This window comes from Salmo salar, chromosome 14 (genome assembly GCF_965601325.2).
Source record: "Salmo salar chromosome 14, fSalSal1, whole genome shotgun sequence".
Taxonomy (NCBI): Eukaryota; Metazoa; Chordata; class Actinopteri; order Salmoniformes; family Salmonidae; genus Salmo; species Salmo salar.
The window spans coordinates 62,219,682-62,291,770 of record NC_138304.1 but is presented as its reverse complement, the minus strand read 5'-3'; the positions used below and the strand labels follow the sequence as shown (position 1 = coordinate 62,291,770).

Genomic DNA, 72,089 nt, shown 5'->3' with positions numbered 1-72,089 from the left:
AAGAATTATAGATACTTTTCACATAAAAGTGCAGATTTTTATTTTTGTGATCCAAAAAAGGTGATTCCGGTCATGCCGAACTAGCGACATTCTGGACAGGCCTAAAAAAAGATTTTAAAACCATTTTCACCAAAAAGCGCAGTTTTTTTTTTTTCTTCCATTTCTGTGACACAAAAACACTGGAACAGAGCATGTGTACTACATCACTGAGACTGTCCTATTTATCTAGTTATTCACCCTCTAAACTGGCTCGTTTTTGCTGTAAATTCAATTTAGGGTTGTTTGGCAAATGTGTTTGGGGGTGCAGAAAAATGGCAGAAAAGCTCCATTGTCTATTCAAACGGTTTCAAATTATAGCGCTGGTCACACTGGAACAGAGCATGTGTGCTACATCACTGAGACTGTCCTATTTATCTAGTTATTCACCCTCTAAACTGGCTCGTTTTTGCTGTAAATTCAATTTAGGTTTGTTTGTCAAATTTGTCTGTGGGTGCCTAAAAATTGCAGAAAAGCTCCATTGTCTATTCAAACGGTGTCAAATTATATACTGCTCAAAAAAATAAAGGGAACACTTAAACAACACATCCTAGATCTGAATGAAAGAAATAGTCTTATTAAATACTTTTTTCTTTACATAGTTGAATGTGCTGACAAGAAAATCACACAAAAATAATCAATGGAAATCCAATTTATCAACCCATGGAGGTCTGGATTTGGAGTCACACTCAAAATTAAAGTGGAAAACCACACCACAGGCTGATCCAACTTTGATGTAATGTCCTTAAAACAAGTCAAAATGAGGCTCAGTAGTGTGTGTGGCCTCCACGTGCCTGTATGACCTCCCTACAACGCCTGGGCATGCTCCTGATGAGGTGGCGGATGGTCTCCTGAGGGATCTCCTCCCAGACCAGGACTAAAGCATCCGCCAACTCCTGGACAGTCTGTGGTGCAACGTGGCGTTGGTGGATGGAGCGAGACATGATGTCCCAGATGTGCTCAATTGGATTCAGGTCTGGGGAACGGGCGGGCCAGTCCATAGCATCAATGCCTTCCTCTTGCAGGAACTGCTGACACACTCCAGCCACATGAGGTCTAGCATTGTCTTGCATTAGGAGGAACCCAGGGCCAACCGCACCAGCATATGGTCTCACAAGGGGTCTGAGGATCTCATCTCGGTACCTAATGGCAGTCAGGCTACCTCTGGCGAGCACATGGAGGGCTGTGCGAACCCCCAAAGAAATGCCACCCCGCACCATGACTGACCCACCGCCAATCCGGTCATGCTGGAGGATGTTGCAGGCAGCAGAACGTTCTCCACGGAGTCTCCAGACTCTGTCACGTCTGTCACGTGCTCAGTGTGAACCTGCTTTCATCTGTGAAGAGCACAAGGCGCCAGTGACGAATTTGCCAATCTTGGTGTTCTCTGGCAAATGCCAAATGTCCTGCACGGTGTTTGGGCTGTAAGCACAACTCCCACCTGTGGACGTCGGGCCCTCATACCACCCTCATGGAGTCTGTTTCTGACCGTTTGAGCAGACACATGCACATTTGTGGCCTGCTGGAGGTCATTTTGCAGGGCTCTGGCAGCTCTCCTCCTGCTCCTCCTTGCACAAAGGCGGAGGTAGCGGTCCTCCTGCTTACAACCAAAGACATCTCTAGTGAGCAAGGCAGCTCGGGCTTGGTCTTAACCTCTATGCTTGCGTCCCACCTACTCAACAGCCAGTGTAATCCTGTGGCGCGATATTGAAATACCTTAGAAATGCTATTACTTCAATTTCTCAAACATATGACTATTTTACAGCATTTTAAAGACAAGACTCTCGTTAATCTAACCACACTGTCCGATTTCAAAAAGGCTTTACAGCGAAAGCAAAACATTAGATTATGTCAGCAGAGTACCCAGCCAGAAATAATCAGACACCCATTTTTCAAGCTAGCATATAATGTCACAAAAACCCAGAAGACAGCTAAATGCAGCACTAACCTTTGATGATCTTCATCAGATGACACACCTAGGACATTATGTTATACAATACATGCATGTTTTGTTCAATCAAGTTCATATTTATATCAAAACCAGCTTTTTACATTAGCATGTGACGTTCAGAACTAGCATACCCCCCCGCAAACTTCCGGGGAATTTACTAAATTACTCACGATAAATGTTCACAAAAAGCATAACAATTATTTTAAGAATTATAGATACAGAACTCCTCTATGCACTCGATATGTCCGATTTTAAAATATATTTTTGGTGAAAGCACATTTTGCAATATTCCAAGTACATAGCCCAGCCATCACGGGCTAGCTATTTAGACACCCGGCAAGTTTAGCCTTCACCAAAATCAGATTTACTATAAGAAAAATGTTATTACCTTTCCTGTTCTTTGTCAGAATGCACTCCCAGGACTTCTACTTCAATAACAAATGTTGGTTTGGTCCCAAATAATCCATCGTTATATCCAAATAGTGGCGTTTTGTTCGTGCGTTCTAGACACTATCCGAAATGGTAAATCAGGGTCATGCGCATGGCGCATTTCGTGACAACAGAATTCTAAATATTCCATTACCGTACTTCGAAGCATGTCAACCGCTGTTTAAAATAAATTTTTATGCAATTTATCTCGTAAAAAAGCGATAATATTCCGACCGGGAATCTGCTTTTCGGTAAATGGAGGGAAAAAGAGAAAGACGGGGGGCGGCCAGTGCACGCGCCTAAGCCCTTTGTCCTCTGATAGACCACTTAGCAAAAGCGCTCGTGTGTTTCAGCCAGGGCTTTGAATTACGTCATTCAGCTTTTTGCCGCCTTCTGAGCGCCCATGGCAGCCGTAGGAAGTGTCACGTAAGAGCAGACATCCTTTGTAATGGATAGAGATGACAAAGAAGGCCAAGAAATGGTCAGACAGGGTACTTCCTGTACAGAATCTTCTCAGGTTTTGGCCTGCCAAATGAGTTCTGTTATACTCACAGACACCATTCAAACAGTTTTAGAAACTTTGGAGTGTTTTCTATCCAAAGCTAATAATTATATGCATATTCTAGTTTCTGGGCAGGAGTAATAATCCGATTAAATCGGGTACGTTTTTTATCCAGCCGTGAAAATACTGCCCCCTAGCATAACAGGTTAAGTGTTCCCTTTATTTTTTTGAGCAGTGTAGCTCTAGTCACACTGGAACAGAGCATGTGTGCTACATCACTGAGACAGTCCTATTTATCTAGTTATTCACCCTCTAAACTGGCTCGTCTTTGCTGTAAATTCAATTCAGGTTTGTTTGTCAAATTTGTCAGTCGGTGCAGAAAAATCGCAGAAAAGCTCCATTGTCTATTCAAACGGTGTCAAATTATATCTCTAGTCACACTGGAACAGAGCATGTGTGCTACATCACTGAGACTGTCCTATGTATCTAGTTATTTCAATTTTGGTTTGTTTGTCAAATTTGATTGGGGGTGCATAAAAATCGCAGAAAAGCTCCTTTGTCTATTCAAACGGTGTCAAATTATAGATCTAGTCACACTGGAACAGAGCATGTGTGCTACAACACTGAGACTGTCCTATTTATCTAGTTATTCACCCTCTAAACTGGCTCGTATTTGCTGTAAATTCAATTTAGGTTTGTTTGTCAAATTTGTCTGGGGGTGCATCAAAATCGCAGAAAAGCTCCATTGTCTATTCAAACGGTGTCAAATTATAGCTCTAGTCACACTGGAATAGAGCATGTGTGATTCATCACTGAGACTGTCCCATTTATCTAGTTATTCACCCTCTAAACTGGCTCGTTTTTGCTGTAAATTCAATTTAGGTTTGTTAATCAAATTTGTCTGGGTGTGCAGAAAAATCGCAGAAAAGCTCCATTGTCTATTCAGACGGTCTCAAATTATAGCTCTAGTCACACTGGAACAGAGCATGTGTGATACATCACTGAGACTGTCCTATTTATCTAGTTATTCACCCTCTAAACTGGCTCGTTTTTGCAGTAAATTCAATTCAGGTATGTTTATGAAAGTTGTCTGGGGGTGCAGAAAAATCGCAGAAAAACTCCATTGTATATTCAACGGTCTCATATTATAGCTCTAGTCACACTAGAACAGAGCATGTGTGATAAATAGGACAGTCTCAGCGATGTATCTAGTAATTCACCCTCAAAACTGGCTCGTTTTTGCAGTAAATCTAAATCAGGTCTGTCTATCAAAATTGTCTGGGGGTGCATACAAATTGCAGAAAAGCTCCATTGTCTTTTCAAACGTTTTCAAATTATAGCTCTGGTCACACTGGAACATAGTATGTTTGATACATCACTGAGACTGTTGTATTTATCTAGTTATTCACACTCTAAACTGGCTCGTTTTTTGCCGTAAATTCAATTTAGGTTTGTTTATCAAATTTGTCTGGGCGTGCATAAAAATTGCAGAAAAGCTCCATTGTCTATTCAAACGGTATTCGCATCAAAAGATACAGCAGTTTAACTAACTAGCACCACTTGGTGCACTAACCAAAATGCTGGGGATGGTCCGCCCAGGTCTTTCCTAGTGTGCATAGACAATAAAATACGACGGGTAATGTATGCCCGCGGGCCTCTTGCCTAAGCACTCCCTAAGTGCCTTCCCCTTCCCCCCTGGGAACAAATGAAACAGAATAACACAAATGTACTTCACAAGAAAACCTGAGAAAACACTAACCCAGGACATTAAAGAAAACACTGAGCACCAAACACAGAACATAACAATAAGCTTTCTCAGCAACAACTAACTCAGTACATACCCAATTCTCTTTCTGAGAACCAACCAACACACATACATACATATATATATATATATATATATATATATATATATAACCCTCTGCCATCAATCTCCTCTCTCTGCAATCCTCTCTCTGAGCCACAAAACACTGGCTTATCTAACTTTAGGTGGGGTTGGTAATTGGTGACAGCTGCGTACTGACGAGGGGGCGGGGTCAGCTCTCCAATCAGCAATGGGGCCGACCAATCAGATACTTGGTGAACTTCAGGAAGCCATAACAACAAAACACACTCACAAATACACAACCTACAACACAGAAACTGGGGAACGTATAACAGGCATTTCTAGCTTAAACGGTGTAGGAGGAGTGTCTCCTCACGATTTTGGCCCTGCAACGTCTGCGAGTATCCTTGCCAACGGATCCGTTTTGGAATATCAGTACTGACACAGAGAGCTGTTAGTGAAGAACAGGTGAGGGGTTGCTTAACCTGTTGGGTCTAGGGGGCAGCATTTGCACGTCTGGATAAAAAAAATGTACCCGATTTAATCTGGTTACTAATCCTACCCAGTAACTAGAATATGCATATACTTATTATATATGGATAGAAAACACTCTAAAGTTTCCAAAACTGTTTGAATGGTGTCTGTGAGTATAACAGAACTCATTTGGCAGGCAAAACCCTGAGACATTTTCTGACAGGAAGTGGATACCTGATGTGTTGTATTGACTTTAAACCTATCCCATTGAAAAAAACAATCTTCCCCTGCTTCTCTGCTCTTCATAGACGAGTCGGATTTCAAATCGGGGCTACCAATCTGTAACTATAGCCGTTTTCGTAACCCATCCACTCTCTTTCAAATGTCAGTAAATCATGTCAGCAGCAAGGCAATTGATTACTTCCCAAACAACTATTGTTTTGACCACTAAACAAACAGTTAGACAAACATAGTTTTGCTTAAAATCTTCCTCTACTTCTCTGCTTCTCGAAGGCAGAAACACTTTTTAAATTGGGTCTACCGTTCTCGAGGGAGAGCGATTTAAGCAATCCCTCACCTGCTCTTCACTAACAGCTCTCTGTGTCAATACTGATATTCCAAAACGGAACCGTTGGCAAGGATACTCGCAGACGCTGCAAGGCCAAAATCGTGAGGAGACACTCCTCCTACACCGTTTAAGCTAGAAATACCGTTCCAATTTCAAGAATTCCGCAAAGGTCTCGATCGAGTTGTTTGTATAGAATTTTCGATATCTGTTATACTTTTTCCGTTATTCACTTTCTTGTCGTCTTTCTGTCCTCCATCCGCTTTCATTGGATTTCTCAAGATACTAAAGTGACCCATTGTGACATCATCACTTCCAACTGACATTCTCTGTAAGTGAAATCAAGCAACCTTTGACACAAATCAGCTAATAACTCCACTTTGCAACCACTTAGACAAAATGTGTCAAGTTTTCCAGCTTCGTCTACTTCTCTGCTACTCAAATCTGGAGTTTGGAGAAAAAAATGATATTCGCATCAAAAGTTACAGCAGTTTAATGAAGTTTGTATACATGTTTGACAGAAATATTTGTTTGAATGGCAATAGCTCTACCATTCCTGTTTCAGTGAGCATGCCAAATTAAGCTGAACGAAGCCTATGATAGTAGACTTGTGGGTGTTCATTCCGAGCTTGTTTGACATTGCTAGCCAACGAGCTATCGTGTTTGCGAGTCGCAGAACGACTGAATTCTATTTTCAAAGCCGTAGCAATTTTAGCATAGTCGTTTTGCATGTGTTGCTGTTGTAGACAGATGAACCTTGTCACTTGTCTGTTGGACATTCGCTTCAACAGGTAAAGCCTGTCTATCACGTCCTGACCAGTAAAAGGGGTTATTTGTTATTGTAGTTTGGTCAGGGCGTGGCAGGGGGTGTTTGTTTTTTTGTATTTCGGGTTTTTGGGGTTTTGTTCTATGTTATCTATTTCTATGTGGTTATCTAGTTTTCTATTTCTATGTTGGGTTTTTTGTAATGACCTTCAATTAGAGGCAGCTGGCTGTCGTTGCCTCTAATTGGAGGCCATATTTAAGTGGGTTAGTTTTCTCTTGTGTTTGTGGGTGGTTGTTTCCTGTATAGTCTGTGTACCTTACGGGACTGTTTTCGTCGTTTGTTTTGTTAATGTGATTTTTCCTTCAATAAATAAGAAGATGATAAATATACCCACTGCGTTTTGGTCTACCTACAACAACGCATGTGACAGAATCACCCACCAAAGAAGGACCAAGCAGCGGAGGAAGGAGCAGCAGGAGAGCTACTTAGAGTCATGGACGTGGGAGGAGATATTGGATGGAAAGGGATCATGGCAACAGGCTGGGGAGTACAAGCACCCGATGGAGGAGCTGGAGGAAGCTAAAAGGGAACGACGGAGGTATGAGGCATTATATCCTCCATTTCAGGAGGAGAGGAGACAGCCCCAAAACATTTTTTTTGCGGGGGCTTATGGGGAGTTTAGTTGAGTCAGGGGGAGCCCTGACCTAACTTCCCGGGCATACAGGAGAGAGCCGTGGAGAAAAAGGGAGCCAGTCAAGGAATCAAGCAAGGAGATTGACGCAAGATTCCGGAGAGAGGTACTGGCGGAAAGGGCACAAAGGGGCACCTATGTTTACTATGGGGAGCGACGGATCACGCAAGCACCATGTTATGCGGAGATACGCACGGTATCGCCAATACGCATGCACAGCCCGGTGCGCTTGGTGAAAGCTCCTCACAGGTGTCATGTTAGAGCCAGCATTGAGCCAAGACCGGTGATGCAAGTCACAAGCATCAGACCGCCGGTGAAGGTTCATGGCCCAGTGTATCCTGTTCCTGCTCCTCGTACTCTTCCTCTAGTGCGCCTGACCAGTCCAGTACGTCCTGTTCCTGCTCCTCGCACTAGCCTTGAGGTGCGTGTTACTAGTCTGGCGCCTCCAAAGCCAGTCCCACGCATCAGGCCTATAGTGCGCCTGCCCAGTCCAGTACGTCCTGTTCCTCGCACTAGCCTTGAGGTGTGTGTAACTAGTCTGGCGCCTCCAAAGCCAGCCCCATGCATCAGGCCTTTAGTGCACCTGCCCAGTCCAGTACGTCCTGTTCCTGCTCCTCGCACTAGCCTTGAGGTGCGTGTCAATAGTCTGGCGCCTCCAAAGCCAGCCCCATGCATCAGGCCTACAGTGCGCAGTCCCCGTCCAGAGCTTCCGGCGACAGTACCCCGTCCAGAGCTTCTGGCGACAGTTCCCCGTCCAGTGCTTCCGGCGACGTCCTACAGTCCGGCGCCTGCAGAGACGGCCCACAGTCCGGCGCCTGCAGAGACGGCCCACAGTTCCGGCGCCTGCAGAGACGGCCCACAGTTCCGGCGCCTGCAGAGACGGCCCACAGTTCCGGCGCCTGCAGAGACGGCCCACAGTTCCGGCGCCTGCAGAGACGGCCCACAGTTCCGGCGCCTGCAGAGACGGCCCACAGTTCCGGCGCCTGCAGAGACGGACCACAGTTCCGGCGCCTGCAGAGACGGCCCACAGTTCCGGCGCCTGCAGAGACGGCCCACAGTTCCGGCGCCTGCAGAGACGGCCCACAGTTCCGGCGCCTGCAGAGACGGCCCACAGTTCCGGCGCCTGCAGAGACGGCCCACAGCCCGAGGTCTCCAGCGACGCACCTCAGCCCGAGGTCTCCAGCAGTGGTCTACAGCCCTGAACATTCAGCGGGGGTGGGCAGGTTAGAATGGGGACTAAGGCCGGAGCCAGAGCCACCTCCATGGTTGGAGGATTGGGGGGGGGGGGTTGTAGCACGGGAGCCGTCATTGACGGTGGCCACCCTCCCTTCCCTCCCTTTAAGTTTGGGGTTATTTTTGTTTGGTCAGGGCATGGGTTTGTTTTGTGTGTTTTTGGTTTTTGGGGTTTTGTTCTATGTTATCTATGTCTATGTGGTTCTATTTCTATGTTGGGGTTTTTGTAACGGCCTTCAATTAGAGGCAGCTGGTTGTCGTTACCTCTAATTGGAGGCCATATTTAAGTGGGTTAGTTTTCTCTTGTGTTTGTTTTGTTTATGTGATTTTTCCTTCAATAAATACAGTGGGGGAAAAAAGTATTTGATCCCCTGCTGATTTTGTACGTTTGCCCACTTACAAAGAAATGATCGGTCTATAATTTTAATGGTAGGTTTATTTGAACAGTGAGAGACAGAATAACAACAAAAAAATCCAGAAAAACATATGTCAAAAATGTTATAAAATGATTTGCATTTTAATGAGGGAACTAAGTATTTGACCCCTCTGCAAAACATTACTTAATACTTGGTGGCAAAACCCTTGTTGGCAATCACAGAGGTCAGACATTTCTTGTAGTTGGCCACCAGGTTTGCACACATCTCAGGAGGGATTTTGTCCCACTCCTCTTTGCAGATCTTCTCCAAGTATTTAAGGTTTCGAGGCTGACGTTTGGAAACTCGAACCTTCAGCTCCCTCCACAGATTTTCTATGGGATTAAGGTCTGGAGACTGGCTAGATCACTCCAGGACCTTAATGTGCTTCTTCTTGAGCCACTCCTTTGTTGCCTTGGCCGTGTGTTTTGGGTCATTGTCATGCTGGAATACCCATCCACGACCCATTTTCAATGCCCTGGCTGAGGGAAGGATGTTCTCACCCAAGATTTGACGGTACATGGCCCCGTCTATTGTCCCTTTGATGAGGTGAAGTTGTCCTGTCCCCTTAGCAGAAAAACACCCCCAAAACATAATGTTTCCACCTCCATGTTTGAAGGTGGAGATGGTGTTCTTGGGGTCATAGGCAGCATTCCTCCTCCTCCAAACACGGCGAGTTGAGTTGATGCCAAAGAGCTCAATTTTGGTCTCATCTGACCATAACACTTTCACCAGGTCCTCTGAATCATTCAGATGTTCATTGGCAAACTTCAGACGGGCATGTATATGTATTTTTGAGCAGGGGCACCTTGCGGGCGCTGCAGGATTTCAGTCCTTCACGGCGTAGTGTGTTACCAATTGTTTTCTTGGTGACTATGGTCCCAGCTGCCTTGAGATCATTGACAAGATCCTCCCATGTAGTTCTGGGCTGATTCCTCACCGTTCTCATGATCATTGCAACTCCACGAGGTGAGATCTTGCATGGAGCCCCAGGCCGAGGGATATTGACAGTTCTTTTGTGTTTCTTCCATTTGCGAATAGTCGCACCAAATGTTGTCACCTTCTCACCAAGCTGCTTGGCGATGGTCTTGTAGCCCATTCCAGCCGTGTGTAGGTCTACAATCTTGTCCCTGACATCCTTGGAGAGCTCTGGTCTTGGCCATGGTGGAGAGTTTGGAATCTAATTGAATGATTGCTTCTGTGGACAGGTGTCTTTTATACAGGTAACAAGTTTTGGTTTTTGTGACATATATGCTTGCTTTGAAAATGGCTGTGTAATTATTTTTGGCAGGGTACTCTCCTGACATAATCTAATGTTTTGCTTTCGCTGTAAATCCTTTTTGAAATCTGCTCTCATCCTTCTAGACCTATCTGCTGCCTTTGATACTGTGAACCATCAGATCCTCCTCTCCATCCTCTCCGAGTTGGGCATCTCCGGCGCGGCCCACGCTTGGATTGCGTCCTACCTGACAGGTCGCTCCTACCAGGTGGCGTGGCGAGAATCTGTCTCCGCACCATGCGCTCTCACCACTGGTGTCCCCCAGGGCTCTGTTCTAGGCCCTCTCCTATTCTCGCTATACACCAAGTCACTTGGCTCTGTCATATCCTCACATGGTCTCTCCTATCATTGCTATGCAGACGACACACAATTAATCTTCTCCTTTCCCCCTTCTGATAACCAGGCGGCGAATCGCATCTCTGCATGTCTGTCAGACATATCAGTGTGGATGACGGATCACCAGCTCAAGCTGAACCTCGGCAAGACGGAGCTGCTCTTCCTCCCGGGGAAGGACTGCCCGTTCTCCACTAACATCAAGGCGGTGACCCGATCCTGTAGGTTCATGCTCTACAACATTCGCAGAGTACGACCCTGCCTCACACAGGAAGCGGCGCAGGTCCTAATCCAGGCACTTGTCATCTCCCGTCTGGATTACTGCAACTCGCTGTTGGCTGGGCTCCCTGCCTGTGCCATTAAACCCCTACAACTCATCCAGAACGCCGCAGCCCGTCTGGTGTTCAACCTTCCCAAGTTCTCTCACGTCACCCCGCTCCTCCGCTCTCTCCACTGGCTTCCAGTTGAAGCTCGCATCCGCTACAAGACCATGGTGATTGCCTACGGAGCTGTGAAGGGAACGGCACCTCCATACCTTCAGGCTCTGATCAGGCCCTACACCCAAACAAGGGCACTGCGTTCATCCACCACTGGCCTGCTGGCCCCCCTACCTCTGAGGAAGCACAGTTCCCGCTCAGCCCAGTCAAAACTGTTCGCTGCTCTGGCACCCCAATGGTGGAACAAGCTCCCTCACGACGCCAGGACAGCGGAGTCAATCACCACCTTCCGGAGACACCTGAAACCCCACCTCTTTAAGGAATACCTAGGATAGGATAAAGTAATCCTTCTAACCCCCCCCCCCCCCCCTTAAAAGATTTAGATGCACTATTGTAAAGTAGTTGTTCCACTGGATATCATAAGGTGAATGCACCATTTTGTAAGTCGCTCTGGATAAGAGCGTCTGCTAAATGACTTAACCTGTTAGGGCTAGGGGGCAGCATTGACACGGCTGGATAAAAAACATACCCGATTTAATCTGGTTACCACTCCTACTCAGTAACTAGAATATGCATATACTTATTACATATGGATAGAAAACACCCTAAATTTTCTAAAACTGTTTGAATGGTGTCTGTGAGTATAACAGAACTCAAATGGCAGGTCAAAACCTGAGAGATTCCTTTACAGGAAGTGGCCTGTCTGACCATTTCTGGAACTTCTTTGCCATCTCTATCATTTACTAAGGATCTCTGCTCTAACGTGACACTTCCCACGTCGTCCATAGGCTCTCATAGCCCGGGAAAAAAGAGAATGTCGTCATTCCAGCCCCAGGCTGAAACACATTATCGCCTTTCTCAAGTGGCCCATCAAGAGACACTAGCTTATGCGCGTGACCCCGACCGCCCCCGCCTTTGGGATTTTTTCCTCTGTTTGCCGAAAAGGAGATTCCCTGTCGGAATTTTACCGCTTTTCTACGAGAAAAATGACGTAAAAATTGATTTTAAACAGCGGTTGACATGCTTCGACGTACGGCAATTGAATACTTTGAATTTTATTGTCAGGAATTGCGCCAAGCGCGCGACACTTCTTTACTATTTCGGATAGTGTCTGGAACGCACGAACAAAACGCCGCTATTCGGATATAACGATGGATTATTTTGGACCAAACCAACATTTGTTATTGAAGTAGACGTCCTGGGTGTGCATTCTGACGAAGACAACAAAAGGTAATGACATTTTTATAATAGTAAATATGATTATGGTGAGTGCTAAACTTGCCGGATGTCTAAATAGCGAGCCCGTGATGCCTGGGCTATATACTTAGAATATTGCAAAATGTGCTTTCACCAAAAAGCTATTTTAAAATCGGACATATCGAGTGCATAGAGGAGGTCTGTATCTATAATTCTTAAAATAATTGTTATGCTTTTTGTGAACGTTTATCGTGAGTAATTTAGTAAAATGTTAGCGAATTCCCCGTAAGTTTGCGGGGGGTATGCTAGTTCTGAACGTCACATGCTAATGTAAAAAGCTGGTTTTTGATATAAATATGAACTTGATTGAACAAAACATGCATGTATTGTATAACATAATGTCCTAGGGTTGTCATCTGATGAAGATCATCAAAGGTGAGTGCTGCATTTAGCTGTCTTCTGGGTTTTGGTGACATTATATGCTGGCTTGAAAAATGGGTGTCTGATTATTTCTGGCTTGGTACTCTGCTGACATAATCTAATGTTTTGCTTTCGTTGTAAAGCCTTTTTGAAATCGGACAGTGTGGTTAGATTAACGAGAGTCTTATCTTTAAATGGCTGTAAAATAGTCATATGTTTGAGAAATTGAAGTAATAGGATTTTGAAGATTTTGAAAATCGCGCCACAGGCTGGCAGTGGATGTTACGTAGGTGGGACGAATTCGTCCCGCCGGTCCCATAGAGGTTAAATGTAATGTAATGTAATGTAAAATCGGACAATGTGGTTAGATTAACGAGAGTCTTGTCTTTAAAATGGTGTAAAATAGTCATATGTTTGAGAAATTGAAGTTATAGCATTTTTGAGGTATTTGTATTTCGTGCCACGCGATTCCACTGGCTGTTGACTAGGGTGGGACGCAAACGTCCCACCTAGCCCATAGAAGTTAAGAGTGTGCTCCTAATCTCAGCTCGTTAACTTTATAAAAGACACCTGGGAGCCAGAAATCTTTCTGACTGAGAGGGGGTCAAATACTTATTTCCCTCATTAAAATGCAAGTCAATTTATAACATTATTGACATGCATTTTTATGGATATTTTTGTTGTTATTATTCTGTCTCTCACTGTTCAAATAAACCTACCATTACATTTATAGACTGATCATTTCTTTGTCAGTGGGCAAATGTAAAAAATCAGCAGGGGATCAAATACTTATTTCCCCCACTGTAAGAAGATGATATATATACCCGCTGCGTTTTGGTCTACCTACAACGATGCATGTGACACTGTTGGTATTTTTAGAGTTACGGTAGCCATCCAATGCAAACTCTATGTCTGCTAAGAACGTCTCAGTATCGTTTGGCTTTCCTGGAACGGGGTCAAAAATGCCGAAGTTTTTGATGATTTTGTCAAGGCGATCTCCGTTAAGTGCGCAGGGAGCATCTGCACCCTCCTGTGGGGAATTGTGGGCCGAATGGCCAAGAGGAAAAGACTGAGGGACGCCTAAGAGAGGTGAAGTCTGAAATCTCCTGTAGCTAGGTTGCTCAGTTGGGTAGTCCCGCGATAGTGTGTGACTGTTCTGGAGTTCCTCCAGATGGTATGTAAGGGTGGTATTCTGTTGCATCGCAGAGTCCACCTGGGAGTCGAGGGTATTTATCTGAGACATGTAAGTGTCGCACTTGCTCTGTTCGGCCTCATACTTATCTGTCATGGTTTGCAAGGAGAGGTCTCGAGTGTGGAGCGAGAGATTCAGTGATGCGGTGTCCTCCGCTTGCTTAGAGGTCAGGTTTGCCAACTTTCTCACCTGGTCTACCTGCCGCCCCATTTGCACAGGAACAGCGTCAGCACACGGGTTAACAAGGACATATGACAATCAATGCAGCTGTGGGGAACAGAGCTGGGGAACTGACAAATACAGGGAAGGTAATAAACAGCTGATTGAGTCCAGGTGAGTCCAATAACAAGCTGATGCGTGTGACGGGGAAAGGCAGGTGTGCGTACTGTTGGTGGCAGGACTGTGTAATGCTGGGGAGCCTGGCGCCTTTGAGCGCCAGGGAGAGGGAGCGAGAGCAGGCATGACAATGTTACAATACCTAATGTCTCTCTGGAAGGAGATCCTTTCCCTGAGCTCGTCTACTTCATTATCCAGAGACTGAACATTAGCGAGTAATATACTCAGAAGCGGTAGTTGGTGTGCACGCCCAAGTCGGATTAGAAGTCCACTCCGAATACCTCGTCTCCACCGGCGGTGTTTTGGAGCAGCCTCTGGAATAAGTTCAATTGCCCAGTGGGGTACGAACAAAGGATCCAATTCTGGTAAGTTTTATTACTGGTCGTGATGCTGGTGAGTTACCGCCACTCTGATATTCAAAAGTAATTTCTGGCTATATGTAATAACACCAAAAAATTCTGGACAAAGTTGCTTCGGACCTAGAAGCATCTAGCTACCTTTTGGAGGATAGTCAAATCTCTGAAACAAAACTCCATACCCTCATTACCCCAGCAGGTTATGACACCCTCTGGTCCCATAACTGATAAGATGTACATTTGAGGTGCTTTTAACCTCTTAGTGACCCCTTAACTTATTACATCTAGGTGTTCCGCTAGCGGAACCCCATTCCACCAGCGGAACCCCTAGCCAACAGCCAATGGGGTCGCATGGCGCGAAATACAAAAAACCTCAAAAAATCTATAATTAAAATTTTTCAAACATATGACTATTTTACACCATTTGAAAAACAAGACTCTCGTTAATCTAACCACACTGTCCGATTTCAAAAAGGCTTTACAGCGAAACATTAGATTATGTCAGGAGAGTACCCATCCAAAAATAATCACAGCCATTTTCAAAGCAAGCATATATGTCACAAAAACCAAAACCACAGCTAAATGCAGCACTAACCTTTGATGATCTTCATCAGATGACACTCTTAGGACATGATGTTATACAATACCTGCATGTTTTGTTCAATCAAGTTAATATTTATATCAAAAAACAGATTTTTACATTAGCATGTGATGTTCAGAACTAGCATACCCACCGAAAACTTCCGGTGAATTTACTAAATTACTCATCATAAACGTTGACAAAATACATAAATTATTTAAAGAATTATAGATACAGAACTCCTTTATGCAATCGCTATGTCAGATTTTAAAATAGCTTTTCGGCAAAAGCACATTTTGCAATATTCTGAGGATATAGCTCGGCCATCAAGGCTAGCTATTCAGACACCCGCCAACATTGGGGCTCACTAAACTCAGAATTACTATTAGAAAAATTGGATTAACTTTGCTGTTCTTCGTCAGAATGCACTCCCAGGACTTCTACTTCAACAACAAATGTTGTTTTGTTTCCAAATAATCCATATTTATATCCAAATACACCTGTTTTGTTCGTGCGTTCAGGTCACTATCCAAAGGGTAACGCGCGAGCGCATATCGACACAAAAAAATTCAAAATGTTCCATTACCGCAACTTAGAAGCATGTCAAGCGCTGTTTAAAATACATTTTTATGCGATTTTTCTCGTAAAATAGCGATTATATTTCAACCGGACAACGTTGTATTCATTCAAAGATGGAAAGACAAAAAATGGCCAAGTCTCGTGAACGCACATCTCCAGTCTCACTGTCCCTAGGCAGTCCACTGACAAACAGAGCTCCTATACTTTGCCCAGAGACAGCAGACACCCCAATCCACTTTCTGGCGGCTTTAGAGAGTCAATGGAAGCCTTAGGAAGTGTCACGTAACAGCACAGATACTGTAATTTCGATAGAGAGGCAACAGAAGGACCACAAATTTTCTATCCAAATCTACTAATTATTTGCATATTCTCGTTTCTGGGCAAGAGTAGTAACCAGTTTAAATCGGGTACGTTTTTTATCCGGCCGTGCAAATACTGCCCCCTATCCCAAACAGGTTAACACGTGAATCCCGTTACCGGGATCGATTTGACAACAGCCAGTGAAATAGCACAGCGCCAAATAAAAAATAAAATCTCATAATTCAAATTTCTCACACATACAAGTATTATACAGCATTTTAAAGATACAATTATATTAGGACATCAACTTGACAAGAAAACCACACAGCCATTTTCCAAGCAAGGAGAGGCATCACAAAAACCAGAAATACAGCTAAAATAAATTACTAACCTTTGACGATCTTCATCAGATGACACTCCCAGGACTCAATGTTAGACAATACATGTATGTTTTGTTAGATAAAGTTCATATTTATATCCAAAAACCCCATTTTACATTGGCGCGTGATGTTCAGAAAATGTATTGCCACCCAAAACTTCCTGTGAATGAGCACATCAATTTACAAAAATACTCATCATAAACGTTGATAAACTTTACAACAGTTATTGAAAGAATTATAGATACACTTCTCCTTAATGCAACCGCTGTGTTAGATTTCAAAATAGCTTTACGGCGAAAGCACATTTTTCAATATTCTGAGTACAGAGCTCAACCATCAAAGCAAGCTATACAGATACCTGCAAAGTTCTGGAGTCAACTAAACTCAGAATTAGTATTATAAATATTCACTTACCTTTGCTGATCTTCGTCAGAATGCACTCCCAGGACTCCTACTTCCACAAGAAATGTTAGTTTTGTTCGAAATACTCCATATTTATGTCCAAATACCTCCTTTTGTTCGCGCGTTCAGATCACTATCCAAAGGCATAACGCGCGAGCGTAAATCCAGACACGAAAAGTCTAAATGTTCCATTACCGTTCGTAGAAACATGTCAAACGTTGTTTACAATCAATCCTTAGGGTCTTTTTAACATAAAACGTCGATAATATTAAAACCGGACAATAGCGAATTCATTCCAGAAGAAAAAGAAGGAACGGCGTGCTCGCGTGCTTGCGCATAACCAAGTCCTTTGTCCTCAGGCAGTCCACTGATTGACTGAGCTCCTAATCTCTGCCCAGTAACAGGAGAAGGATGAAACAAGTTTCTAAAGGCTGTTGACAGCCAATGGAAGCCTTGGGAAGTGCAACGTGACCCCACAGACACTGTAGTTTCGATAGGGATTCAAAAGAAAAACTACAATTCTCAGATTTCCCACTTCCTGGTTGGATTTTTCTCAGGTTTTTGCCTGTCATATGGGTTCTGTTATACTCACAGACATCATTCAAACAGTTTTACAAACTTCAGAGTGTTTTCTATCCAAATCTACTAATAATATACATATCCTACCTTCTGAGTCTGAGTAGCAGGCAGTTTAATTTGGGCACGTTTTTCATCCGAACGTGAAAATACTGCCCCCTATCCTTAACAGGTTTAACCACTTTGCCTCAGCACGCCACTTATTTAATAAAATAGCTTCTGAAAACACTGATCCCAGCAAAGGGAGTCCTTTACTCACCCCGAGTCAGGCTGCAGAGAATGACACATTTATAATTTTCATTTTAACCATTTGATGTCCTAAGTACCTTATTGAATATTGATGTAAAAAATCCACTGGGGCGGACTCACTTGATCCCTTTTTTCTTTCTGCCCCACTCATTGCAGAATCATAAACCAATATTTTTCACTCAACACTTGTTCATGGGGTTTTCCCTAAGATCTGGAAAACGGCACAAGTCCTCCCCTACACAAAGGCAGAGATCCTTCTGACTTGGATAACTATTGTCCAATTTCCAAGCTATTTTGCTTGCCAAAGTTTGAGACCCTGGCCAACTCTCAGCTTAGTAGTTGTTTAACTTCTCATTCTATTCTTAATGAGAACAAATCTGGTTTTAGACGTGGACATAGCACTGTTTCAACTGCTACACCTGTCTTAGATGATGATATTGTATAGACCATAAAAATTAACGTTTCCTTATTTATTGACTTGTCGAAGGCGCTTGATACAGATGGCCATTTCTTACTTGTTCAAAGGTCTGAGATAGGCCTAGATCAGGCATCTTGCAATTGGTTCAATAACTATTTAATGAACAGAGCACAATGTGTGCTTACTGATGGTATCAAATGTATGTTCCTCAATAATATGAAAGGTATGCCGCAGGTGTCGATTTTGCGCCCTGTTCTCTTTCTCTGTTTATATACATTACATTTTTTTTATTTCACCTTTATTTAACCAGGTAAGCTAGTTGAGAACAAGTTCTCATTTACAACTGCGACCTGGCCAAGATAAATCAAAGCAGTGCAAACACAAACAACAACACAGAGTTACACATGGAATAAAGAATCGTACAGTCAATAACAATAGAAGAAAATATAAAGGCTATATACAGTGTGTGCAAATGGCGTGAGGAGGTAAGGCCATAGTAGCGAAGCAATTACAATTTAGCAAATTAACACTGGGGTGATAGATGAGCAGATGGTGATGTGCAAGTAGAAATACTGGTGTGCAAAAGAGCAGAAAAGTAAATTAAAACAATATGGGGATGAGGTAGGTAGATTGGTTGGGCTATTTACAGATGGGCTATGTACAGCTGCAGTGAACGGTTAGCTGCTCAGATAGCTGATGTTTAAAGTTAGTGAGGAAAATATAAGTCTCCAGCTTCAGCGATTTTGGCAATTCATTCCAGTCATGAATAATATTGGTCTCTGTCAAAACCTGTAACATTCATCTCTACGCGGATGATACATTATTTACTTCTGTGCCTCCCTTAGTACAGCAGGCCATTCACGACCTTCAACATGGTTTTGACTCAATTCATAAATCGCTTACTGATCTTAAACTAGTGCTCAATGCTAATAAAACCACATTTATTTTGTTCTCTATGTCTCATAATATTGACCCTGAGGACCTGTAGATTAAAGAAAGCCCAAACTGAGCAAGTTCCCCATTATAAATACTTGGGTATTTGGATTGGCGATCAAATATTTTAAAACACACATTAAAAATGGACAAAAAACCTGAGAATTAAGATTGGTTTTTCTTATAGAAATACATCTTGCCTCACTTTGGAAAGTAGAAAGAAGATTGTTCAAGCAATGCTTCTGCCAGTACTTGATTATGGTGATAATCTACATGTAGGCGGAAGCCTCCGTTTTAAAACCTTTTGACTCAGTCTATAGCTCAGCACTATATTTTATCACTTGGGACAAAGTTCATACACATCGCCCAGCATTGGCTACTTTTTGTATATAAAGCAGTTCTTCAGGTCACGTATTAATTGGAGCTCCAGCAATTTTCAGACCCGTTCTCTGGACTGTCTTGTTCTAGAGGTCCCGCTGGTCTCCACTGAGCTGGGCAAAAATGCTTTTAGTTTTTATGCCTGCAGCTCATGGAATAGCCTTCTTCAGGCCCCCTTGAATCTGGACTCACTGGTCCCCAATACATTTTGAGGAAGATAATGTGATAATTGTGTTTGTTTTGATTAACCTAGTTGTACATACTGTGTTGTGTTGATGTTATTTTTCTTAATCTTGTATTGAATTGTGTGTTCATGTTCACAGGGCTCCCTTGAGAATGAGACCCTGGTCTCAATGGGGAGGACAGTTTTAAAGTGAATTTCCTGCAATTCTACACATTTTGCCATGTGTTGTCCATATGAAACCTGATTGACTCAACAAAATCAATGGGGGCTCCTGGGCATACATTTTGGTTTCACAATGCAATTGTTTAAACATATCAGAATGTATCCTTCAACTCCTGTTCATATGATAGATCTGCTGATTCTGAGGTCCCTCCATAAGAGAGCATAGTATTGCTCTTTCTCTGATTTGTATTCAACGAACTGTTTTTTGTGTCCTACCACTAGAGAGCAGTAGATATCGTCCCACAGTATGCATGCATCATGACCAGGCTAACGTACAGAGTACTCAAATGCCAGCTGCCCGAGTCTGTTCTGTCATACAATATTAAGGTTGTACAGCAACAACTACAAAAAATGCACTCAATACACTGTGTTGGTAGCATATCAAAGGGACAGGAACTAGAGGTTCATGTACCCAAGCCTAGCTTTTTTTTAACAGAGGACATGTCCCAGAGTCAGGGGTGTTCTGGCCATAGGGAAATTCTGGCAAATGCCAGATGGGTTGGTTCATCTTTAGCCCTGTGGGCCTGTCAAAATAAGGGGTTTTGCATAAAATGATCATTACTTGGCTAATGGCAGCCTTGAGGAAAAACATTTACCGGTCTGGGGACCTTAAGGGGGAAAAAATGCCTGGGCCGATTTTTGGTCCCTGCCCATAGTTGGAACTGGACATTGACTTTTCCCTCTGAGTGTTTTTTGCTGCTGCTGTTAAATTGACTACATTTAGATAGATGTGACCCAGACTTTATTATGCACCAGTATACTAGCTTGTAGGCCTATGACATGTCATATGGAACATTGGCTAAACAAAGCATACACCAAACCAAAGTTTACTTATTGGCTCACATCCAAAGCAACTTACAGTACAGGCAGTGCATAAGGCCTACATTTTCAGCCACACATTAAATACATTCAGCCATACATTAAAACCAGTTAAGTCCCTGATTTCAGAAAGAATTTAGACCTCATGACTTTTTCCACATTTTGTTACATTACAGCCTTATTCTAAAATGTATTCAATTGTTTTGTTTTTCTAATCAATCTACACACAATACCCCATAACAACAAAGCAAAAACAGTTTTTTAGAAATGTTTGCAAATTCCTGACCAAGGCCCTTCTTGCTCAGTTTGGCCGGGTGGCCAGCTCTAGGAAGAGTCTTGGTGGTTCCAAACTTCTTCCACTTAAGAATGATGGAGGCCACTGTGTTCTTTGGGAGCTTCAATACTGCTGAACATTCTTTGGTACCCTTCCCCAGAGCTGTGCCGACAATCCAGTCTTGCAGCACTACGGACAATTCCTTCGACCTCATGGCTTGGTTTTTTCTCTGACATACACTGTCAACTGTGGGACCTTATATTAACAGGTGTGTGCCTTTCCAAATAATTTGAATTTACCACAGATGGACTCCAATCAAGTTGTACAAACATCTCAAGGATGATCAATGGAAACAGGATGCACCTGAGCTCGATTTCAATTCTCAAAGCAGAGTCAAAATACTTATCTTATTTACATATGTTTTTATTTTTAACAAAAAGGGAAAAGGTACGAATGCACTGTATCTACAGCCATCGGAGGCTGGGAAGTTCCGCCTAAACTTTTAATTCGCTGGTCGAACTGTCCGTCAACCTTTGGCAGAAGGATACTTCACACATTTGCAGCACAGTGTTGGAAAGCTAAGAACCTTCCGCAACTAGTTCCATATCTAATTTAATTAAAAAAAATTGTAGATGTGAAACAATTTGTGGAGTTGTTAGCCAACTCTGTGTGGTTGAGGAGGTGAGGAAGACAAGAACAAATGCAATCAGTGCCCCTGAAAAGAAAAGCTACCTTTCCCTACAAACTAGTTAGATGAATTATTACAGTAAGGACGTAATTTGTAAAGTTGATTGTAAATATATGTAGATTATTAAAAAATAAGCCATGCCTTTTTCACCAATTTTCATGAATAGGTTGTTCGTAGCATATGAAATGAATAAAAATCACCTGAAAGCTCAAGATTTGACCTTTCTAGTAGTATACAGCATTACTAGGTACTGTTGATGGCCCTTATAATAATAGTTTTATTCTGGCATAGCGCTACAGGTGCAAACAATTGTCCTGAATTCTTTAACCACAATGTTTAGTTGACTTTGAGTATTATAAATGTCACCTCATATCCCAAAGAAGAAACAAGCAAGTTAGCAGGATGAATGCTTTATATTTTCTTCATGCAGTAAACAATTAAGTTTATATACTTTTTTCCCCCAACACCATATCACTTTTACAAAAAATAGCAATTTTTTACATTAATTTTTCATTGAACCTTAATTTAACTAGGCAAGTCAGTTAAGAACAAATTCTTATTTACAATGACGGCCTACATGCATCTTCTCAAGTAACAGCTAGTGGAATTAAAATAAATATACAGTCACAAGTATTCTCAGTACCAAAACATTGAGGTTACGAAAACAATAAATACAACAAACATCTGTAGCATTTTAAAATGATTTGTTTTTAGAAAAAGGTTATTTGCAATTAAATTTTCCTTTTTATAAAATGCTCTTGCCATGATCACGCGTTGAGAACACATCAGTACCTTTCAATAGGAAAGGAGTTACACTGCCTCCCACTGAACTGAAATAAAAATACCATCACAAGATAAGCCGCAGATACTCAAGAGCCCTCACCCTCAGATTCCCTATGGTGAAGGAGAAGGAACTGACATTAAATAAATCTGACAGACATCTTTAAATCTCGTCCAGCTTTTCACAGGCTCTAGATCTTAATTTTGTCTGTACTCTATAGTTGTATCTCGTAAGATAATTCTTAAACATAAAAAGGCATCTTATTTATTCTGCTTAATGCCAAATTACTGAGAAGAAGAGGAACAGAATGGCAGCTGCTGTGGCTGCATTGTATGGAGGCCGTTCAACTTTTCCTCAACTAGACAAAGTCAAGGTTGAGTAGTTCGAGCCGCCGTTACCACTGGCATTACCGCTGCTGGTGCTCCTTCCCAGTCCCTAGGCTGAGTTGGAACTCCCAAGGGAAAAGTCGAACTGGAAGAGGGTGGAGGTTGGGCGAGATCGTGCCATCTGATAAATACAGAAAGAAGACTAATACAGTACGAACTACAGGCTTTTCAAAAAACACTTGACTTAAACATCTTAAAAAGGGGAATAAAAATGACATTGTCTCCCCTTCGGAACCCCCTGAAATCCCAGAGAAAAGAAATGGCAAGCTTTGACAGGGAAGGCCCATGTTGACAGTCAGTTGAGTCATACTATTAGCTATTAGCAGAGCAGCAGTAACTCGTCATCACCATTGGTCTCCGTCTTGCCTGTGGCCTCCAGACAGGTGTCTGGGATCTGTGCAGTGTGAACTATGTTACAGTGTTCACAGGGCCCGTCCCGGCCCAGGGATACCCGGCCTGACCCAAGGGAGGCTGGGGATGATAGGCGGCAGGCAGCCTGATCAGGGCCTAACTCCAGGTTGAGGAGCCTGGAGGCCTCGTTTGTGGAGTCCGTGTCCGAGGCAGCATCCGACAAGGGGATGAGCAGCTCCACGTCGTCTTCGTCCTCCCTGGTCCCAGCTCCATGCTCTAGGTGCCTAAGAGGGCTGTGATTGTGGGTCGCCCCACCTGAAGAGTCTCCGGAGCGGCCCAGGGAGAAACGTACCCAGCGCAGGGTGCGGGTGACCCGGTTCAGAGCACTGCTCAGCTGGCTCCTCCCGACCAAAGCACACTGAGGCTCTGCTGCCTCTCCCCCTGGGGTGTCCATGGTGTGGGTCTCCACCACTCCTGGGCTGGCCCTGTGCCTGTTCCTGCTGCTGGGCAGAGGGGCTGGGGTGGTGGAGCTCGTCGACACCGAGATGGCCTCCACTGCGGTTGCTGGAGGGGTCTTTGCGGGGAGGGGGGCTACAAGGCCCCCCATGGCCCCGGGGACGTCCCGGCGCTCGCTCTCCGTATCTGTATCGTCCGAATCGAGGGGCAGCAGACCCCGGTGGGGTTCAGTCCTTTCGGGCTCGCGGACCGAACTACCGCCGTTACCGCTGCTGGTGTTCTGATCCTCGGCGTCAGCAGACACCAGGGCCAGCGAGCCGGACCGCCGTGAGCGTGTGAAGTTGAAGAGGCGTCGCCAGATGTTGCTGTGGCGACCGGATGTGGGCAGGCAGATGGAGGTGAAACCCAGCTGGGAGCGAACCGCCAACCTCAGGCTCTCCAACACAGACACCTGGACCACATACAGAGAGAACAGCAAAACTGTTAGTATCATCAATCAATCAAATAATAAAGCCCTTTTTAAAAACCACAGTTGTGACAAAGTCCTTTACAGTAACCCAGCCTATTACAGACGACAATAAACATCATACTCCTGAAGGGCTGACCCTGACAAAAAAGAAAAATCTTGGTTGACTGTTCTTTTGACCAATTGATTGAAATTTTAAAGTGCACTGTTTGTTTAAATAATTAAGGACACACAAATGACTCAAGAGGGAGCCCGATGGCCATGCTGTGTTAAAAAAAAATGTTGCACAGCAAGTGTTTATCGCGCTGTCCGTTTTGAAGCTACAACATAATTTCAGCCATTTTGTTTCTTAAATGTTTCTTTGACTGAAAAGCTATTTTACCGAAATCCCTCATTTGTTTAGGAAAAACATTGTCTATCCCCTCAACCCTTGCTCTCTTTAAGTGAAACATTGCATGCATGTGACCAACAGGGCCTGACCGCCATAGGTCCCTTCAATAAATTCCGAACATCGTAACACATGACAGCAACATGGATGTGGAGGATGTGAAAAATAAACTTGAAACGGGTGAATAGTTCTACAGCTGCTACATCGAGAGCATCCTGACCGGTTGCATCACTGCCTGGTATGGTAATTGCTCGGCCTCCAACCGCAAGGCACTTCAGAGGGTAGTGCGTATGGCCCAGTACATCACAGGGGCAAAGCTGCCTGCCAACCAGGACCTCTACACCAGGCGGTGTCAGAGGAAGGCCCTGAAAATTGTCAAAGACCCCAGCCACCCCAGTCATAGACTGTTCTCTCTACTACCGCATGGCAAGCGGTACCGGAGTGCCAAGTCTAGGACAAAAAGGCTTCTCAACAGTTTTTACCCCCAAGCCATAAGACCCCTGAACATGTAACCAAATGGTTTCCCGGACTATTTGCATTGTATGCCCTCCCCCTGCCCCCCCGCTACTCTGTTAATCTTATATGCATAGTCACTAACTTTGACTAACCGGTGTCTGTATATAGCCTTGCTACTCTTATTTTCAAATGTCTTTTTACTGTTGTTTTATTTCTTTACTTACCCACACACACACACACACACACACACACACACACACCTTTTCGCACTATTGTTTAGAGCCTGTAAGTAAGCATTTCACTGTAAGGTCTACACCTTTTGTATTCGGCACACGTGACAAATAAACTTTGATTTGATTTTATTTAGTGGTTGCTCAGGAGGGAAAGGGGAAGTCAGATCTGTGGAAGACATTTTACTTGGTTGTGGAAACTACTGAATATTAAGAAAAAGGAGGGTATAGGAGCAAGCGGTGCAGTCCCGAACTACTTTAATTAACTCTTAATTTTCGCCTAAAATCTTACTTTTCTTTTGGTCTATATACTGTAATTCAGCTGTGAATGTGTACAAGCTCAAATAAACCTTACTATACAGTGCATTTGGAAAGTATTCAGACCCCTTGACTTTTCCCACTTTATGTTACAGCCTTATTCTAAAATTGATTAAATCATTTTCCCCCCTCATCAATCCCCATAACGACGAAGCAAAAACTTTTTTTTTAACAAATTTTACTAATAAAAAAACTGAAATATCACGTTTACAAGAGTATTCAGACCCTTTACTTAGTACTTTGTTGAAGTACCTTTGGCACTGATTACAGCAGTTTATTTGGGGTATCACGCCACAAGTTTCTCCCATTCTTCTCTGCAGAGCCTCTTAAGCTCTGTCAGATTGGATGGGGAGCGTCGCTGCCAGCTATTTTCAGGTCTCTCCAGAGATGTTCAATCGGGTTCAAGTTTGGGCGACTCAAGGACATTGAGACTTGTCCCGAAGCCACTCCTGTGTTGTCTTGGCTGTGTGCTTAGGGTCGTTGTCGTGTTGGAAGGTGAATCTTGGTGGTTCCAAACTTCTTCCATTTAAGAATGATGGAGACCACTGTGTTCAGTGCTGCATCAATATTTTGGTACCCTTCCCCAGATCTGTGCCTCGGCACAATCCTGTCTCGGCGCTCTGTGGACAATTCCTTCAACCTCATGGCTTGGTTTTTGCTCTGACATGCAATGTCAACTGTGGGACCTTATATAGACAGGTGTGTGCCTTTCCAAATCATGTCCAATAAATAGAATTTACCACAGGTGGACTCCAATCAAGCTGTAGAAACATCAAGGATGATCAACGGAAATAGGATGCACCTGAGCTCAATTTCAAGTCTCATAGCAAAGGGTCTGAATACTTATTTACATAAGGTATGTGCTTTGTTTTTTTAAATAGATTTGCAAACATTTCTAAAAACCTGTTTTCGCTTTGTCATTAGGGGGTATTGTGTGTAGATTGATGAGGAAAACATTTATTTAATACGTTACAGCCTTATTCTAAAATGTAACTAAATGTGGAAAAGGGGAAGGGTTCTCAAATCAAAATCAAATCAAATTGTTTTAGTCACATACACATAGTTAGCAGATGTTATTGCGAGTGTAGTGAAATGCTTCTAGTTCCGACAGTGCTGCAATATCTAACAATTCCACAACAACTACCTTATACACACAAATCTAAGTGAAGGAATGGAATAAGAATATAAAAATATATGGATGAGCAATGACAGAGCGGCATAGGCTAAGATGCAATATATATATATATATATTTCCAGACAGAAAATATTTACGCAAGAAGCAACCTATTATCACACAGTCAAACTCTCATTTCATTTAGTAAGTTCACCATATATATATATATATATATATATGTGAGTAATGCAAGATATGTAAACATTATTAGAGTGACTAGTGCTCCATTTATTAAAGTGCCCAATGATTTCAAGTCTGAATATTTTCCAAATGCACTGTATAAACCTTACTATATACTGTAAAAGGCCATAATAGTCCCCATGAAGCAGTTAGTGTTTAACTATACAATCACAGTCACTGATATAACTCATTCACAGTGCTTCAGAAGGAAGTTAAAAATAACTTCCTCACAATGAATCACAGTTTAACTTCTTCAACATCTCTTTTGTTACAGAGGTCCGGTTGTTAGATATTACACAGTTGATCCTTGGTGTCAACAATCCTATGTCAAAGATAGGCATTCACAGCCTTACTTGAAATGTGCACTCTTAACACAGAATTAAGCGTAAGTCATGTATGGATAAGAGGATCACATCTTCTGAGGAGAACAAGAGAGGGCAGTGTGATCTAGATATAGACTTGCCTGGTTGCCAGAGCAGACAGGGAAGTCCTCCACCGGGGGTATAAGGCCCTGGGCGATTAGCTGGCCATACGACGGGGGAGCCTCCCTCCTCAGGAGCTCAGCCTCAACCCTGGACAGCTGGGTCTCAAATGACCTGGGGAAACAACCAGTTAGAGGGACTCAAAGGACTGGAGTAAACTCACACACACACCAGATCAGTTAGAGGGACTTGAGAAATGGCATTTCAAAGTTAATCTTTTTTGATGAAGATCAAAGACAAAAATTAGAGAGCTAACTAGCTACATGAATCCAAAGAAAGCATTTATAAAGGCCTAAAGACTAGTCTGGATTACCAATCATCTCTCAAAGTATGTGTGAGACATACTAAAGCTGTCATAGCAAACCACACAGACAGAAACAAAGTCTTATGACTATTTGGGACCGTATAATTGTTTAATAACAAGGGTAATAGCATGGGGTCTAAGTTTATTACCTGCGCTCAAACATCCGGAGGGAGTAAAGTTTGCAGGTGCAGCCCAGGGCGATGACCAGCAGCAGGCCACAAATGAGACTTCCTATAACTGCCGCCGTGATGACCCGTGTGGGCACGATGACCGGACAACTCTCCTCGTCGCTCCCGTCGCCGCAGTCGTCCTGCGCGTCGCACACCCAGCTCTCGAACACACAGCGGTTGTTCTTGCAATGGAAGTTGCCCGGTTGGCAGAAGAAGCAGTTCTTCTCGTCCGAGCCGTTGGGGCAGCGGTTCTGGTAGTTGCAGCGGTCCGAGCGCGGGTAGCAGGCGCCGTTCCTGGAGCAGGGGAACTCATCCTCCTGGCAGATGCTGCAGTTGACCTCGTCACGGCCATTGGGGCAGTGCCAGTAACCGTCGCAGCGCTGCTGCCCCGTGTAGCAGCCCCAGTTGCCCCCACACGGGATCTCCCAAGGCAGACAAAAACCGTCCACCTGGCAGGAGAGATGAGGTAGATTTCATTAAGTAGTTGATCGAGGGTGTCCGTAACGATTCCAAAATCAAGAAACCGAAAAAGCAAAGAAAGCTTAGTGATATTTTCAAGGGAGGGCTTAAAAGGGAAATTTCACAAACATATGACTCTGGGTTTCTTTTGATCTTGTCCGAAGAACTTCTAGGTCAGTGAGATGTGTTTTACACATAATTGGCCACAAAGGCAGCGGGTCTGGGTTTTGTGCACCGAACGATACACCCGATGACAACAATACGGTGTACTGATGGGGTGGACGAGATCAGAAAACGAAAGTAGTCCTGCTTTATGGCATTTCGTGAGGCCTCTGTTATACTAATCGCACTACACATTTGTGTGTGTGCAGATATGGTTGTCCTTGTTCAATAGAGCCATTGGACGTCTTTTAGCGATGTTCCTATCTGCTACAGTGCCGCCTTGCGAAAGTATTCATAACCTTGGCATTTTTCCTATTTTGTTTTCTTACAACTTGGAATTAAAACACATTTTTGGGGGGTTTGTATCATTTGATTTACACAACATGCCTACCACTTTGAAGATGAAAAATTATATTTTCTTGTGAAAAGACCAAAAAACTGAACTTGTGTGCATAAATATTCAACCCCCCCAAAGTCAATACTTTGTAGAGCCACCTTTTGCAGCAATTACAGCTGCAAGTCTATTGGGGGTATGTCTCTATAAGCCTGGCACATCTCGCCACTGGGATTTTTGCCTATTCTTCAAGGCAAAACTGCTCCAGCTCCTACAAGTAGGATGGGTTCTGCTGGTGTACAGCAATCTTTAAGTCATACCACAGATTCTCAATTGGATTGAGGTCTGGGCTTTGACTAGGCCATTCCAAGACATTTAAATGTTTCCCCTTAAACCACTCGAGTGTTGCTTCAGCAGTATGCTCAGGGTCATTGTCCTGCTGGAAGGTGAACCTCAGTCCCAGTCTAAAATCTCAAAGACTAAAACAGGTTTCCCTCAAGAATTTCCCTGTATTTCAAGCCATCCATCATTCCTTCAATTCTGACCAGTTTCCCAGTCCCAGCCGATGAAAAACACCCCCACAGCATGATGCTGCCACCACCATGCTTCACTGTGGGGGTGGTGTTCTCGGGGTGATGAGAGGTGTTGGGTTTGCGCCAGACATAGCGTTTACCTTGATGGCCAAAAAGCTACATTTTAGTTTCATCTGACCAGAGTACCTTCTTCCATATGTTTGGGGAGTCTCCACACGCCTTTCGGCGAACTCCAAACCTGTTTGCTTATTTTTTTCTTTAAGCAATGCCTCTTCCGTAAAGCCCAGCTCTGTGGAGTGTACGGCTTAAAGTGGTTTTACGGACAGATACTCCAATCTCCGCTGTGGAGCTTTGCAGCTCCTTCAGGGTTATCTTTGGTCTCTTTGTTGCCTCTCTGATTAATGCCCCCCTTGCCTGGTCCCTGAGTTTTGATGGCCAACCCTCTCTTGGCAGGTTTGTGGTGCCATATTCTTTCAATTTTTTAATAATGGATTTAATGGTGCTCCGTGGGATGTTCAAAGTTTCATTTGTTTTTTTTTTAAATAACCCAACCCTGATCTGTACTTCTCCACAACTTTGTCCCTGCCCTTTTTGGCGAGCTCCTTGGTCTTCGTGGTGCCACTTGCTTGGTAGTGCCGCTTGCTTAGTGGTGTTACAGACTCTGGGGCCTTTCAGAACAGGTGACTACATATACTGCGATCATGTGACACTTAAATAAAGTCCACGTGTGTGCAATCTAACTAATTATGTGACTTCTGAAGGTAATTGGTTGCACCAGATCTTATTTAGGGGCCTCATAGCAAAGGGGGTGAATACATATGCACGGACCACTTTTCAGTAAAAAAATTTAGCGAATGCGCTTTTGTTAAATCACCCGTTTGGGCGAAGTAGGTTGTGATTTGATGATAAATTAACAGGCAACGCATTGATTATATGCAACACAGAACAAGCTAGTTAAACTAGCAATATCATCAACCATGTGTAATTAACTAGTGATTATGTGAAGATAGAAAAAACTAAGATAAGTTTAATGCTAGCAAGCAACTTACTTTGGCTCCTTGCTGCACTCGCGTAACAGGTGGTCAGCCTGCCACACAGTCCCCTCGTGGATTGCAAAGTAATCGGCATCCAAAAATGCAGATTACCGATTGTTATGAAAACTTGAAATTGGCCCTAGTTAATACGCCATGCCGATCAATCGGTCGACCTCTACTCAAAACACATCCAGCCAACTTGACACAACTGTGGGAAGCAATGGAGTCAACATCCCTGTGGAATGCTTTCGACACCTTGTAGAGTCCATGCCCTGACAAATTGAGGCTGTTCTGTGTGCAAAAGGGGGTGCAAAAGTGTTCCTAATGTTTTGTGTATATATAAAGACATTTTTTCCAGCCTCTGAAATAAACAGCTTCGTGTGGGCCAGTCCTTCTCTGGCCCGTTGTGCATTCGCTATGACTGCGAGATCTTGTGGTACACTATGAGCAGATGAATAGACAGAAAGTCGAAACTTCCTGATTCTATCGGTGAAATGAAAATGCGCTTGTTCTACCCTGTGGTGAGGAGATTATTTGTTTATGAGAAAACATAATGTTGATAATATTGTTCTGACTATATACACTGAGTGTACAACACATTAGGAACACCTTCCTAATATGGAGTTGCACCCCTTTTGCCCTCATAACAGCCTCAATTCGTCAGACAAGGTCGACAAGGTGTCGAAAGCGTTCCACGGGGATTCTGGCCCATGTTGACTCCAATGCTTCTCACAGTTGTGTCAAGCTATGCTGCACCTTAGAAGTGCAACAATTTACAAAAAGCTCTTAGAATGGATGTTATGGTGCCTCATGGGAAATGCAAAAATGTATCTCTAATCTTTAAAATGTTAATTGTGATTGTTCTTAATGTCTATATGTCTTAATATATGTGTCTGTATTTGTGCATATGTATTTTTTTATTTGCATTGAAAACCGGGCTCTACTGCAAATGAGACCTTGGTCTGAGTTGATCCCCTGTATAAATAAAATAAAAATAAAAATATATATATACACACTACCGTTCAAAAGTTTGGGGTCACTTAGAAATGTCCTTGTTTTTGAAAGAAAAGCACATTTATTTTCCATTAAAATAACATGAAATTGATCATAAATACGGTGTAGACACTTAATGTTGTAAATGACTATTGTGGCTGGAAAAGGCAGATTTTTAATGTAATATCTAAATAGGCGTACAGAGGCCCATTATCAGCAACCATCACTCCTGTGTTCCAATGGCACATTGATTTTTTTATTTATTTCACCTTTATATCCAGAGGCGGCGCTCCTAGTGGCCGGGGACTTCCATGTAGGGAAACTTAAATCCATTTTAACAAATTTCTACCAGCATGTTAAATGTGCAAACAGAGGAAAAAAACACTAGACCCCCCTTTACTCCACAAACAGACACGTGTACAAAGCTCTCCCTTGCCCTCCATTTGGCAAATCTGACCATAATTCTATCCTCCTGATTCCTGCTTACATGCAAAAACTAAAGCAGGAAGCACTAATGACTCAGTCAAAGAAGCGGTCAGATGACGCACATGCTAAGCTACAGGACTGTTTTGCTAGCACAGACTGGAATATGTTGGCATTGAGGAGTACACCATATCAGTCACTGGCATCATCAATAAGTGCATCGATGATGTCATCCCCACAGTGACTGTACGTACATACCCCAACCAGAAGCCATGGATTACAGGCAACATCTGCACTGAGCTAAAGGGTTGAGCTGCCGCTTTCAAGGAGCGGGACGCTAACCCGTAAGGTTATAAAAAATCCCCCTATGCCCTCCGACGAAACATCAAACAGGCAAAGCATCAATTCAGGACTAAGATTGAATCATGTGTGTGATCACGCTCTCTGCAGCCGATGTGAGTAAGACCTTCAAACAGGTCAACGTTCACTAGGCCGCAGGGCCAGGTCGGATTACCGAACATGCGCTGACCAACTGGCAATTGTCTTCACTGACATTTTCAACTAGTCCCTGACTGAGTTTGTTATACCAACATGTTTCAAGCAGACCACCATAGTCCCTGTGCCCAACTACACTAAGGTAACCTGCCTAAATGACTACCGACCCGTAGCACTCAAGTCTGTAGCCATGAAGTGGTTTTAAAGGCTGGTCATGGCTCACATCAACACCATTATCCCAGAAACCCTTTAGCCACTACAATTTGCATACCGCCCCAACAGATCCACAGATGATGAAATCTCTATTGCACTCCACACTGCCCTTTCCCACCTGGACAAAAGGAACACCTATGTGAGAATGCTATTCATTGACTACAGCTCAGCGTTCAACACCATAGTGCCCTCAAACTGTTTCGTCAGTTTTTTTCCCCTCCCACAGCTCCTTATTTGCTAAGCTAAGGACTCTGAGACTAAACACCTCCCTCTGCAACTGGATCCTGGACTTCCTGACGGGCCTCCCCCAGGTGGTAAGGGTAGGTAACAACACATCCGCCATGCTGATCTTCAACACGGAGGCCCCTCAGGGGTGCGTGCTCAGTCCCCTCCTGTACTCCCTTGTTCACTCATGACTGCATGGCCAGGCACGACTCCAACACCATTATTAGGTTTACCGATGACAACAGTGGTAGGCCTGATCACCGACAATGATGAGACAGCCTATAGGGAGGAGGTCAGAGTCCTGGCCATGTGGGGCCAAGACTACAACCTCTCCCTCAACGTGATCAAGACAAAGGAGATGATTGTGGACTACAGGAAAAGGAGGACAAAGCATGCCCCCATTCTCATCGACGGGGCTGTAGTGGAGTAGGTTGAGAGCTTCAAATTCCTTGGTGTCCACATCACCAACAAACTATCATGGTCCAAACACACTAAGACAATCGTGAAAAGGGCACGACAAAGCCTATTCCCCCTCAGGAGACTGAAAAGATTTGGCATGGGTCCTCAGATCCTAAAAAAGTTCCACAGCTGCACCATTGAGAGCATCATGTCTGGTTGAATCACTGCCTGGTATGGAAACTGCTCGGCCTTTGAACGCTAGGCACAACAGAGGGATAGTGCATACGGACCAGTACATTACTGGGGCCGAGCTTCCTGCCATCAGGACCTCTATACCAGGCGGTGTCAGAGGAAGGCCCTAAAAATTGTCAAAGACCCCAGCCTAGTCATAGATTGTTCCCTCTGCTACCACACAGCAAGCGGTACCGGAGCACCAAGTCTAGGTCCAAAAGGCTTCTCAACAGCTTCCACCCCCAAGCCATAAAACTCCTGAACAGCTAATCAAATGGCTACCCAGACTATTTGCATCATCCCCGCCTATTTACTGCTGCTGCTACTCTGTTTATTATCTATGCATAGTTACTTTAACTCTACCTACATGTACATATTACCTCAATTACCTTGACTAACCAGTGCCCCCGCACATTGACTCTGTACCGTTACCCCTGTGTATAGCCTCAATACTGTTATTTTACTGCTGCTCTTTAATTATGTTTTTTTTTTTTACTTCAATTTTTTTAACTTAAAACTGCATTGTTGGTTAAGGGCTTGTAAGTAAGCATTTCACTGTAAGGTCTACACCTGTTGTATTTGGCACACGTTACAAATAACATTTGATTTGATTACTGTATATATATTTTTATACTATGTGTAGCTTTTCTCCCCCTGCAATAAATCAGAAGCTAGTGTGCAACGATGTAAGTACCTCCTACTATATTTTGCCAAGAGAACTATTGGATGAATCAATTAAATTGGCCCTAGCAACCAAACCAATAGAAACTGATCGATTCTGAGAAATTTTGGTTTAACCTGTAATGATTTATGCTATACAACGTTTGACATGTTTGAACGAACGTAAATATATTTTTTCCCCTCGTTCATGAAGTGAAGTCCGGCGGGCTTAGATCATGTGCTAACAACACGGAGCTTTTTGGATATAAATGATGAGCTTTTTTGAACAAAACTACATTCGTTATGGACCTGGGATTCCTGGAAGTGACATCTGATGAAGAGAATCAAAGGTAATGGATTATTTACATAGTATTTTCGATTTTAGATCTCTCCAACATGGTCGTTTGTCTGTATCGCAAAGCGTATTTTTCTGGGCGCAGTGCTCAGATTATTGCAAAGTGTGATTTCCCAGTAAGGTTATTTTTAAATCTGGCAAGTTGATTGCGTTCAAGAGATGTAAATCTATAATTCTTTAAATGACAATATAATATTTTACCAATGTTTTCTAATTTTAATTATTTAATTTGTGGTGCTGACTTGACTGCCGGTTATTGGAGGGAAATGATTTCCTGAACATCAACGCCATAGTAAACCGCTGTTTTTGGATATAAATATGAACTTGATAGAACTAAAAATGCATGTATTGTCTAACATAATGTCCTAGGAGTGTCATCTGATGGAGATTGTCAAAGGTTAGTGCATCATTTTAGCTGGTTTTATGGTTTTGGTGACGCCTGTCTTTGAATTGACAAAACATTACATACAGCTATTGTCAATGTACTCTCCTAACATAATCTAACTTTATGCTTTCGCCGTAAAACCTTTTTGAAATCTGACAACGTGGTTAGATTAAGGAGATGTTTATCTTTCAAAGGGTGTAAGATAGTTGTATGTTTGAAAAATTTGAATTTTGACATTTATTTGGGTTCAAATTTGCCGCTCTTGAAATGCACCTGCTGTTGACAGGGTGCACCACGGGTGGCACGCTAGCGTCCCACATAGCCCCAAGAGGTTAACTCATGCCTACCTGGTAGGTGACGTTGAAGCCCCTTGCCGCGTTGATCTTGTCAGCATAGAAGTGAACGCGCAGCTGGCCCGAGGACGAGACCACGGCGACGGGGGCACGGGAGTCGAAGGCAGTGAGGACGCGAAGTAGGAGGCGGGGGTTCTCCTCCAAGCCGTCATACACCTTGACGTAGTCCCCGTAGCCCGTCCCGTCCAGCTTGAAGTCCATAAAACGCAGTATCACCTGGAATTAATACATTAAAGAAAGAATGAAGATTTTAAAAAGGTAAATACCTAGTCTGCGTCTGGTGAGCCATTGTAAAAAATATATATATCACACATACACACACAACCAGTCAAAAGTTTGGACACATTTTATCTTTATTTTTACTATTTTCTACATTGTAGAATAATAGTTAAGACATCAAAACTATGAAATGACATATGGAATCACGTAGTAACCAAAAAAATTATCTATAAAATATATTTAGATTTTTCAGATTCTTCAAAGTAACCACCCTTCACCTGGAATGCATTTCAATTAACAGACGTGCCTTGTTAAAAGTTACTTTCTGGAACTTCTTTCCTTTTTAACCTTTCTGGGAACCTGGGACGCTTGCGTCCCACCCTAGTCAACAGCCAGTGGAATCGCGTCGCGCGAAATACAAATACCTCATAAATGCTATAACTTCAATTTCTCAAACATGACTATTTTACACCATTTTATAGCTACACCTCTCTTGAATCGAACCACGTCCGATTTCAAAAAGGCTTTACAGCAAAAGCAAAACGATTGCATTGTCTTACTAAACGTTTCGGAACGAAAGGGTACCCATGGGCGCCCGCGTCATAGTAGTAATGGCCCTCCCCCTATGACCAACTTTCCAGGCCTCTCATTCGGTCAGTTTCTACCGGAGAAGACTCAAACCACTTTGTAAAGACTGTTGACATCTAGTGGAAGCCTTAGGAAGTGAATCCTAACTAACGGTTTGTTGTTGAAGTAGAAGTCCTGGGAGTGCATTCTGATGAAGAACAGCAAAGGTAATCCAATTTTTCTAATAGTAATTCTGAGTTTAGTGAGCGCCGAAGTTGGCGGGTGTCTGAATAGCTAGCCTGTGATGGCTGAGCTATGTACTCAGAATATTGCAAAATGTGCTTTTGCTGAAAAGCTATTTTAAAATCTGACATAGCGATTGCATAAAGGAGTTCTGTATCTATAATTCTTATAATAATTGTTATGTATTTTGTCAACGCTTATGATGAGTATTTTAGTAAATTCACCGGAAGTTTTCGGTGGGTATGCTAGTTCTGAACATCACATGCTAATGTAAAAAGCTGTTTTTTGATATAAATATGAACTTGATTGAACAAAACATGCATGTATTGTATAACAATGTCCTAGGAGTGTCATCTGATGAAGATCAAAGGTTAGTGCTGCATTTAGCTGTGGTTTGGGTTTTTGTGACATATATGCTTCCATTGAAAATGGCTGTGTGACTATGTTTGGCTGGGTACTCTCCTGACATAATCTAATGTTTTGCTTTCGCTGTAAAGCCTTTTTGAAATCGGACAATGTGGTTGGATTAACGAGAGTCTCATCTTTCAAATGGTCATATGTTTGAGAAATTGAAGTCATAGCATTTTTGAGATATTTGTATTTTGCGCCACGCTAACGTCCCACCTAGCCCAGAGAGGTTAACACTATCAACAAGGCAGGTCCTACAGGCCCTAGTTTTGTCACACCTTGACTACTGTTCAGTCGTGTGGTCAGGTGCCACAAAAAAGGACTTAGGAAAATTGCAATTGGCTCAGAACAGGGCAGCATGGCTGGCCCTTGGATGTACAGAGAGCTAATATTAATAATATGCATGTCAGTCTCTCCTGGCTCAAAGTGGAAGAGAGATTGACTTCATCAGTACTTTTATTTATGAGAGGTATTGACATGTTGATTGCATAGAGCTGTCTGTCTAAACTACTGGCACACAGTAGTCCAGAACAGACTATGGGAGGCACACAGTACTACATAGAGCCATGACTACATGGAACTCTACTCTACATCAAGTAACTGACGCAAGCAGTAAAATTAGATTAAAAAAAAAACGGATTAAAAAACCTTACGGCACGCAGGAACTGTGAAGCAACACAGACGCCCACACGATAACATACGCACTATGCATACACATGGACTTAGTAATGTAGATATGTGGTAGTGGTGGAGTAGGGCCTGAGGGCACACAGTGTGTTGTAATGTTTTAAAATTGTATAAACTGCCTGAATTTTGCTGGACCCTAGAAAGAGTAGCTGCTGCTTTGGCAGCAGCTAATTGGGATCCATAATAAATACAAACAAAACTCAGAAGCATTTACTTGGGCTGCAATCTGAGGTGCAGTTTAACTCTAACGAGCTTATCCTCTGCAGCAGAGGTAACTCGGTCTTCCTTTCCTGTGGCGGTCCTAATGAGAGCCAGTTTCATCATTGCTCTTGATGGTTTTTGCGACTGCACTTGAGGAAACGTTAAAAGTTCTTGAATTTTTCCAGATTGACTGACCTTCATGTCTTAACCTGTTAGGGCTAGGGGGCAGTATTGACACGGCTGGATAAAAAACGTACCCGATTTAATCTGGTTACTACTCCTGCCCAGTAACTAGAATATGCATATAATTATTGGCTTTGGATAGAAAACACTCCAAAGTTTCTAAAACTGTTTGAATGGTGTCTGTGAGTATAACAGAACTCAAATGGCAGGTCAAAACCTGAGAGATTCCTTTACAGGAAGTAGCCTGTCTGACCATTTATTGGCTTTCTTTGACATCTCTTTCCAAAACTTAGGATCTCTGCGGTAACGTGACACTTCCCACGGCTCCAATAGGCTCTCAGAGCCCGGGAAAAACCTGAATGTCGTCATTCCAGCCCCAGGCTGAAACACATTATCGCCTTTCTCAAGTGGCCGATCAAGGGACAGTGGGCTTAGGCGCGTGCATAGGCCGCCCCCGTCTTTCTGTTTTTTCCTCTGTTTACCGTAAAGGAGATTCCCGGTCGGAATATTATAGCTTTTTTACGAGATAAATTGCATAAAAATTGATTTTAAACAGCGGTTGACATGCTTCGAAGTACGGTAATGGAATATTTAGAATTTTTTTGTCACGAATTACGCCATGCTCGTAACCCTGAATTACCATTTCGGATAGTGTCTGGAACGCACGAACAAAACGCCGCTATTTGGATATAACGATGGATTATTTGGGACCAAACCAACATTTGTTATTGAAGTAGAAGTCCTGGGAGTGCATTCTGACGAAGACAAGAAAGGTAATAACATTTTTGTTAATAGTAAATCTGATTTTGGTGAAGGCTAAACTTGCCGGGTGTCTAAATAGCTAGCCCGTGATGGCTGGGCTATGTACTTAGAATATTGCAAAATGTGCTTTCACCAAAAAGCTATTTTAAAATCGGACATATCGAGTGCATAGAGGAGTTCTGTATCTATAATTCTTAAAATAATCTTCCCACCTAGTCAACAGCCAGTGGAATCGAGTGGCGCGAAATACAAATACCTTAAAAATGCTATAACTTCAATTTATCAAACATGACTATTTTACACCATTTTAAAGACAAGACTCTCGTTAATCTAACCACATTGTCCGATTTCAAGAAGGCTTTACAGCGAAAACAAAACATTAGATTATGTTAGGAGAGTACCCAGCCAGAAATAATCACACAGACATTTTTCAAGCTAGCAAATATGTCACAAAAACCCAAACCACAGCTAAATGCAGCACTAACCTTTGATGATCTTCATCAGATGACACTCCTAGGACATTATGTTATACAATACATGCATGTTTTGTTCAATCAATTTCATATTTATATCAAAAAACTGCTTTTTACATTAGCATGTGACGTTCAGAACTAGCAAACACACCGAAAACTTCCGGTGAATTTACTAAATTACTCTTGATAATCGTTTACAAAATACATAATTATTTAAAGAATTATAGATACATAACTCCTTTATGTAATCGCGGTGTCCGATTTTAAAATAGCTTTACGGCAAAAGCACATTTTGCAATATTCTGAGTAGATAGCTCGGCCATCAAGGCTAGCTAAGCAGACACTCGCCAACATCGAGGCTCAGTAAACTCAGAATTACTAGTAGAAAAATTGGATTACCTTTGCTGTTCTTCGTCAGAATGCACTCCCAGGACTTCTACTTCAACCACAAATGTTGTTTTGGTTCAAAATAATCCATAGTTATGTTCAAATATCCTCAGTTTTGTTAGTGCGTTCAGGTCCCTATCCGAATGGTGACGCATGTCGTGACAAAATTTCAAAATATTCCATTACCGTACTTAGAAGCATGTCAAACGCTGTTTAAAATCAATTTTTATGCTATTTTTCTCGTAGAATAGCGATAATATTCCAACCGGGCGACGTTGTTTTCGTTCAAAGGCTGAAAGAAAAACATGGCCACTTCTCGGGGCCGCGCATCTCCTGTCTCTGAGCCACCAGCCTGACCACTCACAAACAGCGCTCCTGTACCTAGCCCAGAGACAGCAGAGATCTCATCCCACTTTCTGGCGCTTTCAGAGAGCCTATGGGAGCCTTAGAAATTGTCACGTTACAGCAGAGATGCTGTATTTTCGACAGAGATGCCACAGAAGCACAAGAAATGGTCAGAGAGGGTACTTCCTGTATGGAATCTTCTCAGGTTTTGGCCTGCCATATGAGTTCTGTTATACTCACAGACACCATTCAAACAGTTTTATAAACTTTGGAGTGTTTTCTATCCAAATCTACCAATTATATGCATATTCTGGTTTCTGGAAAAGAGTAGTAACCAGTTTAAATCGGGTACGTTTATCCGGCCGTGAAAATACTGCCCCCTACCCTAGAGAGGTTAAGAAGGAAAGAAATTCCACAAATTGACTTTTAAAGAAGGCACACCTGTTAATTGAAATGCATTCCAGATGGCTACCTCATGAAGATGGTTGAGAGAATGCCAAGAGTGTGCAAAGCTGTCATCAAGGCACAGGGTGGCTATTTGAATCATTTCAAATATAACATATTTGGTTACTACATGATTCCATATATTTTATTTTATAGTTTTGATGTCTTCACTATTATTCTACAATGTAGAACATCTTAAAAATAAAGAAAAACCCTTGAATGAGTAGGTGTTCTAACACTTTTGACCGGTAGTGAGAGTGTGTGAATTATTTACAATGACGGCCTACAACGGCCAAACCCTAACGACACTGGGCCAATTGTGCGCCGCCCTATGGGTCTCCCAATAACGGCCGGTTGATACAGCCTGGAATTGAACCAGGATCTAAAGTGACGCCTCTAGATACAGTGCCTTTGACCGCTGCGCCTCTCAGGAGCCCCAAATGTTTAAAGAGGCAGTGCACCGATTTCTCAATTGCCTAAAAATACTGAACAAAAATATAAACGCAACATATTTCATGAGCTGAAATAAAAGATCCCAGAAATGTTCCATACGCACAAACTGCTTATCTCTCTCAAATTGTGTTGTTGTAAATCAAATGCATTTATAAAGCCCTTTTTACATCAGCAGATGCTATACAGAAACCCAGCCTAAAACCCCAAACAGCAAGCAATTCAGATGTAGAAGCACAGCGGCTAGGAAAAACTCCCTAAAAAGGCAGGAACCTAGGAAGAAACCTAGAGATGAGCCGCTGAAAAACATCCCCACAGCATGATACTGCCACCACCATGCTTTACCGTAGGGATGGTGCCATGTTTCCTCCAGACATGACACTTCTGAGGACAGCGCCCCGCAAACAAAATGACAACATGAACATGAAAACCACTTTCAACCAGGCAGGTGCGACACGAAAGTCAGAAATAGCCATATAATAAATTCCTTACCTTTGACGATCTTCCTCTTTCTGCAATCTCAAATGTCTCCGTGACACAATGAATTGTTGTTTTGTTCGATAAATAGCTTATTTATATCCCCAAAATGTCCATTTATTTGGTGCGTTTGATTCAGAAATACACCGGTTCCAACTCGCCCAACATGACTACAAAGTATCTAATAAGTTACCTGTAATCTTGGCCCAAACATTTCAAACAACGTTCCTAATCCAACCTCAGGTATCCTAAATAATAAATAAATGCTAAAATTTAAGATGGGACAATCTGTTTTCAAAACTGAAGATAAATACCACGGAGAGCGCTCATGTTCACGAGCAACAAAAGACTGGAGCCCTTCAGAGTGACACATGGAAATAATAGTACTACTTCTTCATTCCTCAAAATAAAAACATCGACCAATTTCTAAAGACTGTTGACATCTAGTGGAAGCCATAGGAACTGCAATCTGGGCCCTAAATAATCTTGATTCCCATAGAAAACCATTGGAAAACACAATGACCTCAAAAAACAATTTCCCTGGATGGATTGTGCTCGGGGTTCTGCCTGCCAAATCAGTTCTGTTAAACTCACAGACATTATTCTAACAGTTTTAGAAACGTCAGAGTTTTTGCTATCCAAATCTACTAATTATATGCATATCCTAGCTTCTGGGCCTGAGTAACAGGCAGTTCACTTTGGGCACGCTTTTCATCCGGACGTGAAAATACTGCCCCCTATCCCTATCATGCACCCAGGCATCCAGAAAGTCCAGTTTAGATATCAGGCTTAGCACATTTATATGTGACAGTCCAAGCCCTCTGCGAGATTTGAAAACAGCAGAAATATCCATGGTGACACAAGAGTTAATATAACTTGAAGAGCTAGCCACAATAGGCTTCCTGATTCGATTTAAAGTTGCAGAGCTAAAATCAAATTACATTTAATTTGTCAAATGCGCTGAACACATCTTTACCATGAAATGCTTACTTACAACAAGCCCTTAAAACTTCTTATGGCTTGAATCCCGTTAGCGGGATCGATATGACAGCCAGTGAAAGTGCAAGGTGCCAAATTCAAAACAACAATTCTCATAATTAAAATTCCTCAAACATACAAGTATTATACACCATTTTAAAGCTTTACTTCTTGTTAATCCAGCCACAGTTTCTGATTTCAAAAAGGCTTTACGGCAAAAGCAAACCATATGATTATGTTAGGTCAGCACCTAGTCATAAAAAAAAACAGCAATTTTCCAGCCAAAGAGAGGAGCCACAAAAAGCAGAAATAGAGATAAAATGAATCACTAACCTTTGACGATCTTCATCAGATGACACTCATATGACTTCATGTTACACAATACATGTATGTTTTGTTTCGATAAAGTTCATATTTATATCCAAAAATCTCAGTTTACATTGGCGCGTTACGTTCAGTAATGTTTGCTTCCAAAACATCCGGTGATTTTGCAGAGAGCCACATCAATTTACAGAAATACTCATCATAAATGTTGATGACAATACAAGTGTTATGCATAGGATTATAGATACAGTTCTCCTTAATGCAACCGCTGTGTCAGATTTAAACAAAAACTTTACCGAAAAACCACACCATGCAATAATCTGAGTACGGCACTCAGACACAAAAACATGCCATACAATATATCCGCCATGTTGGAGTCAACAATAGTCAGAAATAGCATTATAAATATTCACTTACCTTTGATGATCTTCATCAGAATGCACTCCCAAGAATCCCAGTTCAACAATAAATGTTTGTTTTGTTCGATAAAGTCCATCCTTTATGTCCAAATACCTCCTTTTTGTTCACGCCTTCAGTTCACAAATCCAAATTCACGACGCGCAGGTCAGACAAACTCAAAAAATCCCATTACAGTTCGTAGAAACATGTCAAACGATTGATTCTATACATCTTTAGGATGTTTTTATTGTAAATCTGCAATAAAGTTTCAACCGGAGAAATCCTTTGTCTTCAGAAATGCAATGGAACTGAGCTACCTCTCACGTGAGTGCACATGGCTGAGCCTCATGCCCTGCTGGCAGTCATCTGACTCCAGGAGCTCTTATTCATCCCCACTTTACAGTAGAAGCCTCATTTAAGGTTCTTAAGACTGTTGACATCTAGTGGAAGCCTTAGAAAGTGCAAAATGACCCCACAGACACTGTAGTTTGGATAGGCAATCACTTGATAAACTACAAACCACTTCCTGTTTGGATTCTTTCTCAGGTTTTTGAGAGTTCTGTTATACTTACAGACATCATTCAAACAGTTTTAGAAACGTCAGTGTTTTCAATCCAAATATACATATCTTAGTTTCTGGGCGTGAGTAGCAGGCAGATTACTCTGGGCACGTCAGTCATCCAAGCTACTCAATACTGCCACCATCCATAAGAAGTTTAACCAACAATGCATTTCACAACTCAGTGAAACATAAGATATTACAGTTTTTAATGTCCCATTGATAGGATAGTCTCGAACTAAGATTATCAAGTTTATTCTCCTGTGATTGTACGTTGGCCAATAGAATGGACGGTAGAAGCGGGTTACCCACTCGTCAACAAATTCTCACAAGGCACCCCGATCTCCGCCCCCTGTACTTTCAGCTTTTCTTCACGCGAATGACAGGGATTTGGGCCTGGTCTCGGAAAACCAGTACATCCTTCACGTCAGACTCATTAAATAAAAAACCTTTGTCCAGCAATCTCTGTTCTGATATCTAGAAGTTATTTATTTTCGGTCATAAGAGACGGTAGCAGCAACATTATGTACAAAATAAGTTACAAAAACTATGCGAAAAAAACACAAAATAGCACAGTTGGTTAGGAGCCCGTAAAAACAGCAGCCATCCCCTCCGGCGCCATAATTAATAGTCCGGAAATTATGGTACTTCAGGACATGGAAGTCATATCTGGCCCTGTGCCCTCTCTGAATCATGGAATTGAACGGTTTAGCAGGATTCTTTCTCTTCACAACTGGCTACGTGATTATTGCAGCTCAATGGTGTAACCTTTGTTGACAATTTCAATATCTTTTGGAAACAAAACACGTTTTATAAGGAGGATGGGATCCACCCATATTATTTGGGCCCATGGATCCTTTCACAGTATTATAAGGCTGTGTTGAGACAATGACTTGTCAATGACCCAAGCCCAGCTCAGTTAATCCCTACCATTGTGTTGCTGAGTCATCATAATGCTTTAACAAATGTACATTATACCAGGGGCATTGGTAAGTAACCTAAGGAATGGCAAATAAGTCTGCCGTTCGACAACCGATTGGCAAGCATACTACAAATTGAAAAATCATATGACTAAACTGAATTAAAGAAGAAACTACACTATGAAACAAAGAAAAATTACATAACAAATGATAGTAAAAAATCTTTGGAGCACCTTCAATGAAATGTTGGGGAAAAATGCTAACTCAGCTCCATCATTCATTGAATCAGATGGCTCCTTCATCACAAAACCGACTGATATTGCCAACTACTGTAATGTTTTCTTTCTTTAGCAAGATTAGCAAACATGACATGCCAGCAACAAATGCTGACACTACACATGCAAGTATATCAGACCAAATTATGAAAGACAAGAATTGTACTTGTGAATTCCGTAAAGTCAGTGTGGAAGAGGTGACACAATTATTGTCTATCAACAATGACAAGCCACCAGGGTCTGACAATCTGGACGGAAAATGACTGAGGATAATAGCAGACGATATTGCCACTCCTATTTGCCACATCTTCTTTTTTAAGCCTACTAGAAAGTGTGTGCCCTCAGGCCTGGATGGGAGCTAAAGTCATTCCGCTACCCGGGAATAGTGAAGCCCACTTTACTGGATCAAATAGCCAGCTAATCAGCCTGTTACCAACCCTTAGTAAACTTCTGGAAAAAATTGTGTTTGACCAGATACAATGCTATTGACAACAGACTTTCAGCACGCTTATAGGGAAGGACACTCAACAAGCACAGCACTTACACAAATGACTTCTGATTGTGGGGGCTGTCTTGTTAGACTTCAGTGCAGCTTTTGACATTATCGATCATAGTCTGCTGTTGGAAAAAAACGTATGTGTTATGGCTTTACAGCCCCTGCTATAATATGGATAAAGAGTTACTTGTCTAACAGAACACAGAGGGTGTTCTTTAACCTGTTTGGGCTTGCCCCCCTTCTCAATTTCCACCTGAAGACATACCCTAATCTAAGTGCCTGTAGCTCAGGCCCAGAAGCAAGGATATGCATATTCTTGGTATCATTTGAAAGAAAACACTCTGACGTTTGTGGAAATGTTAATTGAGTGTAGGAGAATGACAATATACCTGGTAGAAGAAAATACAAGGAAACATATGTTTTCTGTTTTTTTATTGTTGTTGCATCTTTCAAATGATCAAGAACAGCCAAACATTCACATAGGATGATGGGGATAATTTCAATTAAAAACATGAGGGCAACAGTAGTTGAGCAAAGTTTCAGACAGATAACTTCAGGAATGAGTGAGCTACATGACATTGAGCATGAAGTCACCCAGGTGTCCCACAGAAGTTGTCCAAATGTACCCAAGTGGCCGAATTTTTACAGTGATACATTTTGATGCAAATAACAATATACAAAATACTAAAATGCTCTTCTAACACACCACCCAAAAAATGTAGTTACATATATTTTTTTTAATAACATGGGTAACTATTTACACACTTTCAATTCACAATATTGTGAAGACCCTCAGTCCTCTACACAATATTGTGCTGCTGATGCCATACCCCATAGCAGTCGCTTTCTGGGTTAAAGCAGAGGGTCACCGAACAAGTGGTGCAGGTGACGGGGGATTTCCTGTGGCAAAGAGCACAACGACACCTCCCTACTGTGCCCTTTTTGCCCTGAGGCACATTCATGTCTGCAGAGATGAATTTGGCATGTGAACACCACTGGTTGAAGGAGCAGAAGGGACAGAGGTAGAGGGGACAGAAGGTGATGCAGTGGACTTGCTGTAGCTAGCAAGCTCCTGGATGAGCAGCTCTCTGAAGGCTAGCTGTGAGATGGGGGTATGTCCACAGCTCTTAGCCATTTCCTTCTGGAGGATGAATGAATTCACCACAGCAATGTCAATGAAATTATTGAACAATGTCTTGTAGCATTTCATTGTCTTGTGGAGAACATTGTAGTAACCTATCAGCTCGCCTGACAGGTCCATACCTCCCATGCACTTGTTGTAGTCCTTCACAACAGCTGGAATGGGGACATTTTTGGTGGTCCATGCCCCAGTAGCGCCCTTCACACTCCTGACGATATGTCACAAAAACCAAAACCACAGCTAAATGCAGCACTAACCTTTGATGATCTTCATCAGATGACAACCCTAGGACATTATGTTATACAATACATGCATGTTTTGTTCAATCAAGTTCATATTTATATCAAAAACCAGCTTTTTACATTAGCATGTGACGTTCAGAACGAGCATTCCCACCGAACACTTCCGGTGAATTACTAAATTACTCACGATAAACGTTCACAAAAAACATAAAAATTATTTTAAGAATTATAGATACAGAACTCCTTTATGCAATCGCGGTGTCCGATTTTAAAATAGCTTTTCGGTGAAAGCACATTTTGCAATATTCTGAGTAGATAGCCCAGCCATCATGGCTAGCTATTTTGACACCCACCAAGTTTGGTACTAACCAAACTCAGATTTACTATAAGAAAAATTGGATTACCTTTGCTGTTCTTCGTCAGAATGCACTCCCGGGACTTCTACTTCATTAACAAATGTTGTTTTGGTTCCAAATAATCCATAGTTATATCCAAATAGCGGCATTTTGTTCGTGCGTTCAAGACACTATCCGAAGGGTAAAAAAGGGTGACGCGCCCGACGCGTTTCGTGACAAAAAAATTCTAAATATTCCATTACCGTACTTCGAAGCATGTCAACCGCTCTTTAAAATCAATTTTTATGCGATTTTTCTCGTAAAAAAGCGATAATATTCCGACCGGGAAACCCTGTTTTCGTTCAAAGACGAAAAAATAAAAACATGGTGTCGGCTCGTGCACGCGCCCCCAGTGTCATTGTTCTCTGATCGACCACTATACAAATGCGCTACTGTTTTTCCGCCATGGCCTGCAAAGGCATCATTCAACGTTCTGGCGCCTTCTGAGAGCCTATGGGAGCGTTAGAAAATGTCACGTTATGCCAGAGATCCCCTGTTTTGGATAGAGATGATCAAGAAGGCCAAGAAATAGTCAGAGACGGCGCTTCCTGTTTGGAATCTTCTCAGGTTTTGGCCTGCCAAATGAGTTCTGTTATACTCACAGACACCATTCAAACAGTTTTAGAAACTTTGGAGTGTTTTCTATCCAAAGCTAATAATTATATGCATATTCTAGTTTCTGGGCAGGAGTACTAATCAGATTAAATCGGGTACGTTTTTTATCCGGTCGTGAAAATACTGCCTATTTTACAGCATTTTAAAGACAAGACTCTCGTTAATCTAACCACACTGTCCGATTTCAAAAAGGCTTTACAACGAAAGCAAAACATTAGATTATGTCAGCAGAGTACCCAGCCAGAAATAATCAGACACCCATTTTTCAAGCTAGCATATAATGTCACATAAACCCAAACCACAGCTAAATGCAGCACTAACCTTTGATGATCTTCATCAGATGACACGCCTAGGACATTATGTTATACAATACATGCATGTTTTGTTCAATCAATTTCATATTTATATCAAAAACCAGCTTTTTACATTAGCATGTGACGTTCAGAACTAGCATTCCCACCGAACACTTCCGGTGAATTTACTAAATTACTCACGATAAACGTTCACAAAAAACATAACAATTATTTTAAGAATTATAGATACAGAACTCCTTTATGCACTCGCTATGTCCGATTTTAAAATAGCTTTTCGGTGAAAGCACATTTTGCAATATTCTGAATAGATAGCACGCCATCATAGGTTTGCTACTTGTTCACTAAGAATAGCAACTTCGCTTCTGTAGTCCTCCGCGAGGAAACAGCTGCTACACTGAAAGTCCGGGTGGTCCGCATTGTCCCCTGAATAGAGCAAAATTAACACAGCACCTGCTGCGTTGAAACCGTTTGTTAGCAACCTCCACTTCAAACGCCAGGCTAGCTAGGCTAACTGGGCTTCCGTGTCGCTCTTCTTGACAGGAATTTACTAAAAGTTTGCTGTAAGCTACAGTGGGTTTGCAAATACAGGCTGCACCCCACCTCCTGAAACAAGCAGTCTGTGAAATGGCAAAACCCCAAACAATACACACCTGAGTCACAGGCATACACTATTCGAGCAGGAGATGTCCAACTCGCAAGTTGGTGCTGTAGAAGCAAGCAATAAATTGCAGGGCATTGAGCCAAAACACCAGTCAACAAGTTAAGGAGAGACAGGTAGCAGGAGCATTCGCTTACGAATGAGCAGCGTGGCGTGAGCGAGCAACATGGCGTGGACATATATGTATAGGGAAATATAAGGACAGGATATCATTTTAAGACAAACCGATAGTTGTCTCAGCCATGTGAATACAGCACAACAATACACAAACAAAATACAATTAACTTCTTTGGGATAGGGGGCAGTATTTTGACATCCGGATGAAAAACATGACCAAAGTAAACTGCCTGCTACTCAGGCCCAGAACCTAGGATATGCATATAATTGGTATATTTGGATAGAAAACACTCTAAAGTTCCTAAAACTGTTAAAATTATGTCTGTGAGTATAACAGAACTTATTTGGCAGGCGAAACCCCGAGGACAAACCATCCAGGATTTTTTTGTTGTTGAGGTGACAGTGTTTTCAATGTGTTTTCTGTGTGGATCTAGCTTTTTAAGGCACTTGCTTGCAGTTCCTATCGCTTCCACTGGATGTCAACAGTCTTTAGAAATTGGTTGATGTTTTTCTTTTGAGTAATGAAGAAGTATGAACGTTCAGAACGAGGCTCGAGTCTAGTGTACTATTGCGGTTGGGGCGCATGACCTGAAAGCTCGCTCCACTTTCTTTTCGTCCTGTATTGAACACAGTTTATCCCGTCTTAAATTTTATTTATTATTTACGTAAAAAAATACCTAAAGTTGTATTAGGATAGTTGTTTGATTACAGATAACTTAAGATATTTTGTAGTCATGTTGCACGAGTTGGAACCAGTGGTTTTTTTTTATCAAACACGCCAAATTGACATTTTGGAGATATAACGATGGAATTAATCGAACAAAAGAACCATTTGTGATGTTTATGGGACATATTGGGGTGCCAACAGAAGAACTTCTTCAAAGGTAAGGCATGAATTAAATCGTTATTTCTGACTTTTGTGTCGCACCTGGCGGGTTGAAATCTGATTTTCATGTGTTGGTATGCTGGGCACTGTCCTCAGATTATCGCATGGTTTTCTTTCGCCGTAAACCCTTTTCAAAATCTGACACGGTTAACAAGAAGTTCAGCTTTAATTTGGTGTATTGCACTTGTGAATGTATGAAATTTAAATATATATAAAAAAATAATAATAATGAATTTGGCGCTCTGCCATTTCACCAGATGTTGTCAAATCGATCCCGTTAACCTGTTGGGGCTAGGGGGCAGTATTTTCATGGCTGGATAAAAAAACGTACCGATTTAATCTGGTTACTAATCCTACCCAGTAACTAGAATATGCATATACTTATTATATATGGATAGAAAACACCCTAAAGTTTCTAAAACTGTTTGAATGGTGTCTGTGAGTATAACAGAACTCATTTGGCAGGCAAAACCCTGAGACATTTTCTGACAGGAAGTGGATACCTGATGTGTTGAATTACCTTTAAGCCTATGCCATTGAAACACACAGGGGTTGATTAATGTTTTGGCACTTCCTATTGCTTCCACTAGATGTCACCAGCCTTTACAAAGTGTTTTGAGTCTTTTACTGTGAGATCTGACCGAACAAGAGCCATGGAACGGTGATGGCCGATTAGACTCTGGCGCGCGAGTTCATGTTGGGTACCCTCGTTCCAATACGTTATAAAAGAGAATGCATTCGTCCACCTTGAATATTATTCATGTTCTGGTTAAAAAAGGCACTAATGATTTATGCTATACAACGTTTGACATGTTTGAACGAACGTAAATATATTTTTTCCCCTCGTTCATGACGAGAAGTCCGGCTGGCTTAGATCATGTGCTAACAACACGTATCTTTTTGGATATAAATGATGAGCTTTTTTGAACAAAACTACATTCGTTATGGACCTGGGATTCCGGGAAGTGACATCTGATGAAGAGAATCAAAGGTAATGGATTATTTACATAGTATTTTCGATTTTAGATCTCTCCAACATGGCCGATTGTCTGTATAGCAAAGCATATTTTTCTGGGCGCAGTGCTCAGATTATTGCAAAGTGCGATTTCCCAGTAAGGTTATTTTTAAATCTGGCAAGTTGATTGCGTTCAAGAGATGTAAATCTATAATTCTTTAAATGACAATATAATATTTTACCAATGTTTTCTAATTTTAATTATTTAATTTGTGGTGCTGACTTGACTGCCGGTTATTGGAGGGAATCGATTTCCTCAACATCAATGCCATAGTAAAACGCTGTTTTTGGATATAAATATGAACTTGATAGAACTAAAAATGCATGCATTGTCTAACATAATGTCCTAGGATTGTCATCTGATGGAGATTGTAAAAGGTTAGTGCATCATTTTAGCTGGTTTTATGGTTTTGGTGACCCTGTCTTTGAATTGACAAAACATTACACACAGCTATTGTCAATGTACTCTCCTAACATAATCTAACTTTATGCTTTCGCCGTAAAACCTTTTTGAAATCGGACAACGTGGTTAGATTAAGGAGATGTTTATCTTTCAAAGGGTGTAAGATAGTTGTATGTTTGAAAAATTTGAATTTTGACATTTATTTGGTTTCAAATTTGCCGCTCTTGAAATGCACCTGCTGTTGATAGGGTGCACCACGGGTGGCACGCTAGCGTCCCACATAGCCCCAAGAAGTTAACGGGAGTTGATCCCAAAGAAATTAAAAGTCCTGGCCACATCCATTTTGGTCAGTCCTCTTTCTCAGAAAGGCAAAAGAATCAGTACCAACCTTGCGGTGGTCACCCGTGTCGATGAGCCAGGTGCAGTTGCTGCCTGGTGGGTAAAAGTCAGGGTAGTTGGGCGAGCTGAAGGTGCCGTAGAAGTTCCGCAGCCAGTCGCCGCAGGTCGGCACGTCGCAGTCAATCTCGTCACCAAGGTCCTGGCAGTCGATACTGCCGTCACATTTGAGTGACTCGGGCAGGCAAGTGTAGACACGGGTGTAGCGGGACAGGCAGGGAAACTGAATTAATAAAGGAATTTTATTTGACAAATTGAAAACATATATAGTTGCCTCGGCTATCAGAGTACAATACTTACAACAAAAATCGTAAAGGATTAAAAACACAAATAAGTCTACAAACGTATTTCAATTGTGGTCCTTGTTTTTATCAGGTGGGCAAAATAATGGACAGCTTGCACAAGATTGGGGTGTTAAATGAACAGCCAAAGGCACTTTATATTCAATTAAATTGGAAAATACATACAATATATCCAAAACAAAGGTCATGTGGGTTGGTAAGAAAAATGCCCCTCTTCCCACAGGTGTGATTACTACCTCCGAGGGTTTAGAGCTTGAAGTAGTCACCTCATACAAGTACTTGGGAGTATGGCTAGATGGTGCACTGTCTTTCTCTCAGCACATATCAAAGCTGCAGGCTAAAGTTAAAACTAGACTTCGTTTCCTCTATTGTAATCGCTCCTCTTAAGCCCCAGCTGCCAAACTAACTCTGATTCAGATGACCATCCTACCCATGCTAGATTACGGAGACATAATTTATAGATTGACAGGTAAGGGTGCTCTCGAGCGGCTAGATGTTCTTTACCATCAGATTTGCCACCAATCCTCCTTATAGGTGGACAACTACAAATACCTAGGTGTCTGGTTAGACTGTAAACTCTCCTTCCAGACCCACATTAAGCATCTCCAATCCTAAATTAAATCTAGAATCGGCTTCCTATTTCGCAACAAAGAATCCTTTACTCATGCTGCCAAACATACCCTCGTAAAACTTACCATCCTACCAATCGACTTTGGCGATGTCATTTACAAAATAGCCTCCAACACTCCACTCAACAAATTGGATGCAGTCTATCACAGTGCCATCCGTTTTGTCACCAAAGCCCCATATACTACCCACCACTGCGACCTGTACGCTCTCGTTGGCTGGCTCTCACTTCATACTCGTCGCCAAACCCACTGGCTCCAGGTCATCTACAAGTCTTCGCTAGGTAAAGCCCCGCCTTATCTCAGTTCACTGGTCACCATAGCAGCACCCACCCGCAGCACGCGCTCCAGCAGGTATATTTCACTGGTTACCCTCAAAGCCAATTCCTCCTTTGGCCGCCTTTCCTTCCAGTTCTCTGCTGCCGATGACTGGAACGAACTGCAAAAATCACTGAAGCTGGAGACTCATATCTCCCTCACTAACTTCAAGCACCAGCTGTCAGAGCAGCTCACAGATCATTGCAACTGTATATAGCCCATCCAACTACCTTATCCCCATACTGTATTTATTTAGCTCCTTTGCATCCCAGTATCTCTACTTGCACATTCATCTTCTGCACATCTATCACTCAAGTGTTTAATTGCTATATCGTAATTACCTCGCCATTATGGCCTATATTGCCTTACCTCCCTTATCTTACCTAATTTGCACACACTGTATATAGACTTTTTCTACTGTATTATTGACTGTATATTTGTTGATTCCATGTGTAACTCTGTGTTGTTGTATGTGTCGAACTGCTTTGCTTTATCTTGCCCAGGTCGCAGTTGTAAATGAGAACTTGTTCTCAACTAGTCTACCCGGTTAAATAAAGGTGAAATAAAAAAACAAAATAGGACACATCACTGCACTCTATACTCCTCTGTGAAGTGGTCATCTCTGTATACCTGTCGCAAGACCCACTGGTTGATGCTTATTAAAAAAAACCTCAGGCCTCATTTCCCCCTGAGCTACCTACTGCAGCCCTCATCCTCCACATATAACACCCGTTCTGCCAGTCACATTCTGTTAAAGGTCCCCAAAGCACACACATCCCTGGGTTGCTCCTCTTTTCAGTTCCCTACAGCTAGCGACTGGATCGAGCTGCAACAAACACTCAAACTGGACAGTTTTATCTCAATCTCTTCATTCAAAGACTCAATCATGGACACTCTTACTGACAGTTGTGGCTGCTTTGTGTGATGCATTGTTGTCTCTACCTTATTGCCCTTTGTGCTGCTGTCTGTGCCCAACAATGTTTGTACCATGTTTTGTGCTGCTACCATGTTGTGTTGCTACCATGTTGTGTTGCTAGCATGCTGGGTTGTCATGTGTTTTTGCCTTGCTATGTTGTCATCTTAGGTCTTTCTTTATGTAGTGTTGTCTCTCTTGTTGTGATGTGTGTTGTCCTATATTTATATTGTATTTTTTTTTTATCCCAGGCCCCTGTCCCCGCAGGAGGCCTTTTGGTAGGCTGTCATTGTCAATAAGAATTTGTTGTTAACTGACTTGCCTAGTTAAACAAAGGTTAAATAAAAATAAAATAAATACAAATTCACAATCCCCTTGACCTAGAGTAAACAAAGTCAGTAATCTCTACCTGGCTGAAGGCACAGGGCTGGAAGGAGAAGGCTGTGGAGGGGTTGGACTGGACGCACAGCTCCTCGTCAGAGTTGTCACCACACTCGTCCATGGTGTTGCACTTCCACGACTCCGGGATGCACTTCCCGTTGGAGCAGTGGAACTGGTCCGAGTCACAGCTGATCATGGCCGATTTTCCTGAAATTGAGAATATTAGGAAATACCGCCATTTAATGCACTTTGTGATCACTTACAAATATTTTACCATTAGTGACAATCGAGGGAAAATAATGTGGGATCATTTAGTTTAATTATGTACAGTGCTAATGCTTATTGATCAAGCTGTGCACCATCAACATTATATAAGCAGTGCCTGATAGTCATTTATAGACGTTCACAGTCCATGAGCCTCTGTCACATTTAAAAAGCCAATGCTTGGAGACAACAGAGAGAAAGGCATAGTGAGAGAGAGAGAGGACAAAAAACGAAAGGCTGCTTCAAGTGCATAAAGTGCCAAGCGAGCCAATTATTGACTTTCAGTTTTTCCAGAGGCCGCAGCGTTCGAGAATAGAGGCTCACACTGCAGCTGTAAGCCATTTACAACCCCGACACCATTCTCTCCTCTGAGCTAGTTAGGATACAAATGTCTATTTGTTTCCAGTTAAAATGTGCGTGTCTCACAAGTGGGACAAATTCAATTATTTGGTCAATACATGACTCTGCGAGCGGTGCTACCTGTTATATAAGACAGCCTGAAGCCCTTGCTGGTCATGATGTCGTCCGAGTGGAACTTGATCCACACGTGGTCCTGGGAAGAAATGTAGGGGGCTGGGATGGATGAGCCACATGCCCGGTAGCCATCCAGGTTCTTGTAGGTGCCGATGGAAACCCAGTCCAGCCCGCAACGGTGAGAGTTCTGGATCTCAAAGTCCTGGAAGCTGGGGGGAGAAATGGCAAAGGGGTAAAAGAGGTTTCCAGACAGTAAAAATGATTAATGTACTGTATATTTGACATTCAGTAAGTTACAGGCTAAATACGCATTTGGGGAAACAGCACCACTGTTTGCCCCAGCGCCTTTATTGTTTTTCAGTACATATTCTGCTGTTTTATGGTTCATGCATTGATGCTCGAGAGAAAAAAAAAGTGTTTGTTGTTTGCAGTAACTTCTTGTAATATCCCAAACTAGCTTTTGGACACTCTTATCCAGAGTGAATTACAATAAGTGCATTCAACTAAAGTAGGTAAGAAAACGACATATCACACTAATTCCTAGTTGAAATCCGTAAACTGGATGTCACCGATATGAGCTTTTTTCATAGGGTACATACTGTAAAAAAGCAAACAGTTGAAAGAAGTTTCCCAACAATAAAGATGCTCACTGGTAAAACTGAGTGACTTTCCTCCAGGGTTAGAGTACATTGGATGAGACTCAGTGAAAACAGTTAAATCAATGACATAGCCAATAACTCAACTACTTTTACTTGAAAATAAAGCTTGAGTATAACCACTACTTACTTAAACATTAGGGGAGGCAGGTAGCCCAGTGGTTAGAGCGTTGGGCCAGTAACTGAAAGGTTGCTATATCGAATCCCCGAGCTGACAAGGTAAAAATCTGTAATTCTGCTCCTGAAAAGGTTAGGCCGTCATCGTAAATAAAAAATGTGTTCTTAACTGACTTGCCTAGTTAAATAAAGGTTAAATAATAATAAAATAAAGCATGACTATAACATATTATTAATGTGCATAACCACCACTTGAGTATAAACACTTACTACTAACCTATTACTAACACATTCACAAATTTAGTGAATTTATCAAGTGTTGTTTGCATGCAAGCTCTGTTGCCCATTTATGGTCATTGATAGATTGTGTTTTCAGTAAATCACATCTTGTAGAAAAACCAACACAAACACAGAGGGTCTATTTCTGTGCTGGTAAACATGGACATAGCACTCGAAAAAATAAAAGGCAGGTTCCTTTCACTGCTCTGATCCAGACAGAAAACACAATACTTGAGCTGATGCTTCACAAACAAACAGGACACTACAAGCACAATGAGAGCCCATCTGAAGAGCATCATCAAAATTAATAAAAAACACATTAGTTCAATGGACAGACCGAGACATATAAATTGAATAAAACAAGCAATGAGTGGGAGAAAGGGCATTGTCATGTGCTGTATACAGCACCTGAGGAAAATTTCTCTGTACACTGACATTTCATGAGAGAAGCATTCAGTCTAAACAGACCATTTTTCACATCCCTACCAGTAATCTAAACTTGTAGAAATTATGGCCGAATACCGACTGGGCACGCAGGGCACGTTCCCAGGGGCCTGGACCTCCAGGGGGTCCCCATTAATTTGGTTAATCACTCTCATTCAGATATCATTAAGATGGCATGTCATGGCAAAACGTGTAGAATTGCAGGTATTTAGCTTTAAAACGGCAAAAATCACTCTCCCCCGACCTCCTCCCCCATCTGATGATTTGGAGAGCGGCAGCAGGCTATCTACAATCTTTGAGCAGGCTTCTGTGGTTGGTGGTTATATATAAAAAAAATACAACAAAAAAAATTCTCTGCTCAAGGGCACCCTACTGGCTTGGACCCCAGGGCTTCAGCCCCTGCATTAATCAGGCCCTTTTAGTGTGTGGGAAGTGTGAGCAGCCAGCCAGGCTGATGAGGGTAGACTGAGTGAGGGAGATACTGAGGGAGGAGAGGAGGAAGAGGAGAGGTATAGATTGTGGAGAGGAGATGGTGTTCAGCTGCACCTGATGGTGATGATTTCCCCAGGGTTGGTCCTGATGTTCCAGCTGCAGTTGATCCTGGAGGGGTACTGGAAGGGCCAGCCAGGGCTGGTTATCACTCCACTGGAAGCTCTGACCTGCTCTGCCACATCTCCACAGGCTGGACAGAGACACACGGACACAGACAGTCACGCGCACACACACACAAATTAGCATTTGTTAGTGGTTTTTAATAATTTTGTCTGGTAGTTTCTAAAGTAGTGCAAGCCAAACGGGTCCCTGATTGTGTACCACCTTACACATGTGTATCAAGTCATTGTTCGAGCGTTGCAACATGTGCACAAAGAGTAATATATATCTTTTTTTAACTCTAGTGTGCATGTGCTCGGGCCCACCCAGCAACCTCATTGGACAATACTGGGCTGATCCAATCCTGCCTACCGCTTTTACCTTTGACAAGACAAAAAGGACAATATGGAATCAGGAAGGTAGGCCACAATTTTATCAATAGTGCGTGACACGGGCCTCCCGAGTGGTGCAGTGGTCTAAGGCACTGCATCACAGTGTTGAGGCGTCACTACAGCCTGGGGTTTAATCCCAGGCTGTGTCACAGCCAGCTGTGAGCTGGAGTACCATAGGGCGGGGCACAATTGGCTCAGCATCGTCCGGGCTAGGGGAGGGTTTGGCTGGGGTGTTTTCTTTGGCTCATCGCGCTCTAGCGACTCCTTATGGCAGGCGTGTGCCTGCAAGCTGACTTCAGTTGTCAGTTGAACGTTGTTTCCTGGCTTCCGGGTTAAGAAGCAGCGTGGCATGGTGGGTCATGTTTCGGAGGACGCGTGGCTTGACCTTCGCCTCTCCCGAGGCCATTGGGGAGTTGCAGCGATGAGACAAGATTGGATCGCAATTGGATATCACGAAATTGGGGAGAAAAAGGGGGTAAAAAATTAAATACACATAAAATGTGTGTCGCGAACTGGATATTTAAATGAATGTAAGTAAGCTTAAATCCTTATAAAATAGTCCCCAAATTCAACAAGGCACATCAGTGACACCATTTAGGAAATAATTTTGTGACCACTGTTTCTGATCCGGTTGAAAATGATCTAATGTATTTGTGGCTGAAATGCCCACACATTTCACTTTGATTGTTATTTCTGGTCCAAATCAAATCAAATGTATTTATTAGCCCTTCTTACATCAGCTGATATCTCAAAGTGCTGTACAGAAACCCAGCCTAAAACCCCAAACAGCAAGTAATGCAGGTGTAGAAGCACGGTCCAGTCTAGGGATGTGACAAATGGACAATTGTTTTTAGCATTTAAACAGACAATTTTTTATTTTAAATCGTTTTTCCGTTAAAACACTAAGAAAAATGTATAAAATACATTGCAACGAAAACGGGAGGTTTAAAAAAAAAAAAATACATAAGTCATTTTCAGGCTTCCGTAATGTGCATTGGAAGAGTGCACAGCAAGCTAAGAGAGTAGGCTTATCCCACTCTCCTGGCTAAAAACACAGTAGTAACTCACCACTGACACACAATACTATGTGTCAACGTATTCCATTTCTAGTGTCCCAGTGGTATAGGAAATGAACAGTGTTCTGTTCATGCAAAAATGCTATTCTGAAAGTCTGCTGTGGGCAACAAATGTACAGTTTGGTTCTTCGCAAAACAAAAACATGGGCTGAGTTGTAGTTCCTGCCAACATAACGAGCTGAGAGATCAGATTATTTTTGATGAAACCAACTTACCATTAGAAATCCCTGACACGTAAACATTGTCATTGTGCTGGGAGAAAACTGCATTTCCTAGAAAAGATGAGACAAAAAAAACACATTTTTTTTCTTATGAATGACCGTGGGATCAGAAGATGGAGCTTTGGACTCATATCTTTTGTGTAAACATGATTTGGAACTGGGGCTTATTCATAACAACTCTGGCCCCTCGGAGACAAGTCCACTGGTTCTAGGGCAATTACATCTGTAGTCTTGCAGCAGGAGAATTTGAGAAGCTTTGATACAGTGTGTAGGCTGATGTGTAAGAACAAGGGGCAGTTACAGAGGATGATTACACTAGCCCAAAATGTCACACGTAAACTTCAGTCAACAACTGAGTGAAAAAAAGTGGAAAATGGAAAACTAGGCTAAACATTCTTGTAGGTTACGAGGATCATACAAAATGATAAAAAAATATATAATATGACTGAAAGAACTAGTTGAAAAGATATGCCTAGAGACATACGTACAGGTGAAGTTGGAAGTTTACATACACTAGGGTTGTAGTAATTAAAACTTGTTTTCAACCACTCCACAAATTTCTTGTTAACAAACTATTGTTTTTGCCAATTCGGTTAGGACATCTACTTTGTGCATGACAAGTCATTTTTCGAACAATTGTTTACAGATAGATTATAAGTGAAATAATTCACTGTATCACAATACCAGTGGGCCAGAAGTTTACATACACTAAGTTGACTGCGCCTTTAAACAGCTTGGATAATTCCAGAAAATGATGTCATTGCTTTAGAAGCTCCTGATAGGCTAATTGACATAATTTGAGTCAATTGGAGGTGTACCGGTGAATGTATTTCAAGGCCTACCTTCAAACTCAGTGCCTCTGCTTGACATCATGGGAAAACCAAAAGAAATCAGCCAAGACCTCAGAAAAACACATTGTAGACCTCCACAAGTCTGGTTCATCCTTGGGAACAATTTCCAAACGCCAGAAGGCACCACGTTCATCTGTGCGTACAAACAATAGTACGCAAGTATAAACACCATGGGACCACGCAGCCGTCATACCGCTCAGGAAGGAGACGCGTTCTGTCTCCTAGAGATGAACGTGCTTTGGTGCGAAAAGTGCAACTCAATCCAAGAACAGTGCAAATCAATCCCAGAACAGTGCAAATCAATCCCAGAACAGTGCAAATCCATCTCAGAACAGTGCAAATCCATCTCAGAACAACAGCAAAGGACCTTGTGAAGATGCTGGAGGAAACAGGTACTAAAGTATCTATATCCACAGTAAAACGAGTCCTATATCGACATAACCTGAAAGGCCGCTCAGCAAGGAAGAAAAAAAGCCAGACTACGGTTTGCAATTGCACATGGGGACAAATATCTTACTTTTTGGAGAAATGTCCTCTGGTCTGATGAAACAAAAATAGAACTGTTTGGCCATAATGACCAGCGTTATGTTTGGAGGAAAAAGGGGGAGGCTTGCAAGCCGAAGAACACCATCCCAACCGTGAAACACGGGGGTGGCAGCATCATGTTGTGGGGATGCTTTGCTGCAGGAGGGCCTGGTGCACTTCACAAAATAGATGGCATCATGAGGAAGGAACATTATATGGATATATTGAAGCAACATCTCAAGACATCAGTAAGGAAGTTAAAGCTTGGTCGCAAATAGGTCTTCCAAATGGACAATGACCCCAAGCATACTTCCAAAGTTGTGGCAAAATGGCTTAAGGACAACAAAGTCAAGGTATTTGAGTGACCATCACAAAGCCCTGACCTCAATCCTATAGAAAATGTGTGGGCAGAACTGAAAAAGCGTGTGCGAGCAAGGAGGCCTACAAACCTGACTCAGTTACACCAGCTGTCAGGAGGAATGGGACAAAAGGCATCCAACTTGTTGTGGGAAACTTGTGGCAGGCTACCCGAAACGTTTGACCCATGTTAAACAATTTAAAGGCAACGCTACCAAATACTAATTGAGTATGTAAACTTCTGACCCACTGGGAATGTGATGAAAGAAATAAAAGCTGAAATAAATCACTCTACTATTATTCTGACATTCACATTCTTAAAATAAACTGGTGATCCTAACTGACCTAAGACAGGGAATTTTTACTTGGATTAAATGTCTGGAATTGTGAAAAACTGAGTTTAAATGTATTTGGCTAAGGCGTATGTAAACTTCTGACTTCAACTGTATAACTGAATAGGGGAGGCTAATGGAAGGCTTGAAGTCCTTGGCGGCTTCTTCTGACCTGCATCCTACTAATAGTTGAAATGATTTCTGTCCAGCTATGGCTGCCTGGCCCAAGGCTTATGCCTTGTTATTAGACAAGCTGTGAGCTGAGGCTATCTAGGCAATGTCGGGTGTGTGTTGCTGTGTGTGCAGCTTGAGAACAGTTATGAGAGAGCATCAATAATCTTAAGATAAACCCTCCAAAGTGACCCAACAAAAAAAACAATGTTGGGAAATGACTAGTTTGATTACAGAACCTCTGCTCCTTACCCGTTTAGCCTAGGAACTGACTAAATGCAAAGAAGACAAGGCTTTTGAAGGACTGAATCTCTTGACGAGAAAAAGTACTTAGAGGTATAAGCCTACGGCATGCTATTTTGAAAACTTCATGGCTCATGCCTCATCAATCAACTCTTTGAACTAAGGCCAATGGCTAGGTCTACAGTGCTTACAGAAAGTATTTAGACCCCTTGACTTTTACATTTTGTTACGTTACAGCCTTATTCTAAAATGGATTAAGTTGTTTATTTCCCTCATCAGTCTACATACAACACCCCATAATGACAACGCAAAACAGGTATTTTTTTATTGGCCAGTCAGATATATTTTTCTTTGCAACTCTGCCTAGAACAACGAAGCTGCCAGTTGAGGACTTGTGAGGCATCTGTTTCTCAAACTAGACACACTAATGTACTTGTCCTCTTGCTCAGTTGTGCACCGGGGCCTCCCACTTTCTATTCTGGTTAGAGACAGTTTGAGCTGTTCTGTGAAGGGAGTAGTACACAGCGCTCTTTCAAAACGTTTCGAAAGGGGAGGGTAGCCAGGGGCGCCGGCGTCATAATGGTGATGGCCCTCCTCATGTGAACACGTTCCACTGTGTCTCATTCATTCAGTTTTCACAGTAGAAGGCTCAAATTACTTTGTAAAGACTGGGGACATCTAGTGGAAGCAATAGGAAGTGCTCAATGAACCATTGCTCACTGTGTGAATTACAGGCAAAGTGGTGAAGTTGAGTCCGCAATTCAGAATTCCACATCCTGTTACGATCGGTCTCGGGGTTTTGACTGCCATATGAGTTCTGTTATACTCACAGACACCATTCAAACAGTTTTAGAAACTTTAGGGTGTTTTCTATCCACAAGTATTAATTATATGCATATCCTAGCTTCTGAGTTTGAGTAGGAGGCCGTTTAAAATGGACACCATTTTTTTTCAAAAATCGCTGTAGCGCCCCCTATACTAGGCGACCGTCAAGAGGTTAACCTCTTACATCTAGACGTTCCGCTAGCGGAACACCTGCTCCAATATCCAATGATAGGCGTGGCGCGAATTACAAATTCCTCAAAAATACAAAAACTTAAATTTTTCAAAAATATGACTATTTCACAGCATTTTAAAGACAAGACTCTCCTTTATCTAACCACACTGTCCGATTTCAAAAAGGCTTTACAGCGAAAGCAAAACATTAGATTATGTCAGCAGAGTACCAAGCCAGAAATAATCAGACACCCATTTTTCAAGCTAGCATATAATGTCACAAAAACCCAGAAGACAGCTAAATGCAGCACTAACCTTTGATGATCTTCATCAGATGACACACCTAGGACATTATGTTATACAATACATGCATGTTTTGTTAAATCAAGTTCATATTTATATAAAAAAAACAGCTTTTTACATTAGCATGTGACGTTCAGAACTAGCTTCCGGGGAATTTGCTAACAATTTACTAAATTACTCACGATAAACGTTCACAAAAAGCATAACAATTATTTTAAGAATTATAGATACAGAAATCCTCTATGCACTCGATATGTCCGATTTTAAAATAGCTTTTTGGTGAAAGCACATTTTGCAATATTCTAAGTACATAGCCCAGCCATCACGGGCTAGCTATTTAGACACCCGGCAAGTTTAGCCTTCACCAAAATCAGATTTACTATTATAAAAGTTTGATTACCTTTTGTTGTCTTCGTCAGAATGCACTCCCAGGACTACTACTTCAATAACAAATGTTGGTTTGGTCCAAAATAATCCATCGTTATATCCGAATAGCGGCGTTTTGTTCGTTCCAAAATGGTAAATCAGGGTCGCGCGCATGGTGCAATTCGTGACAAAAAAAAATCTAAATATTCCATTACCGTACTTCGAAGCATGTCAACCGCTGTTTAAAATCAATTTTTATGCAATTTATCTCGTAAAAAAAGCAATAATATTCCGACCGGGAAACTCCTTTTCGGCAAACAGAGGATAATCACAAAGACGGGGGCGGCCAGGGCACGCGCCTCAGCCCACAGTCCCTTGATCGGCCACTTGAGAAAGGCGATAATGTGTTTCAGCCTGGGGCTGGGATGACGACATTCAGGTTTTTCCCGGGCTCTGAGCGCCCATGGAAGACGTAGGAAGTGTCACGTTAGAGCAGAGATCCTTTGTAAAAGATAGAGATGGCAAAGAAGTTCAAGAAATGGTCAGACAGGCCACTTCCTGTAAAGGAATCTCTCAGGTTTTGACCTGCCATTTGAGTTCTGTTATACTCACAGACACCATTCAAACAGTTTTAGAAACGTTGGAGTGTTTTCTATCCAAAGCCAATAATTATATGCATATTCTAGTTACTGGGCAGGAGTAGTAACCAGATTAAATCGGGTACGTTTTTTATCCAGCCGTGAAAATACTGCCCCCTAGCCATAACAGGTTAACAATTGTTTTCTTGGTGACTATGGTCCCAGCTGCCTTGAGATCATTGACAAGATCCTCCCGTGTAGTTCTGGGCTGATTCCTCACCGTTCTCATGATCATTGCAACTCCACGAGGTGAGATCTTGCATGGAGCCCCAGGCCGAGGGATATTGACAGTTCTTTTGTGTTTCTTCCATTTGCGAATGATCGCAGTTGTGTTGCACGTTGGTTCGAATTACATTATGGGAGTGAAGTCTGAGAGACTCAGAAACAACAACTTGTTGCTCTTGGAAACAGCTCAAAGCCTTGCGGGAAAAATTGTTATCTCAGGACCAATCCCATCTCCTTGCCGTTGTGGGACTGAGAGTTTTAGTCGTATGTGGTCTTTTCATCTATGGCTAATGTGTCTTTCTAAAGACATGGGCACATCATTTGTTTACAATTTTGATTGCATTTTCCAAAAACCGAGGTACTTCGTCAATGATGAATTTCATCTGGGTGAAAATGACGTCCGCCTGCTATCATTCAACATTGAAAAGGTACTTAAACAATCAAAATTATATAGGGCTAGTCGCAGTTTTGCTATAGCAAGCATTGTATCAGACTATCGTTTAACCTGTTAGGGCTAGGGGGCAGCATTGACACGGCTGGATAAAAAACATACCCGATTTAATCTGGTTACCACTCCTACTCAGTAACTAGAATATGCATATACTTATTACATATGGATAGAAAACACCCTAAATTTTCTAAAACTGTTTGAATGGTGTCTGTGAGTATAACAGAACTCAAATGGCAGGTCAAAACCTGAGAGATTCCTTTACAGGAAGTGGCCTGTCTGACCATTTCTGGAACTTCTTTGCCATCTCTATCATTTACTAAGGATCTCTGCTCTAACGTGACACTTCCCACGTCGTCCATAGGCTCTCATAGCCCGGGAAAAAAGAGAATGTCGTCATTCCAGCCCCAGGCTGAAACACATTATCGCCTTTCTCAAGTGGCCCATCAAGAGACACTAGCTTATGCGCGTGACCCCGACCGCCCCCGCCTTTGGGATTTTTTCCTCTGTTTGCCGAAAAGGAGATTCCCTGTCGGAATTTTATCGCTTTTCTACGAGAAAAATGACGTAAAAATTGATTTTAAACAGCGGTTGACATGCTTCGACGTACGGCAATGGAATACTTTGAATTTTATTGTCAGGAATTGCGCCAAGCGCGCGACACTTCTTTACTATTTCGGATAGTGTCTGGAACGCACGAACAAAACGCCGCTATTCGGATATAACGATGGATTATTTTGGACCAAACCAACATTTGTTATTGAAGTAGACGTCCTGGGTGTGCATTCTGACGAAGACAACAAAAGGTAATGACATTTTTATAATAGTAAATATGATTATGGTGAGTGCTAAACTTGCCGGGTGTCTAAATAGCGAGCCCGTGATGCCTGGGCTATGTACTTAGAATATTGCAAAATGTGCTTTCACCAAAAAGCTATTTTAAAATCGGACATATCGAGTGCATAGAGGAGGTCTGTATCTATAATTCTTAAAATAATTGTTATGCTTTTTGTGAACGTTTATCGTGAGTAATTTAGTCAAATGTTAGCGAATTCCCCGTAAGTTTGCGGGGGGTATGCTAGTTCTGAACGTCACATGCTAATGTAAAAAGCTGGTTTTTGATATAAATATGAACTTGATTGAACAAAACATGCATGTATTGTATAACATAATGTCCTAGGGTTGTCATCTGATGAAGATCATCAAAGGTGAGTGCTGCATTTAGCTGTCTTCTGGGTTTTGGTGACATTATATGCTGGCTTGAAAAATGGGTGTCTGATTATTTCTGGCTTGGTACTCTGCTGACATAATCTAATGTTTTGCTTTCGTTGTAAAGCCTTTTTGAAATCGGACAGTGTGGTTAGATTAACGAGAGTCTTATCTTTAAATGGCTGTAAAATAGTCATATGTTTGAGAAATTGAAGTAATAGGATTTTGAAGATTTTGAAAATCGCGCCACAGGCTGGCAGTGGATGTTACGTAGGTGGGACGAATTCGTCCCGCCGGTCCCATAGAGGTTAACCACGTTTTCATAAGCGTAGGGGTAATGTACTTAGTAATGTTGTCCCCATTCTCTTGGTTCACACTGGCGATTAATACTTGTGTGAACACCTCAAGTACCCCGGTTGATATCAACAATCCACATTTTTTTTTAACTGTAAGGGACTTGGGTTTTTACTTTGAATATATATATTGTCAAACTTTGATTTTGTTAAGATTTTAGTTTCTCAGGCTAGTCCTGATTTCTTTGTTTTATCTGAAACTTGGTTATTAAGGAATTCTAATGATGCAGATATTGCACTGGATGGGACAATGTCTTTAGAGCTGACAGGATGATGAGAGGAGGAGGGGCAGCTATCTATGCAAAAAATTACCTCTCCATTGCACAAACTAAATCTGTCTCCATTCCAAATCAATTTGAAGTGTTAGCCCTAAGTCTAACATTAGATAACAACTGTAAAGTTACAATTGTTGGAATACATCTCCCACCTTCTGCAATATTGCCCACCCACCTTCTGGAGCCGAGTTGGCGTTAGAAAAATGTACTAGTGTTTTCATTTCTATTGCTGATAAACACGCTCCATACACTAAGGTTAGAGTAAAGAATAGATCAAACCCATGGTTTAATTCTGACATTTCTGATGCTATTCGTAAAAGAGATGTAGCATGGGCTAGGGCTAGAGAAACTTCTAGCTCTGACTGGCTGACTTCTAGGCAGCTGAGAAACCTGTGCGTCAGACTTGTTAGAAGAACAAAATCGGATTACTATGTGACAAGTTTAAATGACTTATGGGAATCCAGCCAAATTCTGGAAATTAGTTAAAACATTAAAGAACAATATGCACTCCACACTCCCAAATCAGATAGGGCTGGATACTGGACTCATTACTGATAAGAACACCATTGCTAATGCCTTCAACAATCACTTCATTGCAGCAGGCAATCTTTTTGAGAAAATGTCAACCACACATGAAGGAAGAAAATATATATATGAAGGGATTGTCCATGAGTATGCTGATGGTCAGGGTTTCTCACTAAGCCTCTTCAGAGGAGAAAGTTATTGATTCATTGCTAGCCATAGACACTAAGAAAGCTACAGGGGCTGACAAACTTTTACCGAGGGTTGCTGGCTCGAGCTGCACCACTCATCTCTGGTGCTCTTACTCATATTTTTAACCTCACGCTGACCTCTGGGGTCATACCTAAAATTTGGAAAACTGCCTATGTGCTGCCTCTGCACAACGGTGGGGATACTGGTGACCTTGATAGTTATCGACCAATCGCTAAGCTGTCTTGTCTTGCAAAAACGTTCGAGTCATTGGTAAAATGTACAGCTGCACTCTTTCTTGTCTCTTTCTTGTCCACTTTTATGTCAGTGCTTGATTATGGTGATATTTTATATATCCATGGATCAGCATCAGTACTGAAGAAATTGGATGCAGTGTATCATGCAGTGTTGCGCTGTTACAGGTTGCTTTTTTCATTGCCTTTTGTACACTTCGGTTGGCTGGGACTCTCTGACTTTTATAAGGGCCAGACACTGGTTGACATTTGTTTATAAAGCCGTCTTACAGAAACTTCCTAATTATCTTAATTCAAAAATCCAGTGGTCAAACAGTATTTATCAGACTCAGTCACAGGACATGCTAGTACTAGAGATACCCCGGATTCACTGAGTTAGGCAAAACGGCACTTGAATATCATGCTCCACACTCATGGAATGAATTGCAAAGAGAACTCCAGTTAGATGTTTTGGTGCCTGTAAGACAATGTCTTGTCTATCTGCAGCAGACATATTGTGAGCAATATGTTTGGAACATCAAATGGCAATAAAATTGCAATATCAACATGGGGGGGATTGACACAGTTACATATTGCAATATTATTTTGGATGATATATCGATACCGGGACTCCAAATATCGAGTTGTAAAAAATAAATAACATTTTGGCAAGTAACATTAGCTAGCGCTAGTCGGCTGTCCCTGCTTCGAAAGTCTAGTAGTTTTCATCCTATAGCATGTTCTCCATCTTCTTTGTAAATAGTGAGCCAACATGTTTTTAGCACTTTTATTTCCATGACTTGATACAAAACTAATTTTCTCATGCTCTCTCATCTCTCTGCAGCAGACAGAGTGAGCAATATGTTTGGAACATCAAATCACAATACAAAAATATAGACTCAGCTTTCATTTGACACCAAATGTTATATGCTCCTATAAACTTCATGTTGGTGCTCATGGGTACTTTTAGATGGAAATGACCATATCCTGCTGTGTGCTTGAGTGTGTTCGAGTTGCTGTGGTATAGATTGTATGTGAGTTGAAACAAATATTTAGCCATTACCAAATACTTACCAGTGAATATGAGGAGAACCATGTGTCGACATATCCATGATGAGATCCCATTTGAGCCCAAAGTGTAGTAGTAGGCCATTATCGCTAATGAACTAGCCCTAATTATATATTTGTTGCTACTTGGTTACTCGCTTCAGATTGTTACACTGTTCCCAAAAATGTAACTAAACAAGCGCTCTTTGGTGTCCCAAAAACACATAAGCAGTGTCAAAAACAAAAACAACAAAAGAGATGAATATGGATTAAAAAAAGTTATTCTAGCTAACTTTAGCCAATTCCTTTCTGGTCAGACAACTGACAGTGATTGACAATCAATTACAGAGCCAACACAGATCAAGTTATCATGCTAGCTAGATGACAATGAAGAAGCAATAGCTGTCTTGGCAAAATACTTCAATCAAACGGTTAAACAAAACAGTGCGTTGAAACTGTCTGGCAAGTTAGCTAGCACAACAAATGAGCAAAATTGAATTATCGCTAACCAAAATGCTAGCTAAATATTACGCTAACGTAAGCCATCTATCTATTCATAGTCACTATTAATATATATTTACATGTGTATATATTAGTCTGAGTGGATCTCCATCTCCTAGTATGAGATGAACCTTCGTGTTAAGCATTGTGCCAGAACAAAGGAAACGACAAAGGCATTACTAGCAATAGTCAACTTTCCGGTTTAGTTAACCAGCTAGAACTCCAGCTAACCCTAACCCTTTGTGTTAGCTAGATACCGTTAGTGATCAACGCAACGTTAGGCATCGTTAACAAAGTTAGGTAGCTAGCTGCGTTAACACAATTACGTTTCATTACCAACATTGACATCGAAAATAAATGTCACCAAATATAAACTAAATAAATACAATATAACCGAAAAAATCGGTGAACTAAAAAAACTCAAACGAGCGTTGCAAGTGTCTATTCTCTCGTTTTAACGCCGAAACAACCTCTGGTCTCGCTAATGAGCTAGCTAGCCTGCCACCGTTAGCTAGCTTCCAAAGCAATGGCAGAACAGAACGAAAATATTCCTGTGGTATCCTTGAAATGTCACCACTGGCTTCTTCTAATGAAAGTGGCTAAAATGTTCTAAAGCATAAGTCCGTAATACATACTCCGGGCCTAAACTACACCCCGTGTAGCCACAACTAGCTTTACATCGGCTGAATGTTGTTACGGACAGGGTATCGTAAACACTCCTTCTTTGACGAGGTTTAACGGCGGTTGGAATCCAATACATGTTGCATTACCGCCACCTACTAGACTGGAGTACAACTCCCATATACTTTGCTTGAAAAAAATAAATAATAATAAATAAACAAATCATCTAACACTACACTCACAAAAATAAAAAATAAATAAAAAAAGTACACCACCCTACTCCACTATTTAAATATATTTAGTCCTACCTCAGGCCAACAACCTGAAAGGATGGAACACCACCACTTAACACACCCTGTAACTCTTCTGATGTCAAGTCTCGCACACCGAAATACCTCTGCAGCTGCCACCACAACCTCAATTTTCTGCAACTTACGTTCCATCCCTGCAGTACAGTTGATAACCATTGCTATAAGTGCTAAAAATCCAATCTTACTGAAATGTATGTCACTTGGGCGGCAGGTAGCCTAGTGTTTAGAGAGTTGGGACCGGTAACCAAAAGGTTGCTGGATCAAATTCCCAATCTGACAAGGTAAAAATCTGTCATTCTGAGCAAGGCAGTTAACCCACTGTTCCCTGGGCGCTGAGACGTGGATGTTGATTATGGCAGCCTCCTGCACTTCTCTGATTTAGAGTGGTTGGGTTAAAATGTGGAAGACACATATCAGTTGAAGGCATTGTTGTACAACTGACTCCCTTTCCCACTTGTTGGCCTATCCCTCTGTACTAGTACAGATCTACTACTCACACCACTCCTCTCAGGATCCTTCCTCTACTTTCTTCACTGCCTCAGCATATGACAACTTCTGCACTACTCTAACCCTGGAACCTGCCTCTCTCGCATGGGACATTTCTGATCCCCAGTCCCATGGGCACCCCTACAATTAACATATACCACTACTTTCCCCAATGCTACACATTCCTTTGTCTCATACACTTCTCACACCTAGGTTCCTCCCTCCTACACACGGCTGCCACATGCCCATAAGCTTGACACCTATAACAGGGTGATTCTGCAACTATGGGAACTTCTATGTCCTCAGGGTCAATTTGGGGGATTTTATTAAAAAATATATGTATTTATTCTTTATATGTTACGTTCACACTACAGTCACCCCATATTCTTTTTAACACCTCTCTATCAAGTATTTTAGCTACTTTTCATATGCATTTTATACCTCAATGCCATTGTTTTGCCCTTGTCCCTGACGTAGACTTTTGAACTTCTACTATGTTTTTCTATGAGAAAACATGAATAATTACACATTATGTAATGTTATCTTCTAGAGAAAGAGTCAATTAAATAAAATCTATATCAATTTTTATTGTGAGTATGCCCTTTATATTGTTATTTACACAAAATATACCTGTCCTTTGGTAGTGTCATTTCCACCACTGAGGGCAAATTCCTCATTAATACAGTTTTGTCAATAGAATGTTAACTTAGTTACCATGGAAACTTATTGTGACACTGAAGCACATGGCTGCAGAGGACAGTTGTTCCTGAAGTGATGCCCAGAAGTTGAAGAAAAATCTAGGTAAATATTGCTTGCATAGAGGATATTTGTATTGTCAGTAATTTCCAAACAGGCTACAATTTCTTTAATTTGTGGTAGAATTTACATTTTTTAAATATATTTGATGTATTTAGTGTAAACTATATGCTAGCTGTAATACCAGCCAAAGCATTACATTTACATTACATTTAAGTCATTTAGCAGACGCTCTTATCCAGAGCGACTTACAAAATGGTGCATTCACCTTATGATATCCAGTGGAACAACCACTTTACAATAGTGCATCTAAATCTTTTAAGGGGGGGGGGGGGGGGGGGGGGGGGTAGAAGGATTACTTTATCCTATCCTAGGTATTCCTTAAAGAGGTGGGGTTTCAGGTGTCTCCGGAAGGTGGTGATTGACTCCGCTGTCCTGGCGTCGTGAGGGAGCTTGTTCCACCATTGGGCTGCCAGAGCAGCAAACAGTTTTGACTGGGCTGAGCGGGAACTGTGCTTCCTCAGAGGTAGGGGGGCCAGCAGGCCAGTGGTGGATGAATGCAGTGCCCTTGTTTGGGTGTAGGGCCTGATCAGAGGCTGAAGGTATGGAGGTGCCGTTCCCTTCACAGCTCCGTAGGCAATCACCATGGTCTTGTAGCGGATGCGAGCTTCAACTGGAAGCCAGTGGAGAGAGCGGAGGAGCGGGGTGACGTGAGAGAACTTGGGAAGGTTGAACACCAGACGGGCTGCGGCGTTCTGGATGAGTTGTAGGGGTTTAATGGCACAGGCAGGGAGCCCAGCCAACAGCGAGTTGCAGTAATCCAGACGGGAGATGACAAGTGCCTGGATTAGGACCTGCGCCGCTTCCTGTGTGAGGCAGGGTCGTACTCTGCGAATGTTGTAGAGCATGAACCTACAGGATCGGGTCACCGCCTTGATGTTAGTGGAGAACGACAGGGTGTTGTCCAGGATCACGCCAAGGTTCTTAGCACTCTGGGAGGAGGACACAAGGGAGTTGTCAACCGTGATGGCGAGATCATGGAAGGGGCAGTCCTTCCCCGGGAGGAAGAGCAGCTCCGTCTTGCCGAGGTTCAGCTTGAGCTGGTGATCCGTCATCCACACTGATATGTCTGACAGACATGCAGAGATGCGATTCGCCGCCTGGTTATCAGAAGGGGGAAAGGAGAAGATTAATTGTGTGTCGTCTGCATAGCAATGATAGGAGAGACCATGTGAGGATATGACAGAGCCAAGTGACTTGGTGTATAGCGAGAATAGGAGAGGGCCTAGAACAGAGCCCTGGGGGACACCAGTGGTAAGAGCGCATGGTGCGGAGACAGATTCTCGCCACGCCACCTGGTAGGAGCGACCTGTCAGGTAGGACGCAATCCAAGCGTGGGCCGCGCCGGAGATGCCCAACTCGGAGAGGGTGGAGAGGAGGATCTGATGGTTCACAGTATCAAAGGCAGCAGATAGGTCTAGAAGGATGAGAGCAGAGGAGAGAGAGTTAGCTTTAGCAGTGCGGAGAGCCTCCGTGACACAGAGAAGAGCAGTCTCAGTTGAATGCCCAGTCTTGAAACCTGACTGATTAGGATCAAGAAGGTCATTCTGAGAGAGATAGCAGGAGAGCTGGCCAAGAAAAGAAAGAAGGGATATTAGTCTGTAGTTGTTGACATCGGAGGGATCGAGTGTAGGTTTTTTCAGAAGGGGTGCAACTCTCGCTCTCTTGAAGACGGAAGGGACGTAGCCAGCGGTCAAGGATGAGTTGATGAGCGAGGTGAGGAAGGGGAGAAGGTCTCCGGAAATGGTCTGGAGAAGAGAGGAGGGGATAGGGTCAAGTGGGCAGGTTGTTGGGCGGCCGGCCGTCACAAGACGCGAGATTTCATCTGGAGAGAGAGGGGAGAAAGAGGTCAAAGCACAGGGTAGGGCAGTGTGAGCAGGACCAGCGGTGTCGTTTGACTTAGCAAACGAGGATCGGATATCGTCAACCTTCTTTTCAAAATGGTTGACGAAGTCATCCGCAGAGAGGGAGGAGGGGGGGGAGGGGGAGGAGGATTCAGGAGGGAGGAGAAGGTAGCAAAGAGCTTCCTAGGGTTAGAGGCAGATGCTTGGAATTTAGAGTGGTAGAAAGTGGCTTTAGCAGCAGAGACAGAAGAGGAGAATGTAGAGAGGAGTGAGTGAAAGGATGCCAGGTCCGCAGGGAGGCGAGTTTTCCTCCATTTCCGCTCGGCTGCCCGGAGCCTTGTTCTGTGAGCTCGTAGTGAGTCGTCGAGCCACGGAGCAGGA

At 42.3% G+C, this 72,089-nt stretch overlaps 1 protein-coding gene across 1 annotated transcript; it reads right to left on the bottom strand.

The window, feature by feature from the left end:
- Positions 1–21,811: 21,811 nt before the first annotated feature.
- Positions 21,812–68,366, bottom strand: LOC106569782 (low-density lipoprotein receptor-related protein 12). The gene is made up of 10 exons (XM_045694584.2): positions 67,157–68,366; positions 57,841–57,897; positions 56,113–56,248; positions 54,077–54,279; positions 53,361–53,539; positions 50,785–51,015; positions 34,808–35,029; positions 27,539–28,008; positions 27,067–27,199; positions 21,812–23,842 (listed from the first exon to the last, which is right to left on the bottom strand). The coding sequence occupies exons 1-10, from the start codon at positions 67,233–67,235 to the stop codon at positions 22,904–22,906; spliced, it is 2,649 nt and encodes an 882-aa protein (XP_045550540.1). The 5' UTR covers positions 67,236–68,366; the 3' UTR covers positions 21,812–22,903.
- Positions 68,367–72,089: the final 3,723 nt, after the last annotated feature.

Coding starts and splice junctions, on each gene's coding strand:
- LOC106569782 (XM_045694584.2), bottom strand. CDS start 67,235: ATGGCCTACTACTACACTTTGGGCTCAAATGGGATCTCATCATGGATA. Junction 56,249..57,840: donor CGTGTCAGGGATTTCTAATG/GTAAGTTGGTTT, acceptor GTCTCTGTCCAG/CCTGTGGAGATGTGGCAGAG. Junction 35,030..50,784: donor ACACGGGTGACCACCGCAAG/GTTGGTACTGAT, acceptor TATTAATTCCAG/GTGATACTGCGTTTTATGGA.